Source organism: Dioscorea cayenensis, unplaced genomic scaffold, assembly GCF_009730915.1.
Source record: "Dioscorea cayenensis subsp. rotundata cultivar TDr96_F1 unplaced genomic scaffold, TDr96_F1_v2_PseudoChromosome.rev07_lg8_w22 25.fasta BLBR01001920.1, whole genome shotgun sequence".
NCBI lineage: Eukaryota > Viridiplantae > Streptophyta > Magnoliopsida > Dioscoreales > Dioscoreaceae > Dioscorea > Dioscorea cayenensis.
This window is the reverse complement of record NW_024088311.1, coordinates 1-66668: the sequence shown is the minus strand read 5'-3', so window position 1 is coordinate 66668 and position 66668 is coordinate 1. Positions and strand designations below refer to the sequence as shown.

Genomic DNA, 66668 nt, shown 5'->3' with positions numbered 1-66668 from the left:
ACAAGGCTTTTTACCGATGGTAAAAATAAGTGTTGGAATAGCTATTTTTACTCGTCGGTATAGGGTTTTGGGACCTTTACCAACGGATTTTTGACTTTTACCAACGTATTTTACACCGTCACTATATGGCAATTTATTTGTAGTTACCAAGACTAAAACCATGTTCTTTAATTTCTTTCACATTACTAACTGGCATATATGTATGTCTTTCTTATTATTCTAAACAAAAAACAATTGATTTGGGTTTATTATAAGTACTATGAAGTGATGGTTAAGCATCCAATGTTTAACTATTTAATATGAAAATTGAATAGTTAAACATCATTTGGGATGTTGGAATCTTTTATCTGTTGATGAAACATAGTGAAAGTAAAGAAGAGACAACCTTGTTATTGTTGATGTTTGATGATGATACTTGGACCAATATTTTTGTTGAGTAAAGAAAAGGAAAATATGACAAAATAAATTGAGGTCGTATAAATTAATATAGTGTATTCAACTTGACTTTATTAATTGAGCAGAATTTATCATGCATGTTAGAAATAAGTTAGCAATGAACTAATAATACATAATTGAATGGAATTTATCATGCATGTTAGATTGTTAGTGAAGTATATCTTTATAAATTGTTGTATAGCTAAAACTATACGATCAATACATATAAAAACCATGAACCTTTAGCTGCATAACACTTTATATGTTTTGAATGATATAAGCACATATATATATATATATATATATATAATGTCCTATGATTTGTCTGTATGATAGATGCAAATGGGGCAATGAAGCGACGGAAAATGCAAGCAATTGACGTATTCTCTCTTTCACCAGGAGAAAGAGTTGTTGTGGAATGGAATTGCCGACACCAACCAATTGATCTGTCTGGGGGGATGATTGCCCAATTTTTGGGGCTTATTGCAAGCAATTGTCAAAACTTTCCCATCGGATACGAAAAGTGGCAAAAGATTCCAGAGTGCTATAAAGATCATGTGTGGAACAATATTATCAAGGTTTAGAATCATCCTCATTGTCCTCATTTTCATGAATTTTGTCTTATTATTTTCCAATGTTCACTATTTACATAATTACATGTAGACAAAAATGGAGAGTGAACGATGATGGACATAAGAGTTACATTTTCAAAAGTTTGGGGAAGAAATGGCGGGACCATCGATATAACCTATATACTTCTGCCCAATGTGATCCTGATGGTCCTCGTGAAGCCAACATTGCAAAGAAGCCTCCTGAGGTTCCTTTAGAACAATGGGTTGCTTTTGTTGATTTACAGGGCTCGGCCTGAAACAAAGGTAACATGCATAACATCTTTCTTTATTATAGTATTTTTTTTAATAATATTCATTTCTATATCAATGTTGGTATTGCATTTTGCAGGCAAAGGCTGAAAAAAATTCACAAAATCGGACCAAGTTAACAATGCCACACACATTGGTCAAAATCTTTTGCTCGCCTGTAGAAAGAGATGGTTGTCTTTTACATTTTCTGACAAATTTTACTATTGTTTATTTTTTATACTTTGCTTATGTAATACACATATTTATTTTTTGTAGGAAACCCAACTTCATCAGCCCATTACAAGAGCTGAATTATTTCAAGTCAGCCATACAACCTAAGATGGATCTTTTGTAAATGAAGAGGCTAGGGAAAATCATGTAAGTATATTATAGTTTTATATGTTTTGGTCAATGATTGTTTGATAATGCACTCTATAACTTAATTTACACAGGAAGAGTTTAGTCAATCAGACTCAAAACTCATCCGAAAATGAGGCATTTATTAATGTTTTTGGCAAAGACCACCCTGGTTATGTTCGAGGGTTGGGACTTGGAGTTGTCCCAACCCAAGTGTATGGCGCATCGGGTTGCTCAAGCAGCAGTCATTGTTCAAGTTGGGCCACATCATCCGAGCTTAACGTCCTTAAGGAGACAATGCAATAATTAACCCAACAAGTTCAACAGAATCAGATCCAAATAGCATTTCTCACCCAACAACTAGGAAACCAAGGCCAAAATATGGTTTAAATTTCATTCTCTATCTTAAAGATTATTACACATAATTGTAATGATTTTGAAGTTTTTTTTCAATCATTTTGAACAGGAAAATACAGGATCCCCAGCTATTGGAAGGCGTTCATCGCAAGCCAGTCGGTCACCTCCTGGAGAAGAATGTTCAAACCCTACTATATAGGTTCCATTGACTTTAATCTTTATATATATATTTGTATGCAAGACTATCCTTAAACTCTGCAAATTAAAATCATTCATCAATTTTATTTTTCCTTTTCAGGTTTCCTCCTTAAAAGCTTACAAGTTAAATGGAGATGGAGCATGGTTATATATATATTACCTAAGGAAAACCTATTTGGAATTTTGGACTTTGTTTATCACTTTTGTGGTTTGAATTTGATCCAAATTAGGTTACTGCTTATTGGATTTCTGAATATTACATGATTTTTGTGAATTTTCAATACTATTATGTTTGGATATGCATGTGTATCTTAATTTCAGTACTATTATGTATGGGTATGGCATTGATTTAATAATGATTTGAATTTGTCTAATCTATTTGGTTGTGTAAGCATGTGCTGCAACACAGCAAGCCAGAAGAACTATCTGCTATCATTTGCAAACTCATTGAGGTTGGATTTTCTCTCTATCTCAATTTTCATCTCCCAATCTCAACAATAATTTTATTGATTTTCTTTGATTCAGAGGGCTTGAGCTTCTCTGCGAATCCATCAAGATCCACGAGGTTGATGTGATCCCCAAATCCGGAGAAGATAAGGTAATGTTTTATCAGTAAATGATTCACCATTGATGAATTTTTTTCTATGGATTTTGTGATAATTGGAATGGATTAACAGTTGATAATCTTGGATTTGTTGGGGTGGATTAAGGCGAATGTTATTAAGGAAAGGCCAGAGATGTTCATGAAGGAGACTCTGTATGTTCTCTCACTCTTTTAGATATATATGAATGAATGATTGATCATTTATCTTTAGTGGGATTTCATGGATTCATGGTTTGCAGGAGGCCTGGAGTTTTGGTACTTGTTATGTTTATGATTGTAACCTTGATACAACACTTGAAGAGAAAGATCTAGATGTGGTGGTTTTCATTTCAACCAATGTGGCTGATGATGCTTTCCAAAAAGATTATTCTAGATGACTACTACAATGTTATATTTGAATTTGGTGTAGTTTTGAGATGGTCTGTAGTAGTCCATGTAAAATTTGATTAGTAAAATCATTAAATTCCCTTCATGGTGTTTCAATTGGTACAATTCTATTGTGCTTTGAGTGGTTTAGATGAAGAACCACTATATTCTTCTTCTTGTGCTAATTGTAATAATTATGATTGCAAGCTTGCAAAAAACTATGAAGCTTGACATTGATACATAAATTGATTTTAATGGCATTTACCGCAAGGACTGGTTGTGAATGTTCAGCCCCCCGTGAAATGCAGACTCTTATAATTATTTCAAATGATAAATTAATATAAAAATTAATTATAAATTAAATAATAAAATAATTCACAAAATTATTTTTCATTCACGGCGGTTCAAACCGCCTCGAAAATAGCACATGTGCTCTTTATATATATTTCGCGACAACCGCCGTGGCGGTTTTATCATCGTCGTCATATGCGAAGATGTCATGCAACACATGCAGTTGGGGCGGTTACGTGGCGGTTTTCAACCGCCGCTATCTGTATATATGGATAGCGGCGGTTGTTCCAGCAGTTAAGTAAAGTCGTCGACAAATGCTTTGCCTACACTGTTATCAGTCATTTATGTAACCGCCACCAAACACATTAGGCAGCAGTTATAACCGCCGCCAAATATATCTAAAACCGCCCCTAATTGTATATTTTCTTGTGGTGGTTTTTGAGCTTCCCAATTGGGTAAGACGGAAAATTGACTCTATTCATTGTGACTTTTTGTGGAGTGGAAGAGAAATTTCTATAAACTTAAATGTCACTTGGTCATGTGAGTACAAATCTACAAATCCAAAAAATAGGGAGGTTGGGGAGTTTTCAATACGAGAGATTTTAATCATGCTCTCCTTGGAAAATGGTGGTGGAAACTCTCAAATTCAGATATAGCTTGCTGATCTAGTGTCATAAACTTCAACTATGCTCACTCTGTAGGAATCATCGCACTCTTTTACTCTACTCCTCTTAGAAAGTCCTTGATGAAATCAATTCTCAACTGCAGGCAGGTTTTCCTCACCAGCATAGGATCAACTGTCAGTGATGGCAGGAGCACTTCACTTTGGCTAGATAGATGGAGCTCAAGCATGATCCAGAAGGACAAATTGCCGGCTCTTTTCACACGTTGGAATGATCCCTCATGTTAGTAGCCAACTACATCCAATGCTTACCATCTCTCGATATGAGGATCTACCTCCTATACAACATCTCCTACCTTTTCTCCAAACTTCTGATAGAGACAGAAAGTACTGGAGGTGGGACTATAAGGGGCTTCTATATGAAGACTTTTTTATAGAGACAGAAAGTACTAAATAGGCCAGACACTTTTAAAAAATGTTTTTGAAGACCACTTCAGTGTGCACAGTAAGGAAAAGCTTAGCTCAATTTGTAGTATCAGATGCAGCTACTAGTAAAAGTATACAATGTAACACTGAAATGGTAATTGGGCGGACAAGAACTAAATATACCATGAAAACTCAACAGTGGGAGTAACAAAATGTAGCTTCCTTGCTATCATCCTGCCAAAAATTTCGTTAGAATGAGAAACAGTCCTCCATCTATCACTAAGGCAAGGAATAGATAACTATTCCAAAGACAACAGCTCGCATACATGATCGCAATCAAGTGAGTCTAAGGAAAAAATTGATGACTCTCTACTTCTCTAAATGCTAACACAGTAGCTCTTATCAACACTCAACACCTAAATAATTTGCAATTAGGCAGGAATTTGGGCTTATGCATATGATATATATGTTTTTGTCAAAAAAATGAGTATTGTTATCACATTTGAAAAAACATCTTGTTATTTTGAAAAGGGTACAATGACAATAGCTCTGTTTCTTATCAATAACTCGAGAAAATTCAAATGAGTATCAAGCCAAGCCCAACCAAGGTAGTGAGGTGGCACCAAACGGGGGAAAACAAACAATGGATCACAAACATTAACAATCAATCCATTTATAATTTTTAGCATGGCATGAAACAAATAAATCACTATCCAATATTTTATGGTAGAAGAATCAAAAGGCCTAAAATGTCCATGAGATGGTTACACGAGTGTAACAACAAGAAATAAGACAACCACAATAAAACTCTTCCAAAAAAAAAGGTAAGCAATTAAAAACTTTGCATCTCATTCTTGATATTAGTAAAATTGCCAATTTAAGTGTTAAAGATGAAAAGAAATATCTAAAACTTTAACTCAAGCTAGAAGACAGAAGATAAAAATATGATAATTACTCCACTAATAATCAACCTTTCACCAAGCAAGAAGGGTATTGGAAATAGAGTACAATTTTTTCATAGCAATGCATTAAAATGTCTGTCTCAACAACTTAACATCATCAAGTGCTTCAAATAATAGCAATGTTGAAACTGAATATGGGTAATACTAAGGTAATCAAAAACATCTACCATTCACCTATTGTGATCTATATGGCACTTTCATTCACCTCATTTATATTAAGTCAATATTGCAAAATAACATCTGGAATCATTTCCGGTCATGGAACTAGCAAAGCTGACTTTACACTTGAAAAAAGGTATCCTTGTCCTTTCATTTACATATCTCTTTCATTTACGTATCTTTGACTCCGTACAAACATGTAATTAACATAAATCAAACAATAATTAAGATCAATAAAGACAGTTTGTCAAACCTGGGTTTAGGGCGTGTTAACCAATAACTTATAATTGAATTTGCACTCTGCATAATGAGTTTCAGCATCACTACGATTGTCAGGATACAAACAAGCCCAAGCTCAGTCTCCAAACTAAGCAGGCCTCAGGAAAGGATGCTCAGATGTTACACAATAAGGAAAAGAAATTGCTAGAAGAATAGCGAGGGAGAGGGTATTGATGCTAAGCCACAATATCAACAATATAAATAAACAACGTCATTTTCTCAGCAAAAATGATGACTAAGGAGCATCCCACTATTTTCAACTCATCTTCACCTTTGCCAATCACATCTAATATGACTCCAGACTAGTGAGTCTGTGGTCTAGTTTTCTGAGCCTGAGCGAGGTTATGGACATTGAGATCAAACTTGTGCATCTCAAGCTTATTATCAAGCTTTAGAAGAAAGAAGAGTAGGTTAAAAAAAAAGAAGCTGCACACCTTGCAGAAGCAGCGAACACAGAGCTCTATCTTCCGTTTGACCACTAGGACATGTGTTGGCCTTGCCCAATATGTTCTCTACATCATAGTAAATAGGCCCAAGATATCACAGGAACACAAGGTGCTAACAACTTGACAATCAGTACAAGGTAGAAGAAAGATCTGCTCCCATGGCCATTGCGTTTTCCCAGAGCCTGAACTAGAAGCTCTGAGTTCTGGTTCTCTGTTTTAAACAAAGCTTCAGTACTCCTTGACATTCAAAATAATCAGCACACAGACTTCTACCAGACAGGCTAACCTTGAGACAAACTGCTTTGCCTGCCTCCTTAGGGACTGTAGAGTGAAACAACAGGGCAATTTCATCTCAAATTACTAAAATATATTGGCTAATTTATTATTAAAAATACATTCTTAATGGTTACAGCAGCATTAGCAACTATAAGCAGAGTTGACTGATGCATACCACTAAGGCACTTCATCTCCTTTGCTTTCATTTGCCATTGTGAAGGAATCCTCACAAACATGGAAACACCCAAATGAAACTAAGCTTATAGGAAAGATCATGATACGCACACCAAAGCAGCCATTTCTCATAAATTGAGGAATTCATTCATTTTCCACAACAAATTGGCTTTCAACAATAAATTTAGAGGTAAAACAACACAAGGGAGGCTGCAATTACAGGGATAACGTATCTTCAAATGAAATTTAAAAGAAGCTTGTTGTAAATCTAATCTTCAGAATCTTCAGGCTTTCCTTTTTGGTTTCCAGCCAAGTGGCAGAACAAGCAAATAAAATGAATTGGTTGACATGAAAAACGAGAAAAACTCCTTCCAAGCTAGTAAATGCTTTCTCAGAAGTTTTAAACTGCCTTCTTTTCTATGATCAATGAATTGAACAGGTCAGAAGATAAATGGGAACCATTAGAATCAATTTGGTCCAATTGTTATATAATGCCTCTTCCATATGCCGCAATAAGAAGAGCTGCAGCTCAACCTGTGGAAGCAAAGGTGTGGATAATACTCCATGAAGAAGGATGTTTGTTACAGTGTATACAATGTAAACCAGTTTTGGCGGAATTTGTTGACAATATATACCATGATCTTTCTTCCTCTTTAATTGATGGATCAAAGATGGGAACAGAGCAGAAGCAATTTTCTTGCTACCATCCTGCCAAAAATTCTTTACAATTAATAGAAATCTCCAACAATCATCTAGGGTTAGTAAGTTCACTCTTGAAGTAAAGCAGAAGTAAGGAAGATAACGGATTAAAGATTATGATCATAATCAACTTAATACGAGAAACAACGCCTCAAAATAAAAAGAAAAAATGAACTTCTTCAGCTATGCCTCCAATTAAAAAGAAAAAACGAACTTCTTGAACAATACCTCCAAAAAAAAAAAAGAACAACAGCTCTTATGTTTTTTTATTTTTATACATACACCTGTGAATGGCGCTTTCATGGCAGATACTCCAGCAAAAGCCAGAAAGACTAGCATACTTGAATGACTTCAACACCAAAGCAATGGATTATGGTAAACTTCATGTGGGTCCCACACATTTTTAATTTAATTCATTTAATTTTTACATGCATGGCTGTTACGGAAGAGGAATAGAAACCTTCCTTTTTATTAAATTTTATTTTTTCTTAATCTTTATATATTATTAGGTTTTCAAACCCTAGCCGCCACCTCTTTGTTTCTCCCGATATAGATTTTCGTTTGGACCAAGAAAGAGAGAGATCTTGTCTCTTTCTTCTACTTTTCTCTTTTTGGGTGTGTGGTGCCGGTGGTGAGGACGGAGATAGGCTTATTTGTCAAGGGTTGTGTTGTTATCGTTGAGAGGTAAACGTTCTCTTCCTAGATCTAGGGATTAAGTGGTGGATTGATTTTCCTCATAATGAAACTGGCCATTTAGCAATAAATTTTCTATGTTGATTTGCATGCCTTTGTTCATGATCAAGTTCTCTATGAGTTAAAAACATTGTTCTTGATTTAAAAAAACTTGCATGTCAAGCCGAGGTTGACAGTTTGTCTCGTATGCAAGCTTCCTGGTTTTAGCGCCTGTTGGTAGAATACTATTGATTGGGTAATTTTTGTTCTCATTTGATTGTAGTGAATGATAATATTGATCCAAGATTGGTATCCAAACACATAATGCATTATTTAATTGTTGTTAAAAGCTGATGGTAGAGAGGGAATGGAGATTTTGTTTTAAAAGTGATATGAAAAGACAATCCCTTGCCTTTTATCTCATTTAATACATTATAGAAACCATTACTGTGTCCCTTATGTTGTCAGCCTACTGTTTTTCTTTTTATGATTTTGTTATTGTTATTATTTTTCTAAATGTTTACTGATAAGCTTGCTCTAACTATTCTTGGATTTGTAATTTGTAATTTCGGTTGGAATTCAATGACAAGCACTTTTAAATAACTTGTTGTGTGTTGCCATTAGAACCCATAATTAGGGGAGTGCACTATTATTATTATTATTATTATTATTATTATTATTATGGATTTCTTATAGGATAAAATATTCTAGAAATTGTGTTCAGTGGCATCCCACTAAAACTTGTTATTTATGTGGTAGAAGTTCTGATTTGCCTTGGAATTTTTAATCTTATTATAGGATATTCTGTGGAAGTCTAATTTTTGGGGTGCTTGTAGTTTTGGCATTAGACAGGTAAGTAAACCGCATATAAACCCATATATATGTATATATAAATTTCTAATTATCGAAATGATTCACATAATTATTTAATTACTTTGGGTTTTATTGTTAAAACCATTCATGGTGTTATGTTTAAATGTTTTGGGTTAAAATACTGTATCTACCATTATCTTCAGAATTTATAGATTTTTATTTATATATTTATTTGTTTATTTAATTGATTCTAAACTTGACTCGCCATTGTTACGTTAATATATTATATATTCTTATTTTTATTTTACTTTTGAACTTCTAGAGACAATGGCTATTTAAAGATTGAAATGGTTGCATAAATCTTGATTTATAATTTTAAATATCCATTCATCTATGGATTACTTATATTTTAAATAATGTGGTTACCGCTTTATTAAATTTTACTTATTCTTACCACATATTGGCATCTAACTCATTTTTGAAATAATTAGAATTATTTTCATTAGAAAAACGGGATCACCAAATTTCATTGTTGTGTTGACGATAATTTTGGACATGATGTATTTTTGTATAGAAATTCGTAGTCCCCAATTAACAATGCAATAACCCTCACATCGGGGTTAAACACTGACCGTGTCGACACGTACTTCTGACATAGAAACTATAGTTTCGTACTGTTCCGTCGGTGAAGAATAACGGCTTCTGATATTCTGGCTCGGGTCACCGGGGGTAAACCTATGAGTTCTGAAATCCGACTCGGGTCACCGAGTTTAAATAAATGAGCTATGATATTTTGTTTTGGCATTAGTTGTTTGGGGGACATATATGCTTGTTAATTTGGTAAACTAAATCTGTTATGATTTAATTCTGATTTTTGGATTTCATTTTGATATTTATTTCACTTTGTTACATTTTGTACACTTTTAAAATCTAATGAACATTTTTGTGATCCCAATGTTTTTAGTGGTTGCTTACTGGGCTCCCAAGCTCATTAAGTTGTTCTCTCTATCTTTCAGATCAGGAGTAGGGTTGGGTGGTGGACAGTTTAGCGGGGTCGTTGAGCAAGTCGCCGCTTAGTTATATTTCAAGTTAATAAACTTTCTTGTTGTGAACCTAGAACTTATGTCTTATGTTTAATGTCTTGTGAGACACTTGTTACTTGCTTCCATTATATATCGGGCATTGTGCCTCTATGTTGTCTTAAAGTTAATGTCTTTGTTAAAGGTTATTTTATCTAGTGTGAGACAGGTTTTGAGGCCTTGCGTGCCTACTTGGTCACGACCTTGTAGGTACGCGGCCGTTTGTCAATGCTCCAGGTTCGGGGCGTGACACTTCAACACTATAATGGAAGCAATTGGAAACATCTACTAAAGATGGGCAGATGCCATAATTCTTAAATGATTTCTCCATAAACAAAATGGATCAATCATGGTTCATCATTTCAAGAACTACCAGTAACAGAAGATAGCCAGCATAATCTGATATAGACATAACTATGTGCCGTCAGCTACCTCAAAACCATGATTCAACAATACATAGTTGTACATAAATCTGATAAAACATTTGCACTTGCACAAACCTTACTAGAAGAGCTTCGAGAGAGTTCATAGTGATTTTTCCATTCATGTGATGTCACTAGCACAACTGAAAATCCTGATGCAACTAGAACACCAATCCACAATCCATATGTATATCCTCCACTCCACCTTCCATGCATAAAACAGTGAAAAAGACAGCAATAAACACAGCTGCAAGAGAGAGCATTTGTAAAGAGACGTCCTATTATAGATTAATGACATCCAGCTATGTAAGGCTAACAATGGCAACATTATTTAATGTAAGCTACAGATCCACCAACGGGTTGTGTTTCTAAAAGATATATCTCAGTAAAGATCATAATAAAATCATGTCATGTCATGTACATCCATGATGGCTTTCTGAAAACTAGTTTCAAAACCATCACATAATTACTTTTTCTTAACCTTACAAACAAAATTTAACATCTATCACTACAAGAAAAATTCCAAATCGGCACGGTAAAATTGGCACGGAAACAAAATCGTGACAAATTTATTACAACATTTGATACAGAACTAAGAAACAGTGTCAAATATATGAATTTTTTTAAAAAATATTTTTTAATTCTATGCCAAATACCGTGTCAAATACATAAATTTAATAATTTTACATGGCAGTCCCAAATGCAGTGCCAAACATATTTTTTAAAAAACATAATTATATTATTACCATGCCAAATACCGTGCCAAAAACTCAAATTTAATAATATTTTAATACTGTGCCAAATGTCGATGCCAAAATACAAATATAATAGTATATTGATACCGTGTCAAATACCATACCAAAATATAAATATAATATTATATTACTTCCGTGTCAAAACCGTGCTAACAATATAAAATATAATAATATGCTAATACTGTGCCAAATACGGTGCCAAAAATATAAATATAATAATATATTAACACTGTACCAAATAACGTGCAAAAAATATAAATATAGCAAATTATTAATACCGTGACAAATACAGTGCCAAAAAATATAAATATAATAATATATTAATACCATGCCAAATACCATGCCAAAAATACAAATATATTTATATATTAATACGGTGCCAAGTACAGTGCCAAAGCATAAATATAATAATATATTAGTACCGTGCCAAATACGGTGCCAAAAATATAAATATAATAATATATTAATACCATACCAAATGCCGTGCCAAAAAAATATAAATATATTTATGTATTAATACAGTGCCAAATATAGTGCCAAAAATATAAATATAATAATATATTAATACTGTGCCAAATACAGTGCCAAAAATATAAATATAATAATATATTAACATCGTATCAAATCCCGTACCAAAAATATAAATATAGTAAATTATTAATACCGTGTCAAATCCCGTACAAAAAATATAAATATAGTAAATTGATTAATGTCGTATCAAATACAGTGCAAAAAATATAAATACAATAATTTTTTAATACATTGTTAAACTCCTGATTTAAGATAATTATATATATATATACTTGTATTATTATATATAATTATATTATAAATATAATATATTATATAATTAAAATTCCATCCCGCTCCTCATCCTCTCCCTCTCTCGAGACTCAGACAGGCCGCCTCCATCTCCACAGCCGATCGTGACGCCGACAACCGCCAGGCCGCCTTCCTCATCTGCTCCTCCTCCACTTGGATCCGATCGGCGACCGCTATTGCTCCTCCGCCTGGTGTCTCAGATGTCCCATAATCATCACCATTGTTGCCATTTCGAGGATTTTAGGTATGATCCTCTTTACGCCCTCAATTTCGACGATGCCTACCTCGCCGGAGATTTATCTAAGTATTGCAATTTCTTTACCTAATTTTCTTCTGAGTTTTTCCTGATTTTTTGTTTGAAAAAAATATCTTGGTTTCTGTTTAGGGTTTTACTTGAAGTTATTTGTTTCATGATTTATTGACCTCTAATCTTATGTAATGCGGTTAAAATACTAAGTTTTAAGTGACTTTTTGTTCTTTGTTGGATCAATTGTTGTTTACATTCATGTGTCATCAGAGTGTTAACTGTAGACAGTTTTCTGTTTGATGTTTTGACTTTAATGTTTGTGAATTCATCTTGTAACTTGCTCATTTGGTTGGCTTCAAATTGATGAGAATGTGCAGAGAGAAATCATTAATCATAGGTCATTGAGGCATCCCAACATTGTTCGGTTTCGCGAGGTCTAATCCAATCCTGTTTATAGCTGCTTATTTTCCTGTCCATTCATTATCATCACCATGTTGTAAGCTGTGTTTCTTAGATTCTTTCTTGAGTTCATAGTCAACATATAGAAGAACATTGTCGGTAGAGTTCTTAATGTTGATGCTATCTTGTTGTCGAAAATTTCACTGTTTAAAGTTTTAGATTCCAGGCTAGCTCTTTCCTTGCCATTATTTATAATAACTTTATTTAATTTAGCATTCAAAGGAATACACCGCCGGTGGGCAGCTTTTCGAGAGGATTTGTAGTGCCGGTCGATTTAGTGAGGATGAGGTTATTAATATTCATACACTTTCTTAGGAATTAAGGTCAGAGGCTTCATATTTGGATCACCCATTGCACTAGCTATTGTTGCAAAGTTTGTCCCACTGAGAAAACCGAGAAAGTTGCCAGGTATGATGATTTTTTTCCTTTCAAAATGTTGAGTTCTGCTTGGTGATTCCTCTTTTTATGCATAATGATTGTCAAGGTTGAGTTGGGTTTTAATGATCTATTTTAAGGAAGATAAATAATCAGGTATTCACTATTTGATATGGGTTATTTGAAAAGCTTACGTTAGTAGAACTTGAGTTAGAATTGCACAAGTTTTTTTTAAAAAAAAAATTAGGTTAGGTTGCTTGCTTCAAGGGTTTGCCAGAATCATTTTCCTGTATCTTGTGTTTGATTTACCTTTTCTTTTTAATGAAGCCCTTGTTAGAGAAAGATTATTCTTTACATCTATTGGCTTATGAGTCTGTATTATTTGTCAAGTTTGAATCTGGATCTGCTGTAGTCTATCACCTTTTATTGCTTATGTAAACAGTTTGCTCTATTTAATTTTGCCATCTCTCAAGTTGCATACAATAATATATCCTGCATGGTATCTCTCAAGTTTGAATCCGGATTCTGAACTTAGTTTTTGTATATATAGGATGCTTAAAATTCATAATAGAACGTTATTCTTATCCTAACCCTAAATTACATATCTTCTCCTAAAACTTTGGAATATGCTCATTTAGATTTAACTAGAACAACACTAATTTATTAATGTCTAAACTTGGTTTATATACTAATTATATATTATTGAACTTGGAATAGAGTTCCAGCCTTATCCATAGCTATCTCTTAGGACACAAGAAACTTATCTTCTTCTAAAACTTAATGAACAGACTTGTTAAAAATCCATCTTTCTTTTTAGGCTTAACTAATAATAAAACTAACATGTTGCTAATATCTTATTATTGCTGCGATAAGTATAAATGATAAGGGACCCAACTTTAGTAGATTACATCTTCATTCTTGCAATATTTAAGTTTATGTAGGAAATGTAATTTAAAATAGTCTCATTAAGCATTGAACTTGAATTCATATGGTCCTTTTTTTTCATAAACTAAATCATGCATAATTGGGAAATCAATTTAACATAATAGATAGTGGATTATTAGAAGTAGATATCCTTGATGAGGTGTTTCCTATATTCCATGTAGTCATAGGCCAGTGATATGCTTTCATGTTAACAACATTTATTGTAATCTTTGTCCAATTAGTTTTTCCATGTTTCTACTACCTGAACCTTATGATGTGGTTGACAAAAGCTAAGTTGAAATGTTGAAATTTGGATTTATTTTGCTTAAATTTTTGAGTAAGTTGTATATTGGTAAGTTGATAAGTCTATTGTACTAAAAGAGACAGATCATTTTGTTACCTATACGTTCATCCAGGTTTGCTTTGGTCCTGATCAGGCTGTCGTCTTGAACAAACCGGAACCATTAGTTTTTATTTGAACTTAAAGGTCTTGCACCTGCAAGACATAAGAGAAATACCTAATTTACACAACCCACTTAAAACCTTCTTTATGAATATTGGGAGTTTTAGGTAACAAAATTACTGTAGTTGGTAATTAACCTTGAGTCCTAAAGGAAATTTTTAAGCCATGCGAAGATAGTGTGGATGTGATGTGATGGTTTGCTGTTAGGATGATTACAAACACAGATAATGAGAAACTAGTATGAAGGATACAGTATGTTAAAGAAGGTGAGGGAGTTTTTCCGCTTTGAAATGTTTTGGCATTTTACCTTTCATTGAAGATCAACATGCAACTATGTTTGATTTAAAAAATAGAAATATATATAGACAAAGAAAAACTAAGGGGAAAAAAAACAGGAACATTTGTGAGGGAGTTTTTCCGCTTTGAAATGTTTTGGCATTTTACCTTTCATTGAAGATCAACATGCAACTATGTTTGATTTAAAAAATAGAAATATATATAGACAAAGAAAAACTAAGGGGAAAAAAAACAGGAACATTTTCAAAATATCCCTTCATATAAAAACCATCTTCAAAATTTGGCATAAGCTAAATTGAAATTATGGCAGCTTAGTGGATTTGAACTTAGCCAAATTTGGCAGATTTTGAATGATTGTAGACTCATTCATATAGACATGCTTGATTACACATAGACTCAAGTATCTAAGTATATGATTTACTTGTGACGTCTTAACTTAATTACATCTCCACTTAATTAAGCTAATGCCTCAATAATCTGTCCTTTATTAGTTTCTAATGCATGACGAGCTTGATAAGCTATGTGTTTAACTCCATAATTTAGCCTAGGTACCAATTAAGGCTCAGTACACTAAATAATACTGCCTACATTTAATTTGTTGTGAGTCCAAAGCTTAGTACTCTATGACTGACACCATGGTCTAATTTAGTTAAGCTAATGGTTTGTTTGTCAAGGCTAAGTGTATACTAAGCCTAAAAGTTAACCATTTATAGTTTATTTGTGGCAAAATTTCATCACATTAACTAATTAATGTGAAACAAAATGAGGTTTCTTAAAATATATATATGTCTAAACTAATTTAGAATAGCATATTATTGTAGTAATTAAATGTCCCATGTACTTTATAAGTAGAATCACGGCAGCCTTGTTTTGCCTTTACTATTGCTTTTCTAAAAATTGGTTTTGCCAAAGTCTCCAAGTTGGAGCAAAAGCTATATTTTTGGAGATTTTCGGTTTTTTGCGGAGGAAAAAGTTTTCTTGTGTTTTTTGTTTAAATGAAATTATGTAATGAATATAATTGTGCGATGTTTGGCAACATTAGATCACCTATTGTGTTAATTGTTCCCCTTTCAAACTCTTCATCCTTTCCTTGGCACTATCTCTGCTTGGTGTATAATTTTGGGGCTGCATTGGTTCCATGTTCTTGCAAAGACTGGTTTTGTGAAAATAGAGAAAGAAGAAAAGCCCCATATTTCCCCTAGTGCCAATGAAAGAAAGGAGAAGGAAACTTTCACTATGTTTCATTGCTTTTGTTTGGCATCACCATCCTCTTCCTAAATGCCATTACCTTGTAGGGTAGAGGTTAGCTTTAAATAGGGGCCAAAGGGTGCAAGGGTCGGGCAGGTGATTCCATCGTTTCATTTGGTCATATTAGCTCTCCTGTCAAATATTTGCTTAATTTAGCACTCATTGATGAACATTCAGCATCACATCTTTCTCTTATACACTCTTTTGTGCCTTCTTATGTTTCATCTCTTATCATTGCTACCTACATGCCCCTTTCAACCTCTCATGTAATGGTATTTCCCTCCTTTGGCATAGAGGTATTGTTCATATTTAGATCTCGACAAAAGTATTTTTTTTTTTTTGTAAGCTTGGCATTGATTTCATATGAACATATTTAGTTCTATGCATGCACATATTTTTTATTCTGTGGTTTACTTTATCAAATCTTCATGTTTTCTAAAGTCATTTAAACCTCGAATAGAAGGAATTTTATAATTAGATGGGGTTTTCTTTCTCTTCTGTCATAGACCCTGGATATGCCTTTATTAATTGTCTTGTTATGTAGAGTGCTAGCAATTTGGTAGGTAACTTTCCATAAATTTTATGTTTGGAGAACTAATGCATTCTTGGTGATTTTCTTTTATTCTTTGTGAAAAACAAGTCCTACTAGTATGTTGTGTAAATTCTCATTATCCTATGATCAAGTTGTGTTGCCTAATCATTTGTTGGATATTGAGTCCTTTTGCACAAGTCAAAAACAACAAACCTTTTGCCATTTATCATATTAATGCAAACATTTTGGCAAGCTTGAATCTACTGAAGTATTATCTACATAGTCTTTAGTTTATTTGTGCACAATGGTTCCTATCATAGAGAAGTTTAAATTGTTTTCTTCATTTTAATTCTGTTTTCAGATATGTGGATGATGGGAGACCCTTTTGGCAATTCATAGTCAGCTCTTCCACACGGTGTTCAGATTCAGAGTACTTTGAGGAAGTGTATCACTATTACACAACTAATAAAGTGGGTAGTCCTGATGAAATGCTTTAAACATTCTCAATAATTGATGTTGCTGTGACCAAGCTGTTTCTAAATTATTTTTAACTTGTTAGGCATGGCACCTTGTTGATCCTGATGCTGAAGAAGTTTTTTAAGCCCTGAAGAAAGCTGGACTGAAATCTGCTGTTGTGTCAAACTTTGACACCCGTCTGCGGCCTCTTTTGCAAGCACTGAGATGTGATCACTGGTTCGATGCTATTGCAGTCTCAGCTGAGGTAGATGATACATATAATAACTTATTTCATCCTTTCAAATCAGCCAGTTGATTGTTTTCAACTGGCTGATTTTTTTACTACTCTGGTTATTTTGCTTATCATCATTATGCTCATAAGATCTAATTCCTATTCTTTGCTATATTAATCATGTTGTGTATTTATATTTATTGGAACAATCAATAAATATAAATACACTCCAGCTTTAGAGTTCAGTTCCTCGTAGCATTCAAATGTGTTGTTCTTGTAGTAGATTTATATAAGCAAAATGTTCACTTATTCAGTCACATAAGCACAGAAGGTAATCTTTTTGCATTTCACTTTGAATGGATTAATGAATCAAGGAACAAAATGATTACTGGTCATCATGTTGGTTTGATCTTTACTTACTATTTTAATGAATTACATGTTTGTGATAAAGATTACATGTTCAACTTTTCAGGTGGGGGCTAGAAGCTCAGAGGAAGCTGCTTGATGGATTCGTTCGATAACAGATACAACACTGGAGGTTTTTTTCTTTTCTTGCTTTGATTTTGGTTAATCAGTTGTTTCATCAAATTTGTACTCACAGTTGCAGGAGTTGCCGAATAAGGGAGAGAATTTTGTACCCTGCTCTAGGAGGAGAAAGCAACCTCATAGGTTATACTTTGCCCTCTCATCTAAAGGAATCTCTTGTTTAAAAATTTCGAAAGTTTAAACCTTATGCATTAGATGAATGTCTTGTTGTTCATTTCCTTCAAAATTTATGTACCTTAATAGTGATTTTGTACAGGTGATTTTATCGCCCACATATATGCAGTTCTGTCCTCACTTGTGCGGCCCCGTTTTCATTTTCTCCACCGAGATTTATACACGTCTCTGCTATTTTTAGTGGCCTATTTTTTTTGGCAAGAGCGAAACCCATCAAAGTTCATGCACAAAGCGTTGCTCTTAACTTGGCGTATGTTAAACAACCTGCCGAAGTGCACAAAAGAAGCAAAGCATTTCGGTTGATATTCCTTGCAAGCACACACTACGTACTTGCCTGGACCGTCTGAGACTACGTCCATACTGCACTCGCAGAGCTCCAAAGTAAGTGCTTTCCTTCCAAGCAATGTATTCTGAGCTCAAAATTCTATTGGCAATGTTTGTGAATTTTTATTTGCATCTATTCAGGACTAAAAGAATGTGAAGGTACTCGTTACTGTTTAGGTGCGGAAGGGGTGCTGCGAATTAGCTCATTATGAACAATATTATATTTGTATTCTCTACATTGCCTAGTATTTCCAAACAATCCATTGCCTAGTATTTCCAAACAATCCATCAGCCATATTGTTTTATTGTTAGTCATAAGATGTTGAAGAAGTTGATTAAAGAAATGTGTATGTATTGTTAATTTAATAAAATAATTTTCGTTGAGCAATTCAAAAAAAAAATTTGATGGGTGTGATTCAAGAAAATTTAAATAAAATTAATTTCATATAAATTATTTTTTTATAGAACAAACAAAAGCATGCCAAAAGCCGTGACAAATTTTTTTTCCCAAAAACTGTGCCAAATATCGTGAAAAAATATAATATATAAAATCGTGGTAAAACCGTATCAAATACTGAACCAATAAAACCATATTAAAACCGTGCCAAATATGGAACCAAAGTCCGTGCCAAATATCAATGGTAATATTTGGCACAATAGTAAAAAAAAAGGTGCCAAAAACAATGACAAAATTTGGCACGGTATAAAAATACGGTGCCAAAATTTATGTGACTATTCTATAGGCATAGTTAATTTTTAGTGCCAAATACGGTGCCAAAATCAATTTGGCACGGTTTTTAAACTCATTTCCATACCGATATTACCGTGCCGATTTGGGATTTTTCTTGTAGTGTATTTGATTTGAATAATAGTGATCTTTGTAAAGACCAAAAAGTGCAAGTTGTGTTTTGTCAGTGATAAGTTTTAGCAAAAACCTGCTTTCCATCTTGCGGGAAGGGATTTGACTGTTCGATATATTCTCTGGACCCTGAGATAGATTAGTTAATTAGAACAATTAAACCTCTAAGTTCAAAAAAAAAAATACTTGCATATGTTCCCCTTACACATGAACTACAGGTTAATATAGAAAAAGCCACCTTAAGTATACTACAGTATTGAAGCCAAATGTCATGGGTACTTTTTCTTATCAAAAAGTTAAAGACCAAATGGCATACTGTGTAAGCAATTGTTTTGCAATTGTTTTCAAATTTACAATTTCCTTGTGCAAATGTTTTCCAAAGTCGAACAAAACATAATGCGCAATAGTCTACACATGGACATGATCCTAGGAATTTCCACCATGCATCTGGCACCCCTTCTGTTACCACAGATAAATTGATTTAGTTAACACACTAAGCATTTTGAACCATGAAAAAAGAACATCTTGCAGTTCTTGATCAATAGAATCAGAAAATACAAAACTTAAGACCAAGACCAAGTCATTCAAGGTGTTGTAAGGGCATCAAACTAAGGCAAGGGATAGATCACAAACATTAAACTTCAGTCCATTTATGATTCAGAAAGGGACCATTATAAGGATTCATTCCGCTTCCATCTTGTTTCCTAATGAATTCTATCAAGACTATTTGGAAGGGAAGATTAATCAAGAAAATATTTTTTGAGACTCGTAAATTAATGAAATCCACAATATTTAATAAAGTTTTGGTTTATCCACTTTATTCAAAAAAAAATCCACAATGAAAAATATGGATGCTTTACATAATTGTAGAACCAATAGCAACTACCTACCAGCAGATACACCATCACTACACCATAAAGGGATTTTAACGGCGTTTATTTCGCGGTGTTTTTAAAAAGCACCTCAAATTTTATGATTTTAATAGCGTTTTTATCAAAATGCCACAAATTTGAACTTTAGCGGCGTTTTTGTTGGTCTTTAGCACCGTTTATAATAAACACTACTATATTTTCAAATTAAAATTCAAAAAAATTACACGTTAATGGTGTTTTTAGATTAAACCCCGCCAAATTATTTTCCTTTTACGGCGCTTTCTCCAAAAACTCCACTAAACTATAGATTTTTTTAATTTAAAATATATAAAATTAAAAAATTAGTGGCATTTACTCAAAAAAATGCCACTACATTATGGTCTTTTTTAATTTAAAATTTATGATATTAATTTAGTGGTGTTTATTCACGAAACGCAGTGAAGTTGTATATTTTTTTAATTTAAAATTTATAAAATTAAAACTGAACAAACGCCGCGAAAGTATGGTACATTTCTAATTTAAAATTTATAACAAAACATTTAGCGGCGTTTAATAAATAAACGCAAATGAACTTTTTTAATTTAAAATTTAAAATTATCATATTTTTCTAAATTAAAATTTATGAAATTACATTTAGTGGCGTTTTAACAAATAAACTCCACAAAAATATAATTTTTTTAATTTAAAATTTATAAAATTAAATTATAGCTGCGTTTATTCTGAAAAACGCCACGAGAATTGAAAATTTCAAAATTAGCGCCATCTATTTTAAAAGATTTAAATTTGGCGCAATTTATTTTAAAATTTTCGTTTAGCGGTGTTTTTTCTTAACAAACGCCGCTAAAGACCATCATTATTTATTTTTTATAAATACTCTTTAATTGTAAGATAATGAAAAAGAAAGAGAGGGGAAGAAGGATAAGAGGGAATTGGAAGAAGGAAAGATGAAGATGAAGATTAAGATAATGATGACGATGATAAAACTAGGATAAGAAAAAGGAGAAGAAGAAGAAGAAACTAGAAGAAGAAAGAAGAAGAAAATACTAGAAGAAGAAAAAGAAAAAGGAGGAGGAGGAGGAAGAAGAAGAAGGAGAAAAGAGAAAATAATAAAAAAATCTAAAAATCTAAAAAACAAAAAAATTAGAGTAGATAATTTATTTAAAAAAAGTTAACTTAACCTTATTTTAAAAAATATAAAATTTTATTTTTTAGAAAAACACCACTAAATGCCACAAAAATGCCAATGATATAGTGCCATTTGTCTAAAAACGCGGCTAATTTATTTATTTATTTATTTATTAAATTATTTTTTTTAAAAAACATCTCTAAAAGTCACAAAAAGGACACGAATTTAGTGGCATTTGTCTGAAAACGCCACTAAATTAGCGGTGTTTTCTGATAAACGTTGCAAATTGCTAGGAGATTGCCGACACTATTTTCACTGCTGTTTTTCCTGGTGTTTTTTGAAAACGCCCTTTTAATATTTAGCGGCGTTTATATTAAAAAAAACTTCACGAAAGACCTATTTTGGTGTAGTGATGGTTATGAACATCAAGCATGTTAGAAACCTTAAAAACACATATACAAGTCAAGGAAAATGGAGAATGATAGGACCACAACTAACATTTTCCCAAATTCTAGAAACCTTAAACACATATACAAGTCGAGGAAAATGGAAAATGATAGGACCACAACTAACAATTACACAGATTCAAGCTTCATACCATGTGGTACAGCAAAGGTCTGAAGCAACTGAACGATAGACCTTGCATCCAAACAATTTTGAACTCTTTTTCCAACCAGTACTTTTACATTTGGGGTATCAAAGACCTACAATATGGGATCCATACATGATTGTTTTTTTTTTTTTTGAAAAAGTGGATAAACCACATCTATTGAACAGAAAAATAAAGCAACCACTAGATGTGGTAACAATACATCAGTACATCAGAATCAAAATACAAGCAACAACAAAAGTGAGGAACAAACGGCCCTCCTCACGGCCACCAAATACAAAGGAACTATCCTGAGCTCAACTCATGAGTCTCTTCCACCAGCAGAGGCTCCCTCATACCATTCGCTTGTGAACCTAAGAACTCCAAACTTCTTATGACTGTCATGATGTCTTCATTCATCTTCTCTCGAGCACCATCAGCGGCTGAAGAGAACCAAGTCAAAATCATTCGATCAATTTTTAAGATAACATCATACACATGAACATCAATGGCATAAACATGCAATCATTTCTAACAAGTTATATATTTCAAATAATAGCCTTAGCAACTAAGTCCCCGAAAGATCTTCTGCCAGGATGTAAGCCGAATCTCCAAGTCCCCCAAAGGCAGTCTAAAGAGTCGGGAATCAATGAGAACTATAAGAGTCTGGAAAAATAGTCCCATACATGATTAGCAAAAAGCGCAATGAACAAAGAGGTGGTCAATAGATTCCGTCCCCGCATAGCATAAGACACAAGTGTCAGTTGGTAGCCTATTACATCCTCTTTGCACAAGTCTTTCAAGAGAGAGAAGTTTGTTTTTCCAAGCTAACCAGTTGAGGAGGTTAACTTTCTTAGGACACCAACTGTGCAAAAAGAATTTCACATCTTGGCATCTCAAACCCCCATCGATTAGGAAGTTATAGAAGGATTTGACCGAAAACTGCCCATTTCCCGCTAGTCTCCACCTCTTTTTGATCCCCGGACGCATTGGCCGCACCACAAACCCTTTCACGTATATGAGAATTATCCCCAAACTCGAGAGAAACTGGTTCATCCAACATTTGACGGAGCTCGTGAACTGTACCATTAGGGAAGCGACTCGCTCTAAACTTCTCCAGTCACAGATACATGGGAGCACGTCCATAATGCCAATGGTCTCTCCAAAACAGAGTATCTTTCCCCGAGTTAATCTCGATCTCTAAACAGTGTCTCATAGCCAGTAGGCAACTCAAGTACCCTTTTCCAGAAAAACAAAATCCTCCCTGCCGGAGCAGTCGTAGAACCCCGAGTTCCACTATAGTTAAACTGGATCACTTTCGCACCTACCCACATAGGGTTAGTCATTAATTTCCACCACTACTTTCCCAGGAAAGCTTGATTGAAAATGGAAAGATTCAGGATGCCCCAGCCACCGTGGTCCCGTGGCCTGGAAAGATTTTTCCAGCAAACCAGACGCCTTCCCGGGTAGTCCATGTCTGGTCCAGACCATAGGAAATCCCTGCATATGCTATTAATTTTCTTGGTAACCCAACAAGGCAGACGGAACACAGACATCCAGAGCGTAGGAATCGCAGATAACCCAGAATTGACAAGTGTAAGCCAACCCCTAAGGAAAGATGTAAGCCTTTCCAAGATGCAAGCCTCCTGCGCACTTTAGAAATGATCACCTCCCAATATTGTCTACGGGGTCTTCGACCAGATATTGGTAAACCAAGATAGGTGACTGGAAGCATGCCGACAGCATACTGCAAGGTATCCACTGCTGCTTGATCAGGAAACTTCCCCCACCTGCTTAAGTAAAAGCTTGTTTTTGCAAAATTAGTTGCTAGACCCGTCATTCCATTAAATAGGAATAGCATCAGCTTAATGATCCTGAGGTCCTCCAGTCCCCCCGTAGTAATAATCAGGAGATCATTCGCATAGTGTAGATTGCAACAGCGATCACCCTCCCCGAGTGGCACCCCTAATTAAGATCTTGGAGTCGAGTGCATGCTTGAACATCGCACTCAGCACATCAGTAACTAAAACGAACATCAACGGGGACAGAGGATCTCCTTGCCTCAATCCTCATTGGTAACGAGTATAGCCATTAGGTGATCCATTGACCAGAATCGATGCTTTCAAAGAAGAGAGGATACTCTTGATCCATCCCACCCATCTATCCCCAAAACTCCTAGCTGATAAAAGATCAAATCGGAAGTCCCAATCCACTAAGTCAAAAGCCTTAGCGAAATCCACTTTCAAAATGTGACCCGGAAGCCTCTTTTTATGCAGGAAGAAAATAAGTTCCTCCGCTATGGCAATGTTATGCAGAATACATCTACCCTTCATGAACGCTGATTGATTTGAATCCACAAGAGAGTTCATAACCGGGCTTAGCAGAGAAGCTAATAATTTTGACAGTATTTTTAGGGAGGAATTGATAAGGCTAATAGGCCGATAATCCCCCGGCCCCCTTGGCGTCGCAACTTTGGGGATAAGAGCGATGCTTGCCCAGTTAATCCGCTCCAGATTAGCCCCCCCTCTCAAAGAAGTCCTCACATAATTGAAAAAGATCACATTTAATTGTCTCCCAGAATTGTCTGAAAAAATGCAAGGGGAAACGATCAGGACCCGGTGCCTTATCTCTTCCCAGATCAAAGACCGCAGCCTTGACCTCCTCTAGGGAGAACAGTCGTTCTAGCGGAGATAAATCAATATGCGGTTTGTAAGCTAGGAGCTTGCGCAGGTCAGCCTTGAAGCGAAAGGTCCTCTTACAACCAAATGGCTGTTGAAATTGCCCCGCAAAGACCTTTCCAATATCCTTAGGGTTAGAAAATGTAACACCGTTGTGAGAAATACTAGGGATGAGATTCCGGTTTTTACGCCCATTGGCAGTCTTATGGAAAAAACTGGTGTTTCTCATCCCCCTCCTTCATCCATTGGAGCCTAGATAGTTGCCTCCAATAAATTTCCTCCTGTTTGTGAATCTCACTCAATTTCAGATGGAGATCCACCTCCTGACCCATTTCCAACGATGATAACCTCCTATGTTCCTTAATTAAGTCAAGATCTTCCAACTCATGTAAGATGTTCAATTTTTTGAGCTTTATAGAGCCAAACGAGAATTTTGCCCACTGACGCAAATGGTCCCTGAGCCCGACAAGCTTTTTTGCCAAGAAAAAAGCGCCGCAACCCTGCGGGGATCTCCCTGCCCACCATTGCTCAACCATCTCCTAGAATCCATCCGCGGTGGACCACACCAATTCAAATCTGAATGGCCTAGGATTAGAGCAATGATTACCCACTTCAAGACAGATAGGAACATGATCCGATCCCACACGAGGTAAACTATTTTGGACCAATTTGGGAAAGAGGGTCGCACATTCATCATTGATAATGAAGCGATCCAGTTTCACCCATATTGGATCTAATTGACCATTGGTCCACGAGAAACATCGACCAACCGAGGATGGTTCTTGAAGCTTCAGGTCATGAAGTAACACGTTCGCCTTACTGATGTCATCCCAGTTGGGTGTTCCTGAAAGTTTTATCCCCACATCAAAAATGGTATTGAAGTCGCCTCAAATAATCCACGGCACCCCCGGTGAGCCAGCACTGGCCCTGAGTTCATTCCAGAAGGCGTGTTTCAGCGTTCTAGCATTAGGTCCGTATACCGACGTACAACACCAAGTTCAATTCTCCCTAATTGAGCAGAATTCAACCGTTAAACTAAAGATAACCCTATTTAACAGTTTGTCAGTTAGAATCCCACTATTCCAATTGACAATGATACCCCCAGTCGAGCCATTAGCTGGAACAAAGCAGAACTGGTCCAATCGGCTCCCACCAATCTCCCGCCAAACAGCAGGGGATATCTCTTCCAACTTGGATTCTTGAAGATAACAAACATCCGTAAAATGTAAAAATAAAAAATCCTTAACCAGAAACCGCTTAGCAGGTCTCCCTAATCCCCTAACGTTCCAAGAGATAATATTCATAAAGGAACATTAAGCAACGCGATCCTCCAAGGATGACGCCGAAACACATAAGGAAGCAACACGAGTTTGTTCCATCAAACCAATATGATTAAAGCAATCATTCGAAGCATCAGTAAAAGATATACCACAAGCATCACAATAACTGGCCAGTTGAGCATTGGTCCAATCGGAAATTAGAAGAAGTTTAGAAGTTGTACCTTCCGAGGACTCTCCTTGTGGTATCTTCTTCTTAGTAGACTTCGGGGGTTCAGCAAGAAAGCTAGCCTCCTCATTGAAGCGTGAGTAGGGTTTCTTCATCCGTTCACTGCAACGGGTCCCCTTTGATTCCTTAGTGTTACTCTCCCCCGGCTCCCCAAGCAAGCTAGGTATTAATTTCCTGAGGTTCATCTCAAACTCGGAAATGGAGTCATCAGATTCTGAAATACATTTTGGTATCTCATTAACAGTCGAAGGAGAATGTGTAACACTCAAATCCGGAGTACCCCTTTCATAGTGAGCTAGCGGAGACACCACATCAGCAGCCAAGACCCATTTCCCACCAAGAACTCCCATTTAAAACCCACTGGGGGAATCACTGTCGGCACCCTAACTTCATTGTGAAAGTCCAAGTTCCTAACATCATTAGGTCTCAAAATAGAAGAATCAACATCCATACCCCTCTCCACCTCAGCCCCCAGCTTCAAAGGGGCCGACCCAACAACATTCAGTCCCACAGAAGAATGACCCAACGGACTACTCTTCTCCTTGACAACCCTTTGCAATAGAGAAGACGGCCCACCATCCAGCCCATCCCAATGGCCCAGTCTCCCGAGAAGAGGATTTATCAACGCCCTCGGATTTACCTGGATCACCGCCCATGGGCTGTCCCACTTCGCAAAGGAGCAGATGGGTCTCCACCGTCCATAGTAACTTTATTCGACTGACCCAAAGCACGATCCGGCTCCACCAAAATTAACGGATCAATCTCGCTACTTGTCCTGCTATGGTTTGAGAACCCTGAAGCCGCCTAATCACATTGCTTGTCCGCCACTCGGGACTGGAGGAAACCTCGGATATCCAATGCACGCCACCTGTCCCATGCATTGGCTTGGCCACCCATTGATCGACACATCGAGCTCGCTCCGTCCGAGAAACCAACCGATCAGAACCAGCCTTCTCAGAAGTCCGAGCCTGTTCCTGACCAGCGGTACAATCTCAAGCAGTTGAAGGAACATCCCTCAGACCATTGACACGTCCGAATATGCGTGTATGTACCGCAAGTGCACGGGTGTCGAAGTAATAATTACCCCGGTGAGTGGGTAGTCGAATCCACAGGGAACGGAAGTATTAGTATTAACCAATTCTTAGTTATCTAGTCGAAATCAATGGATATGATGAAATGAACTAATTGTAAGAGAATTAATAAGAAAGCAAGCGAGCAAGAAAACGAGTAAAGGAGATCTCAATCAATAAAGATGAGGTATCCGGGCAATGCTCTCCCTAGGATCTAACATGAAGCTCACGATTCACTAAATGCTTCTAAACCGAGTCTAATGAATCGAGGTAATCCAAGAACAACAGGTTCTTGCCTCCAAGCCACCGGTACTAGTCCCCTGGAAGGTCCCGCCGGAGAAATCACTCAATCTCAACACCTCACACCCCATATGACCGCAATACGCTCTAGGGACACCTAAGAGTGAAACCGATTCCTAAGGATAGATCCAACCCTAATTCCCGTGAGAAGGATCTCAAATCCCCTACAAGGTCCCGACGGAGAAATCTCTCAATCTCACGCCTCACACCAAATATCGTTGCATAGAGTTTAGGGAATACGGAGATAGGAAACACTCAATCTGAAGGGAGAGGGGGCACTCCACTATCTCATGACTCACCCTCTCAACCCTCTTTAACCTTGACGTTCTAACTCTAATGGAGACCTCTCTCACATCAAAGTAACAAATCATGCAAATCCAATCAACCTCAAGGATTAATTAAACAAGCAAGCAATGAGAATACAAGGTTAAAACTCAAATCAACTCGAATTAATAGAAACATAAAGCAAATCATTACAAAAACATAAATCCTAGGGTTCACATGCCCAAATACCTACTAAGGTTTAGCCCTCCATGGAGCAAGTTACAAAACAATGATTATTACAATAAAAAGCAATGAAAGCCATGAAGTAAAACCCCCTTAAATTCGTGATGATGGCCTTGATGGGTCGCCCAACGTCTTAAAGAATCCTTCTCCAAAGCTAGGTCGCCGAAGGCTCCCTCTTTGCTATGACGGAGAGAAGATCGATCAAAGTTGGTGATGGACGCCCACCAATATCGCCAAAGACCTCCTCCAAAACCATAGCCGTCTTGCCTTCAAAGTGCTCGCCAAAACCCTCGCCAAAAAGTCTCATCCAAAATAGGGCAAACGGCCTATTTAAAGCACAAAATCGCGCCTGTCACGTGCCCTCACGCGCCCGTGTGGATTTTCCACGCGACCGCGTGGGCTGCAGAAATTTCCACAGTAAAATTACTACATTAACTTTGCTACAGTACTTTTCACAAAACGTGATCCAAATACTCTTCTCTTGAGGCCACATGTCCGGGCACACGTCCATGTGGTAGGCTATAAAACTTTTCTTCATCGACGTATCTTTGAGAGGTCTTGCAATTTTCACAAAAGAGAAGGAACATGAAGATGTGACTGCCTTTGTGCCCTTCCAACTAGTGATTTGACTTCAATCTTCTTGGAAGTTGGCATACATCTCTACGTTTATGAACTCCTCTCGTATTTTTGTCCTTGAATTGAACAAGAACTCCCAACATTGTGTCTTTATAGCCTATCTTTGTTTCCTTTTTACTCTTCAAGGCATTCACAACCTATATGCATAAAAGAACACCAAATACACAATATGAGACATAAACCACAGTAAAAATGATCTCAATGCATGTAAAACATATATAAAAATATGTCTACTCAAGCACTTATCAACCATCGGTCCTTCCTTCCAACAGCCGAGAATGAGGGATCACCGCCGTCCTGGATTTGTGGGAGCAGCGCTCAACCACGTCAGCCTTCATGTCACCGAGGCCCTCCGCCACCGCAACCATCTCTGGATTATCAACACTATGGGAGCTGGGCTCAACCACAATCTCTCTAGACTCCCGATTGCGTTCAGCGTCCACTACCGACGATCTTCCCCCAAGTGCTTCAGGACAAGAGCTGCGCTCAACCTGTCCCTTAGCACGTGGATTCTCCTAAGTAAGCAACTGCTTCCCTTTCTCCATCCTAGGGATCTCGTCCGTACACCTGCGATCCGGCAGCTTTGAAGCGACCTCCATGCCTGGTTCCGGTAAGATGTATCTACCAAGTTCCCGTCGGAACAATGGGTGGCTCTCACGCTCACTAGTGATCAATACCGAGTACCTTCTCATGCCTAAACTAAGATCCAGTTCCACTGGCAAGGATATCCCGACACGACGGTGCACCAACGCAGAGATGAAGTATTTGTGCGGAGTAGATGCATGTGAAAGTGCTACCAGATCCCCTACTGACCGCACCACCTCCACAATAGTGTTCCAGCTCCAGCCGTGAAGCGGCAAGTTCCTGATGAGGATCCATTGCCCCGTCCCTGATGCACGACCCTCAGCCCCTAACTCAGCCAACCACGAGGCCAACTTCAACGTGCAAGGGTCGTCTTTGGTGGCCACCTTGAAGCTGCCAGTTTGGACACCTCCTTGACTTCCTCACGGCTTGCCATCGGAATCAAGAAGACACAATCGTTCAGGGGAGTGATCGGACCAGCAAGTGGTCAGTTAAGGATGCTCGGGACCACTTCTAGAATGCTCGAGTTGTTGACGAAACCCTCCACGAGTGAAAGAATAGCCACCTGCGCCAAGTCCTTCCTCATCTTCTCAATCTCTGGCGTGAGAGATAATGACAGCGACACATGGGACGGTGGTGGGTGGTTAGCAGCGGTCACGGTCATCTTCATAGGTCCCTCCTGTGATGCATCCTGCTTCTCAGTCGAGGTCGACTTCTTCGTTCGAACATGCAATCTCTTACGGTGCGGGCTGCGCACCACCGAACACCTCGCCGCCATGTGACCCACACATGCGCATCGAAGGCAGACCACTTGATGTCGGCACTCCACCGTTTTTTGGGTCGAGCGGAAGCAGCATCCACAAGTGTTCTCGGTGGGAGAGCGAGGGCGCTTGGAACCAGAGATCCTCTTCCCTCCGCGTTGGTGGCCCCTTCGAACTCGACCTAGCTGCCCCCTTCGAGAGAGAACGATCTCCCGACGAAGCAAAGCTAGTAGAAATAATAATGGCCCTTAGCTACCCATGAAAATAATAAGCAGAAAACTTTGAATCAAATTTTCAGCATTAGTAATACTTCCAAGTCAGAAGTTAAAGCTGAAAACAAAGCTATGCAATTCAATTCAACCAGAAAATGTAAGTATAAATATGATAAGTAACTATTGTCACCAAGCAACAAGGCCATTGAAGATGTGGTATGTCAATTTCAATGTGATTCACAGTAAATGCATTCACTAACAACTTAATATCAGCCAATGGCTCAAAATAATTAATAATAAAACTGAATTTGAGAAACTTGAAAGTTTAAGCATATAAAAATTAAATTACTGCTCAGATTAAAACTTTTCTAAAATTATTACCAGATATTTCTATATTGAATCGCAGATAAAAAACAAATTTATTTTCTTTTCTTAAGAAGTGATGATTGATTGTAAAACTGGATGTTATTGAGTTACATTTCTACCTCAATCACGATTAGATAAAAGAACATTGTGATTTAAAAGCTAAACAAAGAACAGTATTCGACCTGAGCCGAAGAGACAGAACTATTGGGTTTGAAAAGTGCGACGGTGCCAGAGACATCGGGATCCACTCCAAGAACCCATTGAGGCTCCGAAGCACAAATCACTCCCTCGTCTCCTCCCAGTGGGCTCAAGGAGAGGGAATCCAACCACTTTTCTTTGAGCTGCAAATTTGAAATCTTTGTAGCCTTAGGTGAAACCCTAACCCTAGATGTCAATAAAGGTGCCGATTTTGCAGTGCAGAGGAAGTGGAGATGGGAGTTGAAGAGTTTGGCAGACATAGAGTTCATTGGAGAGCTCGGCACTTGAACACTGAGTAGTAGGGATTTAAACAAGCCGAGCAAGCCAAATGAACGGTGCTCAAGTTCAGCCCGTAAAAGGCTCCCCATGAGATGAAAGCAAGGGAAATGTGCCATGAGGGAGCACGGCGAAGTGTGGTGGAGAGCGTGGGAGACGGAGCCAGTGACTAGGTTTTGGATGGGATACTTATACTGAGCCACCTCATTAAAATATAAATTACGATTCAGTCATTTGGAATGAGTTTGAAAGTTTTCTTTAGCCCCTGTAATACATTTTTTAATAATTATTTATAAATATATAAAAAAATGATTACCTATTATCCAACAATGCTATATGCTAAATGATTATACATTATCCAATGTTATTTAGGGTTTGTCAAACTTTATCAAACGAGGTTAGATATGGTTGAACTCATTTTATTTGTTTATTAGTCTAAAATTTTAGTTTGAATTTAAATTGTTTATTAATTGTTTGTTAATAAAGTTGATAGACTCATAAACCATAAGTAATATATAAAGGGAATGACTTAGGTGAAGTTAGATAGATGTAGTTTGTGTAGTTCACCATTAATATTGTGACACGTGTTCCAAATATATATAAAAATATAATAACTTTTCTATAATGCCCTCACTTTATTATTAAATTACTCATCTCATGCCACGTGTCAAACATCCAATAGTGAACTACACTAACTACACCTATCTAACTTCATCTAAGTTATTCCCATATATAAATAAGAAAGCTGTGGAACAGATAGGAACTTAGCAAGGTAAAATTGTTGTAATGCCCAATCAAACATGTCAGTATACCTATTCGTCGCATTGTCCCATTTAGCATCTCTGCTAATCACAAGTGAAGAACCGAGAAGGAAAGCACACATGAAGGACATCAAAAGCCAAGATCCGAGAAGCCCATGGCGCCAAGGACAATTCTTTATTATCGGCGAAGTCTCATGATGGCATGGGTTAATTATCAAAGCAAGATCCCAAAACTATGTCGATGAGCGCGAAAGTGACAATGAGGTCGAGGTCACATAGCACACCACTTTCTCTTTTCACTCCCTAGAAGGAAAGAAGATATGATGGGAAAAGGGGATAAAGTAATATGGGTGAGTTGATGTGGACAACTTCAAGTAATGTGGCATCCATGGCTGATGTGGATGAGCCAATAGAGCCAATGTTGTATCATGGAGGTGCTGACAAAGTTTTTTCAGTGTCCACATCATCAAATAAGAACTAGAATCTCTCGTGTGAGCTCTCATTAAAACAAAATTGAAGTTAGATAACTAGTTTAATGTGAATTGAAGTTTTGACAAAAAAAAATATATAGTTTGAGATCGTACCAAAAAATTTATCCGAAGTTAGCACAACTTAAAAAAATCACCATAAAAGCCATGAGAAGTGATTAAAGGCTCTCATCAAAGACACAAAAAGTAAAATCAAAGTGGCAATCTAGAAAAAATTAATAAAGGAGATTATCCATTCATATTAGCACTAACAAAAGGAAGTCAAGTTCACTTTTCTAAAACTAAATAGAAATGTGGCCAACAGTGCAGGTAAGTGATTGAGGGTGGTGGCATTATCCACAAACTTAGCTTTCGTAGACTTCCGGACTTCTATGAATGGATCCGCAATATTTTTACTATAACTCGTGAAAACCTATGTCCTCATTCCAAGGATAATTATGGTTTTTGGAAGATCACTTTGATGAGCCATCAAGTAATTGTTTCTACCATAGCAGAAGGTCGAGTGGAGCTGAGTTTGTTATTTGCATTCAAGTTCTGCACAAAAAGAAAACAACTTATGTGACAACTCCTAGTTTTACCACATGATCAACATATTCCCTTATAAATTTTCCCAGGGTTCTAATGGAGGACCCATGAAGAGATTGGTTGAAACATGAATATTGCAAGAGCCAAGATGGGTTAACACTTGTTGTTGGCCCATTAAAAAAGAAATAGTTTTAGGAAGGCCTCTTTCAATGGATTCAAGCACAGCAGAATGAGGCTGAGAGAAACCTTTACAAGCTTGGCCTTCTACAATGAGTTCAAGGCCATTAGGAAAGGCCTCAGGTTTACTATGTTATAGGGATGGCAAGCCAATTTAGAGAAGGCCTACGTTTACAACTGTTACGAGGTTGGCATTCAAGCCCATTACAAGGATGGATACAAGTTCATTACAAGGTTCATAACTACCTACTATTTGGTAAATAGGAATTAAACAAGGTGGGAAGAGAATGAATGATGAAATAAGATCTAAACAGAGAATGACAAACTTAAATTGTGTGGTTGTTTAATGAAATAAGTCACAATAGATTCTCTATATAAATTTCTAATATATTTAATTTAATATGTAATTATACAAATATAATTATGTGATGATTCAAAAATTTTAATAAATAATTAAAAAATATAAATATATTTCATTAAAAATTCTAACATATAATTTTACTAAAACATAATTGCATTTTAAAGAAAAAAATTTAATATGCTCAAGAGAAAATATTGCTTATGTGAGTTGCGCACTTGATGGGTATTTTAGAAGTCTATTGAAAGGAAAAAAATACTTCTGAGTTTTTATTTTTTTTAAAAAATAAATTCCACTCTTACTTGGAATGCAAGAATAACCATTCCTCACTTATTAAAAAGAATGATCATTTTCACTTCAATATGTTGTTTGGTAGGAGGGAATGGAAGAAAATTAAAACGGCCTTGTACTTGTGGTTCCTTTTTTTAATTTAAGTGGTTTATCCACATTTTCAAAAAAAAAAATTAAAAAGGCATTTTGACCTAAAACACACATTCCCATTCCCATGTTATATGCGAATTTATAAACTAAAAATGGGAATTATAACATTCATTCCTACTTTTGAAATGGGTAGGGAATGGTTATGAAGATTTTATTTTTAAAAATAAAATTAAAACTCAAATATTTATAAATTTTATAAGAGATTTATGAAATACCCATCACTTGTACAATTCCTATACCCTTTTTCCTTGGAGCTCATCAACCTTACACCTTCAAAAAGATATTGGTAGGTGCTAGTTCTCTATAATATCTCAATCGCTCTATGCTAAAATCCTCCGCCAGATTTAAAGTAAGTTACATTTTATATATGTTTTTTTTTTATCTTTAATGCATTGAATATATGATAGATTTATCTTGTTTTGGTAAGTTTTTTGTATTAAATTTGGATTTGTAAATAGAAGTTTTTTTGAAAAAGTTGATAAGCTGAAATTTATTAATCAACAAAACTGGGACAAGGATAAAACAAAGTTATGAAACAAAACCAAAACAAAACCAGAAAAAAAGAGAAAATAAAATAATAATAGAAAAAAAAAAGAAATGTACAACTGATTACTTTCAAGAATGGCTATTCATTTGAAGAGTCTTAATTAACCACCTTGGAAGATCTTTGCCTTGATGAAATTAAACAATGATAGGCAATGCAAGCTTACGCATAAGTAGAAAGTCTGGAGGCAACCTTTTTCCAGTTTCTGGGAATGAGATGAACATTAGGAGATCCTAAAGTGTTAATCAGGTTTCTTAGAAGGTTAAGCTACTAAATAACTCTCCAATTATGATGTCGGTGTCTACTGCTAATTGCAGAATGGAGGTCGGCGTTGGCTACATAGATGTGTTCTATGTTAAGATTGTTGTTATTGACAATATGCAAAGCTATTATGAGGGCTTAACAGGAATGTGGCAGTTGCTTGAACAAAGGATAGAGTAGTTAGAATTATAAACTGTTAGAGTAGTATTATACATATATTCATATATTATACTTATGTGTATATACATACTCATATACTTCATTCATGTATATATATGGGTTGTTGCCCTAATGAAATTCATTCACTTTGTTCTTTCATATCTTGTCTATCATGGGTTGCGTGCACTATATCCTGCTCCTTACTTTTCTCTGCCACATCCTCTTTTGAGCTGCGTGCATATTGTGATGCTGATTGGGCAGGTGATGCCTCTGATCGACGCTCTACTACTGGTTTCTGCATTTTTCTTGGAGATTCTCTTATCTCTTGGAAAAGCAAGAAACAATCTACTGTTGCTCTTTCTACTGTTGAGGCTGAGTACGGTTCTATGTCCTCTACTGCTAAAGAAGTTCTCTGGTTGCGTCAAATTTTGATGGACTTTGGTGTCTCTATCTCTGCCCCCACTCCTATATACTGTGATAACCAGAGTGCCATCAAAATTGCTGCCAATCCTGTATTCCATGAGCGTACGAAGCATCTTGAAGTCGCTCTTCACTTTGTTCGTCATCATTACCTTGCTGGCAGTATTCTTCTTCCTTATGTCCCATCCACGCAGCAGATTGCTGATCTTTTCACTAAGGCTCATACTGTATCTCGGTTTCAGCTTCTTGTTAACAAACTCTCGGTTCATGACCCACCGTGAGTTTGAGGGGGCGTGTTAGAGTAGTATTATACATGTATTTGTATATTATACTTATGTGTATATACATACTCATATACTTCATTCATGTATATATATGGGTTATTGCCCTAATGAAATTCATTCACTTTTGTTCTTTCATATCTTGTCTATCATAAACATAAAAACCTACTCCTTCCAAAAGAGCGTTTCTATTCTAGAATGCCTTGGAGAACAAGAACAGACCATCTCCATCCAAAAAATTTTATAACAAGATATTCTTGCCACATTGGGGATTGAAATTAGAGGCATATTCTTTAGGGTAAGCTTAGGCGCTTTTGGTAATGGAGTTGGGGTCTGGACGTTCATTCTTGAAGATATAATCGTGTCTAGCCTTCCAAATAAACGACAGTGGCAACAATAACATCATTAACAAAGCCAAAATTAATGCTAAGATTGATATCCAGCTAAAGAACATTAAGGAGGCCAATAGGAAAGGATATAACTTTGCCAATTAAATCACTAATCAAAGACCAAATGACTTAAGATTTGGAGCAGCTAGACATAATACGCTCTGTAGTTTCAAAATATAGGCAACAAAAGAAATAGAGAGATTGGGGACCTAAATTCAAGGAATTGAGGAAATCATACTTCTTGATTTGCCCTGGAGAAGTAACCAAGTACTATGACTTTGAGAATTTGGAAACCATACCCAATGGTGAAGGCCATTTGGATCAATTTCTCCATATCTGAAGATTGGATAGTTTCAATGGTCTCAAAAACAATTTTAAGAGAATGAAGATTCTAGTGGATGTGAAGGGTAAAATCTGATATATGTGATGTTGAAGATCTAAATCCATATTTAAATAAGTGGGTTTAAAGGCTAGGGAAATTTAAAAAAATCCATGGCTCATATAAAAAGAAAGTGACAATCGGGTTTAAAGAACCAAGGCATAGCCTAGTTGTTTCTACCTTATTTGTGTTGAGAGGTCTCGAGTTCAAAACATTTCAAACATAATGGAAAAAAAATAAAAATGTGCTTGTCTCCAATTTATCAAGAAAAAAAAAAATCAGGTTTAAGGAATTAAGCCTAAGATAAGGTTTGAGAACTTGGACAGTATGGTATAATCAACGAAAAAACCAAGAGCAGTTAGCCGGAATGAAATCCAACCAAAAATTAATAATGTCATATTTGTGTTGAAGGATATTGACCAACCACACCCCCTCCCCATCCCCGGGGAAAGATATATCCTGAAGTTAACAATCTCAAATTATATATATATATATATATATATATATTCATGTTCTAAGCCAACTATGAATGTGAGGAAGGGAAGTTGATGAGTGCATAATATACAAATTGCTTACATGTTATTTGCATGCACTTAGCTTGTCTTCTCGCATAATTTTCTATAAAATTGTGTTCCATCATTCATTCTCACTCATTTATAATAAAATGGCATAATATATTTTTCATAAACTTGTTCAATTGGTAAAACTGTAATCTTTTAAATATGAGCAATTTTTTTTCATCAATTTAGCTAAAAAATGAAGTTGAAACCTTCAAAGAACTTATTAGCTCTTTTAGCATAATTCCTCATGAGAGGTTACTCATAAAGGAGAATGAGTAAAGCTTGAATTATTATTTTTAATTTTTTGATAAAAGGTGACAAATGTTGTGTTATCAAGGAACAGACATATACGATAAACTCGGCTATAATTTGTTCACAGTATTGTTGACCCATGGATTTGATCCTAGGTCTATCCATTCACTATTCAGTATAACAATCCACTGCACTATCCAATAGTTGTTAAAAAAAAATCATATCATAAAACTTATTTTCATAAGAATTTATATGAAAATTTTCTTCACAATAAAAGAAAAAAATTCTAATTATGCTCTATGTGGAGGCTTTAATCATCAACCCTATTGATGCCCAACCACCGAGACTTAAGAAGATCTCATGAACTTATAGATAATGAAATTAGATTTAATTTTTTTATTTATAAATATTGATAAGCCATAGCTTTCAATTATTATTATGAGAGGAAGCTGAACTCTCAAAACATTTGAGAAGAAAATAAGTTATCACTCTGTTATAGGAGAAATAATAATTTTCAAAATTTAATTAATAGTATGTAAATTCAAATCCATAAATATATGAATATGAAGGATAATAATAATAATTATTATTATTATTATTATTATTATCTTGTGCTATAGGAGATTCTAAATAGTATCTATTTTATTAAACATGAAACTTGAATGACAACATTACGGTAACAACTGTTTGAAAGAGCCCACAATACAATACAATACAAAATTAAAAATGGAATCCTTCATGATCATATTGCTTCATCAATCACCTTGGAAGGTCCATGCCTTGATGATAAAAGAAAAAGGGCATGAACCATTCTGCCTTCAGTAGCCAACTTGTCAACGATACAATTCCAATCTCAAGCAATTAATTAAGACTAGCTAAGATCCATCAGTTTATAGGATTTCTTTGAGGCTTGATGCATATTGGTTCACTCTTTAGGTATTATCACATTTGCTAGTGTTTACACTGTGCAAGATGTTAGCACAATCTGTTAAATGAAGTCAATCTTGAAGTTCCATTGCTAGGTGTACCAAATCCCACTAAGCATACATCCTTCCTAGAACATAAATTGTCAAATTTTAGTTGATTTTAGTTACCATCTGGTTATCATCCAAATAAATGTGTTGTACATTTTTTTTTAATAAAAATGGATAAACCACTATTTTATTAAAAAGAACAAAAAGCGAAATAGACAAACACTAGAACAAACAAAAGACAGAAAGAAAGAGCTACAAATTGGATGAGAAACTGAAAGCAGTCACCAGGTGAAGCAAGAACAAGGATGGTTACACAAAGTAAGCACACAAAACACACAAACAACAAACACAAGAAGGAGGAACAACTAAGAAAGCAAGGTCCACCCAATGGTATCCGAGGCATCCTCAGCTAACAGCAGGAGTGGATCACTCCTGAGCGAAAGGCGTGGTCAACGAGCTGGTGTGCTCTTCTCATCTAACGCCAAGAAGTCAAGTGAGCGACTGAGGTTCCAAATGGAGTCCTTCGAGAAACATTGGTTGGGGTCTTTAGCTGCAGAGTGCCAAGAAAGTAACAAATGAATAATATTGGAAATAACAGAAAAGTAGTCATGAGCATGCAAGTTAAAAGACATGACTATTTCGTTCAAGCCATAAAGTCCAGAAGATGGTCCCAGAAAGAATATCCCAAAAAGAACGAAGTTGGGCTTGTAAGGATGGGATCCAGGAAGTCCATACCTCAGCAAAGGTCTGAGGGAGAGAGTACAAACCTAGGACTTGCTTAAAGAAATGCCATATACGGATTGGAAAAACACACTCCAGCAAGAGGTGTTCCACCGATTCCGAATTTTTATGGCACAAAACACAAGTGTCCATTGCATATTGAAAATTGCAACCTTTTTTTGACTAGATTAACAAAAGTAAGGATTTTGTCATCCCAAGCGAGCCAACAGAAGAGGGTTATTTTGCTGGGGCAACCCACTTTCCAAAAATGAGAGTAGAGGGGACTACAGGTACCACCGTCCACCAGAAAATGATAGAAAGATTTTACTGAAAATTTTCTAGTGCTATCCAAAATTTTTGATCAAATATTACCTATAAATTTTATCTGTTAGAATTAGTAAAGTAGAAGTGGGAATAAAACTAGATATAAAATATTTTATAAAATTATAAGGGCTTTAGTGTAAAATTGTTTTTAATTTAAAAAAACTAGTATGACCCATCAATTTTTAAAAAATAAATTTATTAAAAAACTAGTGGGACCCGCCGATTTTTAAAAAATTAAAATTTTATTATTAAAAAACCAGTGGAACCCATAGATATTAAAAAAATTTTAAATTTAATATTAAAAAAAATAAAATGCCTAATTTGGTAAATAATTGTGAAAATGCCTATTCTAGTAATTAATTTTAAAAAAAGCAATATTTAAAAAAAAACCGGTTTATGATTTATAAATTATTTATAAATATAAAAAAATTTGATTCACTATTATCCAACAATGCTATGTGCTAAACGTTTATACATTTTCCAACATTATTTGGTTTATCAAGCTGCATTCAAAGATGATAGACATGGTTGAACTCATTATTTGTTTATCTTTATTTTGAATTTAAAGTGTTTATTAATTGTTTGTTAATAAAGTAGATAGACCCATAAGCATGTATTAATAAGAAAGATGTGGAACGGATAGGGACTTAGTAGGGTAAATTTTTTTCGATACGATACTAAAATATACGGATTTTTTATTTTGGTATCCAAAATTTAATTTGTATCAAAATGAATATATATATATATATTACTTTAATTTTGTTTTAAAGGGAGGTCACCCAAAGGATTCCGGGGTTTATTTGATGATGTGGACTCCAAAAAAGCTTTGTTAGCACCTCCATGACACGTCAGTGAGCCCAATTGGCTCATCCAAGTCACCATAGATGCCACATCACTTGTAGTTATCCAAGTCAACACACATGTGTTAATTTACCCCATTTTCTTGAGAGAGATCCATCATCTTCTTCTACATTACACGGAATGAAAGAGGCAAAGGGAGAGAGAAGAGAGGAACAAATGAGTTTTCTTCATTCTAGTGATGGGGAGACTACGCATTAGCCGAGGAGGGCAAGGCTTTGAAAACTGTGTGAGTAAAGAGGAGAGAAGGCTATATAAGAAGGAGACATGTTCAATAGTTGACATAAATTAAGAAGTACAAAATAAAGATTCACTATCTCAATGTTACCTCCAGTAGACCATGGAGGTACCAAACATATCCACTTTATGAACCATTAACAAGGATAGAAGTTTTAGTGGAGGATAAGATGGTTTAGATCTAGCCAACCTATTGGGTTTTGATGTCTCACAAGAAAATTGCTCGATTACGAAATCTCAATCTACCATATCAAAGGCTTCTGAAGATTGAATATTAGTTTCTCTACTGTAATCAGAAGGAAGCTCAAGGGTTTTCACCTCAGGAATAATGGTGGCGCTTGTCTAGTTAATTCCTTCTAAACTAGCACCATCATTGTAAAGTCCTCATAGAGCTTTGCAAGGTCATTTCACATAATAGACTGATGGTTCCGGTGGGGGTGTGAGGTGCTAAGTTAACTCAAAAAAACTCTCTTAAAGAATAAACCACTCACACAATCAAAGCAAGATAAAGGAGACAAGCAAATTGGTAACCCAGTTCGGCACAATCTTGCCTACATCTAGGGGGCCAGGCCCAGAGAAATAATCCACTAAAAGAGGTATAGAAATAAGGAGTACAATACTCACTCACTCTCTCAATACAAAGAATATCCTCTCAACATTGCTCGATGGCCATACTCTCAACTCTCACCGAAGAGTCTCTCATTGTTGGCTCCGTCCTAAATCTTCGAGCTGGATGTCTTATATAGACGCACCGACATCTCATACAGTTACCTCTTTTAGAATTCTCCGCGGCTTCCTAACTTAGACACCTTCCAAAGTTAGATGTTGCAACACCCATTTGCAACATGGCCCACCTTACTGAACATGACTGAGTTCTAGCCAGATGCACCCAAATCTACGACCTTCAACCTCCTGGTTCCTTCAGTCCGCCTCGTAGCAATTGACTCGACTCGAGCTCCTCCTGTCTACAGCTGCTTCCTTCCTCACGTCACTTCAGAAGGTCTCCCTCTCCCGAGGGACGTGCACACCAAGGCACACGTGACCACCTCACCAAAGATAGCCGCCGAAGATCTCCCGATCTTCCTTTCCAAACTTGGCCCAAGTTTGGTCTTCCAAATGATCTTCGTTTGACTCATGGAAATATTGTTACTAAACTTGATCTTGTCTTCATCCAAGTTTAGTCTTCAATATCTTCAAGCATGATCTTCAATCATCCATGCTTGGATCTCCAATTCTCTAATCATATGACATGCAATCTTCAATTAATCTCCTCATATGACTAGTCTCCAAGAATAGTTCCGCCCATAGATAGCTCTAGGATCTTTCTTCAATTAGTGATGCTAAATATGGTCTTGATTGATCTTCCTTAGCATAGCTTCATACCAAGTTTAACTTTGTGTCCTCTAATAGCTTCATAAAATCTTCATGATCTTGAACTCTTGCCAATAATAGAATATTCCTCTCTCTTCAAATAGATCTTTCTAAAAAAGAGCTCTATCAAAGATATGAAGCATCATCCCAAATTTTACCAAGGATAGATATTCATACCTAAAATAAAACTTGCCTTTCTAGAAAAGATCCTATAGTCTTAATGCACTTTCCAAAAATAGTTTATTATCACATGGTTGTATTGAGAGGAATATCTTCAACCTTGATCTTGATTAAATGTTTACCTAGGTCTTTATCCCATGTCCTCCATCTTGATTTTTCATTAAATCTCTATCTAGATCTTCATCACATGTCATGACAACATACTTTGCCATATCATCATCCTCGTCACCACATGCCACGCCATCATCCTCATGCCATGTCACCATTCGGCTTGTCATATAATGCCAATACTCGTCATCAGACTTAACATAGACTAATGGAAGAAAAAGATTAGACATGTTAGACATGTTTGAAAAGGTAAGATTCTTATTATTATTATTATTATTATTATTATTATTATTATTATCAATGCACAAAAGTACGCTAAATCTTAGCATTAACTTTTGTATAAAAAATATTTTTTATCTTTTATTTTTAAAATGTATATTTTTTATAATTAATTTCCAAAATATCACTATTAATCAATATTAATTATTATTTTAAAAAGCAAAATTCTAATTTAAAATTTTCAATTTTTATTTATATTAATTAAGTCTTTAGTTGCCTTATATAATAAATTTTGGGTAAACTACATGTTTAGTCACTAAACTATTCGCGTTTTTCTAATCTGGTCATTGAACTAAATTTTTTTTCAATGGGTCACTAACATCAGCATTTCCTTCAAATTAAGTCACTCGCCTCAACTTCGTTATCCTGATGCTGAGTTGGCGCACCACCTCACCTGACACATGTTGGACTTTCCCTTGGGTTGTTGATGTGGCATTCCACTTCAGCAATCCATTCCACCCCCACCGCGCGCCGCCCCACTGCCAGTTTTCATCGTCCAATTATACGCCCCAATCTACTTGGCCTAAAGTACTTCCCTTTCCTCTATTGCAGTACATGCAACCCTTTTCTCTTCATCGACCCACTCGTTGGAGCTCCTTTGGCTCCACCACCATCACCTTCAGCAACTCCCTCACCACCTTCTCATACTCCACTATCACCCTCGCAATCTCAAACTCCTCCTTAAAATCCAGATCCACTATATACCTCAGCTTCTCCCCTACCACATCCACATATTCATAGCTCCCGCTCGTGAGCTAGCCCATCGAAGCTCTCCCACCTCATCATGCAAACCCCAGCATTGTACCCCAATTCCCTCAACCTCCCCACCACCGCACTCCTATACAATGCAAGCGGCATTCCATCAAACACCTTTGCGGCATCGCACACGTTAAAGATCACCCGCCGCCGGACCCTATCTGATGACTACCTTACCGAAATTGTCGTCGCCACCGGAGAAGGAATTTTCCTCTAGCTCGGTGTCATCGGTGTCTAGGAACGCATGGACAAGCTAGAGAAGTAGGAGGGGTGGGGTGCAGCATCGTGTTGTTGTGTGCCTTCATCTCCTTGGATTCAGGAGTGGACTTTCTCGGCTAATGGATCCGAAACCCGTTTAGCTCTTCTAACGAACCAGGACATTAAATCAACGTCAACAACCCAAGAAAAAGTCTAACACATGTCAGGTGAGGTGGCGCGTCAGCTCAACATCAAGGTAACCGAGTTAAGGTAAGTGACTTAATTAGAAGGAAATACTAACGTTACTGACCCAATAGAATTTTTTTTAGTTCAATGACCAGATTAGGAAAACATAAATAGTTTAGTGACTAAACATGTAGTTTACCCATAAATTTTTCCCTCTAAATTGAAACTTAAAAAATTCCACCTTTATCATTTAACTAAACACACTGTGATTGTCATTGTTTCTCTTGAATATTGAATGCATTTCTGCATAAGTTCAAGCTAACCCATCAGGCTTTTCATTGCTATTTGTCTTTTTTTTTTCTTTTTTCTTTTTTCTCTCTTCCCCTCTCGATCTTTTTTGTCTCCATTGTTTCTTTGAATTCACGAGTAAATACTTTTGAAATGTTTTGAAAAAGTTGAAAATAAAGGGATTTCAGTGTTTTATTTATTAAAGACATATTATGCTATTCAGCCCTAAGGGATATGCAAATTATGATGTTTTCTACATGTACATGGAAATGAAATATTTATCTAACCTATAATTTCTTTAAAAAAAAATTATGTATTTATGAAAAGTATTTTGGGTTTTGAAGAAAACTCAATTATATGAAATTGAACTTTCTTTTTTGGAAGTAATAGGGTCTTTTGCCCTATTGACCCTAGAAATATTTTTTATTGTCAAAATGACCCTAATACAATTACATCAATGCTCAATCAACATATGGGTGTTGACTAGATTGCTGACTGGGTATTTTAAAAGTGAAATCACCCTTTTTTTTACATTTTAACCATTTCTTTCTTTTATACTTATTTAAATAGCTTATTTGTCACATTTTTTTATTTTTTTAAAAAAATTGTTATTAAAATTAAAATTATTATTTAAAATTAAAATTATTATTATTAACCTGGGAGTTATTAAAGTGAGAATTATTTCAACTTATTTTTATTAATATTTTGATTTTTAATAGAGTGGAAATTATTGAAGTAAGGATTATTTAAAATTATTATTATTGTTATTATTATCATTAAAATATTATTATTTAAAATGTCCCATCTACTGAATGAATAGGATGACAAAAGTTAAATCAACGATAGATGGTCTAAATGCCCTAAATAACTTTTAAATTGCTCCCACGCATGAACCCATTCAAAATAAAAGTCAATCACAGTGCACAATCTAAACAGAATTCCCATTATTATAATAATATTTTAATAATAATAATAATAACTTAAATAATTTTCACTCTAATAAAAATCAAAATATTAATAAAATAATTTGAAATAATTCTCACTATAATAATTCTCAGGTTAATAATAATAATAATAATAATTCTAATTTCAAATAATATATTCTATTTTATTAATATTTTTTTTAAAAAAAATTGAGTTAAAAGAGTCACAAATATGCAATTTAAATAATTATAAAAAAAGAGGGGCAAAACTGCAAAAATGCAAAAAAAAAAAAAACTAATGATATGCTTTTAAAATACCCACCCAATCATCAATCCAATCAGCACCAATGTGTTGATCGGGCACTGATGTGATGGCCCTAGGCCATTAAAATAATCAAATATATTGTTAGAGTCAAAAGGGCAAAACACTCAAATTAATATATAAGGATCGATAATTACTGACACGGTGAATTTTCATTGTCTCACTGTGATGTTTTGCTGAGTTTATAAGTCTTTAAGGGAGTTTATAAGCTATCATAACTAGTGCATCTTCGTACTTTAAGTGAGGACACTTGTTGCCTATGGGGAAAAAAAGAAAACAATTGTTTGCCTTCTATGTTCATCTAACTAGGATGGATCCAAAAGAAAGTAGTATCATTTTTTAAAAGAACTGTCTACATCACATGCAACACTAAAATTACATATGAATTAGGAATAGGTAATGATTTTTTCTTTCTTTCTTTTGGACAAATACTAGAAGCACAAAAGTGACAACTGAGAATTGATTGTCTTGCCATATGTCATTATCCACACTACAAACAAACTTGTTCCCATTGCAAGGATCCTTTGTGGCACCATGTGTATGGAGGGACACCCACCACACATACACTGATACACAAGGGACCTTTGCTCACCAAATGCATGGTGAAATTTGAACTCGTGACCGAATGAAGTGCTTTAACCATTAAGCCAGCCCAATGTTCGCATAGCTAGTGAAACCTATCTTAGAATTTGGTAGAACACATGATCTTCTTTAGTTTTAATAATAATTCTACTTCGCAATTTGGTAACATGAATGGAGGTTTACACTCTATGAACTTATTTGAAAACTCTCTTCACACAAATTAGCAAATTTTGGTTGTCACCTACCAAATTATGGTACAAATAAACCTAATTAAGGTTGAAATAAAATTGTGAATTTTTTTTAAATAAACCACATTTATTATGAAAGAGAAAAGCACAAAAAATTCAGAAGTATAAGATTGAAAACAAAATATAGAAAAATATAGAGATCTACTAAACATGGAGTGAACAGTCAACCCTAAGAAAAGGATCATGGAGTGAAAGCAAAAGATTGAGTTATTATATTTTGAGTTTATGTATTGGTTCTGTCTGTAGATTCTGTTTCTCTTCTATTATCATTAATTTCAACATCACCAATTGAGTTGTTGCCAGCATTGTCATGAACAGATGGAACACTTGGTAAGACAACTCTATGCGTAACTGCATTATCTGTACCCCACTCCCAACATTTTGTTCATAAAAAATTATGTCCCTGCTAATAACAATTTTACCAGAGAGAGGATCAAATAGTGTGTATGCTTTAGAATCAATGCAGTAACCAACAAAATACATTTCTGAGCTCTAAGATCAAGCTTCTGTAATTTTTGTGTTGGAATTTTCGTATAAGCAATACACCCAAAAATTTTTAAATGTGACAAATTAGGTTTGATTCCAAACCAAGCTTCATATGGAGTTCTATTCATGACTTCTTTAGTGGGAGATAAATTTGACAAGTATACTGCTGTAAAGACAGGCTCAACCCAAAAAACCAGTTGGTAAATGTTTGTTGTTTAACATGCTTCTGGCCCTTTCAACTAATGTTTTATTTTTCCTCTCATCAACACCATTTTGCTGAGGGGAATATGGAGCAGTAAATTCATGCTTGATCCCATAATTTTCACAAAACAATTTAAATTCATGAGACATGTATTCACCTCCTCTATCTGTTCTCAACACCTTTAATTTTTTACTGGATTGTCTTTCAACTAGTGCCAAGAATTTTTTGAAACAGGTAAAGACTTCATATTTGTTCTTAATGAAATAGATCCAACTCATTCTACTAAAATCATCAATAAACAATAAGAAGTACCTGGCTCCTCCGAGTGAATTTTCTTGCATAGGTCCACACAAATCATAATGCACCAGTTGTAGCTTTTCTTTAGCCTCCAAGACCTTCCAGGAATAAATGGTTGCCTAGACAATTTTCCAAGTATGCATGGTTCACATCTTCCAATTTGTTTTACTTTGGGTAAATAATGACCATCTTCTTCTGATTCAACACTCGAAGGCTCTGAAAATTTAAATGACCATATCTATCATGCCACAGTAGAGAATTTTCCTCTTCTGATATAGCAATATGTGACTGTTCAAATTGTGAGAATTCAACTGGATATAAGTTGTTTTTGTTTTGATTCACAATCATCACTTGATCACCAGTTTTTCCATCAACTATTTTACACACTCCATTACCAAACATCAAGTGATAACCATTTGTGACTAATTGACCCACGCTGAGAAGATTATGAGCCAAATTAGGCACAAATTGGACATTGTGAATTAATCTAGTTTTGCCATTTTCTGTAGTTACTGCAATTGAACCCTTTCCTGCAACTTGGATTTCTTTGTTGTCTCCCAGCTTGACCACATGTCTTTGATTTTCCTCTAATTTGCAAAATAATTCTTTTCTTCCTGTCATGTGGGTTGAGCATCCACTATCAAGCAGTCAAACTGAAGGTTCTGGCACTTCTGTTTCATTATACACGATAAATATGCTTCCACCTTCATCACTTACATTTTTTTACTATTAGAACTTGAGCCTTCTCCCATTTTCTGTCTTAAACCAGCAATTTTCTTGTATGTGACCAAATTTTTTCCAATGAAAACATTGAATATTTCTGAAGCTACCTCTTCCAGGCCTCTAAAAATTCACTTGGCTACTTTGGTCTCCACAATTGTTGCTCTGATTTCCTTCTATGAAAACATCACTACCAAATCTACCTCTGCCTTTACTGAAGCTTCTTCCTCTACCTCTTGAAAAATTTCTCCCTCTGCCATGATTATAATGCCAATTTGGTTCACTAGCTGACTCTCCTTTCATAATAAGAGCCTTGTCTTCTGAGTTAATTATTAGGGCCTTCTTAGTAGGAGTATCATCTTGGCTTATTAACAAGGATTCATGAGCTTCAAGTGAACCTGCCAATTTATCCATGGTAAGCTTTGTGAGATCTTTAGCTTCACCAATTGCAGTAACAACAAAACTGTACTTTGGTCCTAAGCTTCTAAGGACCTTCCCAACAGCAAGAGTTTCAGGTATTTGATCTTCTGGGATTTTCATTTGATTAACAAGATCATTCACTCTTGCTATGTAAGTTTGAACACTTTCACTCTCTTTTCTGTGCAAATTTTCAAAAGACTGTCTTAATGCCTAAATCCTCAAAGCCTTGATTTTTGGACTCTCTTGATATTGAATTTTTAGAGCATCCCATGCCTCCTTAGCAGTGTTGGCACCTGCAATTCTAGAAAACAAAGAAGGATGCACTCCCTGCTGAATAAGAAGCAAGGCATGTGCATCTTTCTGTTTGTTTTCAGTAACCTTTGCTTCTTCTTCAGAAAAACCTGTGGGATCAAAAATATGCATCCGGCATCATGAAAAGACACCAGACGATATATCGAAGCACAAATATCGTATTTGTTTTGTGTGGGTTCTTTCATTCCTAATAGGGGCAAGCCCCTATTATTAATTACCCCAGATTAGAAATCTTAGGAACCTCCGATTAAGGGCAAAAGTACAAGTAAAAGCAAGAAGATTCACGAATTATGAAACTTGTTATTTTATTATATAAAAATATTTATTACATCACTTATATATATATATATATATATTTATCATTGCCACGCTCGTGCCTTTGTCAACTGCGTTTCCCCGCCACAGATATGCCTTTATTGCCATTTTTAGATCTCGTTATTGCCTTGAGATTCGCCACTGCTTGTGCTTTGTCAGGACATTGCATATTTCATTATCATTTTTGAAATGTCTTTCTCACTATGATCTTAGGAGAAATATATATATATATCTCGTTTCCATCCTTCGGGAATGGAACATTCTTATTATGTTTTTTGACCGAGTGATTTTGTTATTGCGTTGCGTGGCTTATTGTTGTCTTGAAATGAATAAGTCACTACTATTTATGCCTTATCATCGCATTACATGCTTTGCTGTTGTATGCGATAGGCATCTCATTATCGCTTTGAAATTTATTACTGCCTTTGGGTTGAAAATTTTAATTATTGACTAACCCATGATGCTACTTTGGATATAAGGAAATGTTGTTCAAATACTGAACAATATCCGTACTTGTATTCTTTCTCTTATGGTAGGCCTGCACTCTGGGATGTATTCTCATATGCATGGTGATGCATTCTGCCACACATGTATGCATGCCTTCTCATTGTATATATATATATATATATATATATATATTTGCATGCTTCCTCATGAATTTGCATGCAAACTTTTCATCATTCATCATTTTTTTTTATTTCTTTTTTTTTTTACATTTATGTCTTTTTCATGATGGGCCCACTATATTTTTATTCCGTACTTTTTCTATTTCTCATCTCATAAACGTAGGCATTTTGCTATTATTATTGTTATTATTTTTTGCTTTCATGCACGTATACTATGCATGCCTTTATATATATATATATATATATATATATATATATATTTATTTATTAACGGTGGCCACCTCTTTATGCATGTCTGCATATTTGAATGCCCATATGACATGTTTTCTCAAATATATTTAATACTTCTCATTTTATTTTATTTTTTTTTTGCATCATTTACCATTTTTTTGTTTGCATGCTTCTCATTATTTCAGTCATCATTTTTATATGCCATGCGTGTATGCATGCTTCATCATCATTGTTTTTTTTTCTCATTATATATATTTGTTGCCATGAACATGCGCATGCATATAATAATAATAATAATAATATCATTATTATTATTATTTTTATATCTCTTCCCATGCATGCATGTTTCAAGACTATAGCATGTGATTTTTTTTTTTATATATACATGCATGGCACGTGAATACAAACATATATATATGGAACCATATTCATTATTTACTAATGGTGGGCCCGGCCACTTTATATATATATATATTTTTTAAATTGATTCACGTGAGTATGCATGACCGGTAGTTTTTTTTTTTTAATGGGTATCGAATTCATGGATATTGAATTCAAGCCGAGCATGGATTGCACACCAAATAAAGATTCCAAATATTGAAGACAACAAACTTCCAACCAGCACAATAGAGTTCTAATAATAACAAACCAAACGAGCCGTTTGTCGCAAATTAACTTCTTTCAAGTAACAGGCCTAACTGATAATCAACACATTGAGCGCGGTGCTTAGTATTTCCGCATGACAAGAAACATGCTAGTTTTAAACATCTTACCGATCGAAAGCAAAGATGATGCATAAGGCAGAGGGTTGCATGAAAAGTGCTTGCATACCTGTTCATCTGATCGGTGTTTTCCATCACTGGTTGCTGACACAGACCTCTCCCTGCGTCTTCTGTTAGGTTTGTGAATTTTGGTGAAGCGTTCTCACCTCTCACGAGGCCGCATACCTTTGTTAATATAGCCGGCAAAACGCGGCTTAAGATTACATGGTAGTTACGAGAGATCAGGGGATGCATTCCTATCTTGAGCCTTCCTAATCTTATCCTTCTATCTTTAGATACATTCATGCAAATTATATCTAACATTCATTCCTAATCTTATCCTTCTATCTTTAGATACATGTATGCCAATTATATCTAACATCCCCCTTCAATCATAACTTACATAAGTTGAGATTGTATTTAAACATTTCTAGCTTACGACTACACAAAGCCTTTGTGAATCCATCAGCAACTTGATCATTAGTTGAGATGAACCTTACTTCCAAAAGTCTTTGTGCCACTCTTTCGCGCACAAAGTGATATTCAACCTCTATGTGTTTTGTTCTAGCATGGAACACTCGGATTTTGCGCATGTATAGGTTGCCCCAATGTTATCACACCAAATATGAGCTGCCGGTGGACCGGGAATCTTCATTTCTTGCAACAGGGTTTGGATCCAGATTATTTCTACTGTTGCATTTGCTAGTGACTTGTACTCGATCACGTACTTGATCTAGATACCGTAGCTTGCTTTCGTGCACTCCAAGATACTAGATTACATCCAAGGAAAATCGCAAAACCGCTTGTTGAGCGACGATCATCAACACTTCCTGCCCAGTCAGCGTCAGAGAAAGCACTAATTAATGTAGAAGACTCTTTCTTGATCTTCAAACCAGTACCAAGAGTATGTTGCGGATATCCGAGTATTCTTTTTAACTCGCTGTCCAGATGATCTCGTTGTTGGTGATCAAGAAACCGACAAACTTTGTTCACTGGGAAATGAGATGTCCGACCGGTAAGGGTTAGATATCGAAGTGCACCTACCACACTTCTATAACGTGTTGAGTCTTCCGGTCCAAGAACTTCTCCTTGTCTGCAGTTGATAATTTTTCCCGATGTACACAGTGGAGTCACCCGGGTTTACGATGTAACATATTTACCTTCTTGAGCAAGTCTGCCATGTATTTATTTTGTGACAACAAAATACCATCTTTTGTCTTTGACACCTCGATTCCAAGGAAATAATGCAAGTCACCAAGATCCTTTAGAGCAAATTCTGTTGCAAGATCTTTGAGTAAAGTTGTTACTGCACCTTGTGAGGAACTAGCCACTATAATATCATCCACATACACTAACAGAAACATTGTAACTAATCCCTTGTTATAAAAGAACAGTGAAGTATCAGCTTTAGAGGAAATAAAACCAAGTTGCTGTAATTTGTGGCTTAACCTTTCAAACCATGCCCTTGGCGCTTGTTTAAGGCCATAGATAGCCTTGTCTAACTTAAGCACATGATGTGGCATCGATTTGTCTTCATATCCTGAAGGTTGCTTCATATAGACTTCCTCCTCAAGAACACCATGAAGAAACGCATTCTGTACATCTAGTTGCCTGAGATACCATCCTCTGCTAACTGCAATAGACAGAACCACTCGAATAGTTGCAGCTTTAACTACGGGACTAAATGTATCCTCGTAGTCAATTCCATATCTTTGCTTAAACCCTTTTGCGACTAGACGGGCTTTGTACCTGTCAAGAGATCCATCAGCCCTTTTTTTGATCTTGTAAACCCATTTGCAGTCAATTATATTTCTTCCTTCTCTAGCAGGTACAAGGTGCCAAGTTTTGTTCTTGATCAATGCACCATATTCACAGTCCATGGCTTCCTTCCACTTTTCATCTGTTAGTGCTTCATCAACACTTTGTGGGTGGTTCGGTTGAAATGGTGAGGAAATTATACCTGATTTGGCCATCAGTATAGACTTTGGGCTTGATGATCCCACTTTGTGACTGAGTGTGTGGTCGAGCCGACCTAGAGACCGCAAATGATCCAGCTGCTTCTGTTCCTGAGGGAATATGTGCTGTAGAGGGATGTTGCACTGCGTCATCCGTACCGGGCACATCTCCCTGATTGGTAGAGGACGCCGTCGCACTCACGCCAGGGAAGATGGGCGCTGAACCCGACATCTGCGTTGGCAATCTCAGAGGCGATTCACCTGGGATATCATCCTTGTGTCCAGCACCATCATGCTCCATAATTTCATGTGAATTTTGCTCATAATTTTGATAAAAGACTGCCACATTTTCACAAGAAATATTAGTCACATCAGGAGGGTTAGTATGCACACTAATTAACTGATCACTCAATACTGCACCCCCTTGATCAGGACTGGGAAGTAAATGTGAAAAAGAGAGAATTTCGGAGCGAAGGAGAGCACCGGCGTTGGGATGGAGTTTAGTGAAGGGAAAAATGTTTTCATCACGAGAGATATAAACTCTACCCGTGGAGACATGTAAGCACTTATACCCTTTGTGCATAGGGCTGTAGCCAAGAAAGACACATTGTTGAGACCGAAATTCTAGTTTTCTAGAGTTGTATGGTCGTAAATTAGGCCAACATGCACACCCAAAGACACGAAGCGTGGAATAGTCTGGTTTTTTTTTAAACAACCTTTCTAGAGGTGTAGAGAATTGGAGGAGTATGGTGGGGTACGATTAATCAGATATGTGGCAGTGTAAAAGCCTCATCCCAGAACTTGAGCGGCATGGCGGCATGGGCAAGAAGGGATAGGCCAACTTCCACAATGTGTCGGTGTTTTCTTTCGGCAGAACCATTTTGTTGATGTGAGTGGGGACAGGAGACATGGTGTGTGATGCCTATTTTGGAGAAGTAGGAATTTAATTTTTCATACTCACCTCCCCAATCACTCTGTATGGCAATGATTTTTCGATCTAGAAGTCGTTCTACGAGAGCTTGGAATTCGTGAAACTTTTGCAAGACATCAGACTTATGTTTAAGCAAATATATCCAAGTAAACTTGCTATAATCATCAACAAAACTCACATAATATTTTTTATTGCCCACAGAATCTGGAGCAGGACCCCAAACATCAGAAAAAACAAGTTCTAGAGGAGCAACAGAGACACTAGATGACACAGGATAGGGGAGTTGATGACTCTTTGCCTGTTGACAGGCATCACACACCGACTCATTATTGGACTCACCGGAATACAAAAGTTTATTCTTAGAGATAACTTGCTGAACAATAGCCTGAGATGGATGACCTAGCCTATCATGCCACCTAGTCAAGGAAGGTTTTGTGATGCTGAAAGCCTGCTTCTGCGTGTTGGATGTGGATGAGGGTGGTAGGATGTATAGGCCGCCCTCACGTTTACCTCGAAGCAGAATTCTCTGCGTGATTAGATCCTTAATCAAAAAGAATTTTGAATGAATCTCAAAGAATGCATGATTGTTAGCAGAGAAACGACAATCAGATATTAGGTTTTTTCTTGCATCGGGTGAATAAAGAATATTATTAAGATGGAATTTACGATGGGGAGTATCGTATTGAGTGTGACCAGTATAACTAATGCGCATACCTGAGCCATTGGCTGTTTGGATCTGATCTCCACCATGATATTTCTCTCGTATGTTTAACTTGTCGAGTTCACCCGTGACATGATCTGTTGTGCCTGTATCGACGTACCAATTCGTATCAATTCCATAGGACTGATGAGCAGAATTGGCTGCCTTTTCTTGTGGGACAAAATCGTGATTAAAGCGGTGCCAGCAGGTGCCAACTGTGTGTCCCATCTTGCCGCAGAGCTGGCATGTTGGCCGCTCACCTCCTCATCCTCTCGACGGTGCTTGTCCATTGCTGTGACCACGACCAGGGTTGTTGCCAGGATAGCCCTGACCTCGCCTACGACCGCGTTAATTTTCGCCTCTCCCAAAGAAAGCAGAATTTGCTGAGACTTGATATGTTCCTTGCCGAAGATCATGCCTTCCTTCAAACCCCAGCAGTTGCCCATAGAGTTCTGCCACAGTGACCGGCTCCTTTGAAGCAGCGAGAGCCGACACCACCGGCTCGAAATCAGCATCGAGTCCGGCGATCATGTATACCACGATGTCTTCTTCATCGAGTGGTTTTCCTCCGGTCGCCATCTCATCACCTAAAGCTTTCATTTTGGTTATGTATTCACTAACAGACATATTACCTTTCTTTGTAGTTGATAGCGCGATCCGGGTGTTGATGGACCGCGCACGGCCCTTCGAGGAGAAGATTTCCTCGAGGGTCTTCCATAGCTGCTCTGCCGTCGTGACCGACACCACTTGTGTTAGGATGTCGTGCGTCAGGGTCGTCATCAGATAACCGAGAACCTGTTGGTCTTCAGTTATCCACCGGACATATTCTGGATTCGTCCCCTTGACCATCTTGTCACCTTGCTTCACGTCAATCTCCTTCGTGGGGACTGTGGTGGTGCTGTCGAGATACCCAAACATCTGGGCTCCCCTGATGGCCGGAAGAACTTGTGCTTTCCATAGTATATAGTTGTTCTTTCCTAGCTTCTCTGTCACCGGCACACCAAACGGCGATCCGCCGATCAAAGCTGAAGAAGAGGATGGGCTCATGGCTTTTAACAGATGTATCTATGAGGAGAGGGCTCTGGTACCATGTGAATTTTGGTGAAGCGTTCTCACCTCTCACGAGGCCGCATACCTTTGTTAATATAGCCGGCAAAACGCGGCTTAAGATTACATGGTAGTTACGAGAGATCAGGGGATGCATTCCTATCTTAAGCCTTCCTAATCTTATCCTTCTATCTTTAGATACATTCATGCCAATTATATCTAACATTCATTCCTAATCTTATCCTTCTATCTTTAGATACATGTATGCCAATTATATCTAACAAGGTTCACTTGCATAAGGTGAGCGAGATCGCTCCCGCAGACCCCTTGAATGCGAACGGGACGAGACCGGCCTCTATCCCGAGGTCGATAAGGTGAGTAGCTCCATGAGCGTCTATGACCACGACCTCTCACTTCTCTCGCACCGCGATATTTTCCAGGGGTCGGCGTTCTTCCACGGCTTCTTTTTGCCTTTTCAACCTTGATCAAACGGCCTTCCAGTACATAACGGTTCAGGTACTTGACACAGCGGTCTGCATCCTTCATGGTCTCCATCATAACAAAACCAAATCCACGAGATTCCCTTGTGCGAGGATTTATAACCACATGACACTCCAAAACCTTCCCTTCCTTGTTAAAGTACTTCTCAAGGTCATTGCTAGTAACTCTTGTCGATAAGCCTGTGACGTACAAGTTGTTTCCAGGATTCCAGGCGCCATCAACATCTTGACTCCTAGAACGGCTCCTAACTCTCGACCTCGATGATAACCGCGATCGACTGTGTCTTTTCGGCGGAGGTGTGATGGATCGAGAAGTATACCCAACTTCCTTTGTTTGCGACATCTTTAGTTAGGTATTGAAGAGAAACCCTAGAAGCATGAGAGACTCCGATGCCGAAGAAGAGGGAAAGGGTCTTGAGAAAAGGAAAAAATCTGATCTATTTTTTTGAAATCTCATGACAGAGATCTAATGACTTTTAGCTTTTCTTTTGCAGCAGCGGCGAACAAGTAACGGCGATGAGCGGCGATAGCAGCATGCTTGGCGGCATTATCTCAGCCATCCAAGCATGCTGCGGCGATGAAGAGTAGCATCGGCCCCGGCCACGAACGGCGAGCAAATCTCTTTTATATATATATATATATATATGAATAAAACAAGAGAGAAATTAAAGAACCTTTTTTGTTTCTTGACTTTTTTTTTCCTCTGATTTTTTATTTCTGAATCCTTTCTCCCCAAAAATTTTTTTTTTCCTCTGGTGGTTCCTTTCCTCTTTTTAAAAAAGAAGCCTCCATCTTATCTCTTCAACTCACCCGTCAAATCACAACGAAGTGATAGAATTTTAAATTTTTCTTATCCTTTTAACTAACCTCCGTCAAATCGATTGGATCAAATATATTTAAATTTGAAATTTTTATTATTATTATTATTATTTTTATTATTATCTTCTTTTTCTTCTCTTAATTTTTAATTATTTTTTTTAATCCCAAAACCCCCCACTCCCCGTGAGATAAAGGTAAGATCGGGTTGTTATCCCCATTTTTTTATATTATTATTATTATTATTATTATTATTATTATTATTTTAATATATATTTTTTAAAATAATTTCAAATTTAAAAATTTAAATTTCGAATTTTTTTATTTATTTTTATTTTTCAAATTTAAAAATTTAAATTTCGAATTTTTTTATTTATTATTTTATATTTTTTTTATTTTATTTTTTTTATTATTTTATTATTCGCATTTTATTTATTATTTTGTTATTATTTTATTATTTTATTTTTATTATTTTATTATTATTTTATTATTATTATTTTATTTTTATTATTTTATTATTATTTTATTATTATTATTTTCATTATTTATTATTTATTATTTTTTTCATTATATATTCATTATTTATTTTTTTATTATTTTTTTTAAAAAAATTCACCCTACCTCGGGATGCGTACTCAAGTGCTTCAGGATTTGCATTTCTCCCATTGCCTCGAGATCTTCCCTCAGGCTACATGAAACTTAAGATCGTCTTGGGATGTGTGTTTGGCTATCCTAAGATTTGAGATCGCTTCGAGATATGTGTTCTCAAGGATAATCTTGTAATATATTAGAATTTAAATTAAATTGGAATTTGATTTCCATTAGGACATCGAATTTTATTAGGACATGCGTTATATTATTTATATATAAACAAAACCCTCTTCAACTACTTCCCATAGACCATTATACCTAAACAAAGTCTTCATCATGATATTCCAATACTCATAGTCTTCACCATTAAATTGAGGAACAGAGGATTGAGAGAAACTTGGGGAACAACTGCTAGAAGTCATACTGCTTGAACTCATCATGAACAAGAAAGCTTTAAGAGGTCTTCAACAAGCTCTGATACTAATTTGATGGCTGTAAAAAATCAAACAATCATAGGAGAGGATTACAGAAGAAGAGAGAATTCATAGGAAGAAGAGAAACAGTAACACAACACTGAGATTCAATCATCCAAATAAGTCATCCACACACATCACACTATCACTATATAGTTCAGTACACCATACATGCCTTTTCATAAAGGCTGACACAAAGCAAGGACACTTGACCCAGAATAAATAGACTAGATCAAACCAGCTTAAACAAAGACCCACAATGCCTCGAACTCACACACAAAAGCAGATGATACAATCTGGACACTTTATTTTGATTCTACAGTTCCCTCCAATAAACCCAACTAACTAAACTAACAACTTTGACTCTTCAAACCTCAATTGATGATCTCCAGCTCTTGATCTTCAATAGCATCTTCAGCAGCATAATCTTTGAATTCTTCAATCATTCCAACAGAAACTGGTTTGGGCAATGAGATCAATCCAGGGAAGCAGCATAATTGAGAACTAGCAAGAGTGCAACTCAAGAATTATGTACATTGAAAGATATGAGATCACTGGGACAGATGTATCTTTTCCTCTATTTTCCTATGCCAAGTTATGATAACAAGAGCAAGTGTTTATTAACCATAGGAAGCACAATAAGCATGGACAAAAAAAGGCACACATCAAGCTTGAAAGAAGGACAAATAGAACTAGGTTTATTAAGAATACCTTGCAATTGTGTGATTGTGATCTTGAGGCAATAATAATAAAGAACATATTCACAGGTATGACACCCAGCATCACACTTGCTTACTGAACTAATTAATATTTGTAGTGAACCTATTTTGATGCATTCTAATTGTAGGCTTTCGGGGCCTTTTTGGTAATGCTAGGTACATGATCTAATAACCATATGCTTCTCTTCTCCTGCAAAACACTTGCTCATTCTTCAAAACTGTTAATAAATAGATCACTGAGAATATAAGATGTTGGGAAATTATTAAAAAAAATACAGCTAGTGTACTTATGAACACATAAGGGAAGGCAGTAGTAATGACGTACTCCAAGACATTCCAATTATGGTTTTTTTACACTAGTAGTATGTTTACACGATTCAACTCATCATGATACAAATATAGATTGCAGATTGAAAGAAAAAAAAATCCCTTAATTTTCCCATCCAAAGAAAACAATGGCGAGGAATGCAAATAAACTTCCTAGGTTAAATTGTTTGACAAAGACAATGGGCATTTAATAAAAGAAATGCTTTATTACTTTTTTTAAAAAAATTAGAGTGTTTTTTCATTAAAAAAAAATGAAATTAGAGTGTTCTTTCATTAAAAAAAATTAGAGTGTTTGCAATTTGAGGAAAAAAATAGTAAAGTAAAAAAAAAAAAAAGAAATAACATAGAGAATATTATCTTGTTTACATTTTTGTGCTAACCTTATTCTCTACATCTAGAGGACTCACAATCACAATGATATCTCCTGGGTGATAAATGTGGTGTTGATATTTCTAGTTTCAAAATTAGTTAAGGAGGCGGAAAATATTGTTCATGTACTCCACAATGGAGAGAAAGTAAAGCAAAAATAGGAAAGTGACAATAATTATAAATAAACTAAGTGAAATAGAAGAGAAATTACAACATAAAAATACACTAAAAATTTGAGGCACCTTATAAAACATGTTTGTTGAAATATTAACATATGAAGTGTCACTACCGCAAAAGCTAAACAATAAGAAACTTGATTTGTTAACAGGAGGTCAAAAATTTGAGTCTCTTTTAATGAATGTATGAGATCTAATAATAAAAAGAGAGTGTGGTATAACTTGCCCGTATTAAAAATTGTTTGAAGCAAGCAATACCACTAATGAAAATCGCTACCAAAAGTAAAGAATGTGTGGTAATGTAGTTGTTCATAACTTACACAGGAGTAGTGCTACTTTAAACAGTAATAGTACTTACTTACTATTTATGTTTTTATGATGTTAAAGACAAGGTGCTAATCGTGTCCTCCTGGGGATGCTTTTTATATCTCTTTCTGAGATGTTAGAGACAAGGTGGAAATAGTCTCCTCTTGGGCTGCATCGCCTATCTAGCTTAGGGCATCTATTGATGTTAAGCCATTTAAAAGTAGGAAGTCGCTGTTGGAGACCTTCTGGATATGACTTCAACACTGGACAACCTTCAATATATAGATATTGAAGCAAAGTAAGGCCTTGCATTTCTTCTGGCAGAGACTCTAGCACGGGACATTCAAATAACACTAATCGGGATAATGAAGTGAGGTGTTCCATATCTGAACATAAAGATTTTATTTTATTTTTTGAAAGAGAGCTAGACAGCTTAAAAAGAAAAAAGAAAAACCAAACACACAAGACATTGCTTAGAAGCTAAGTCCATAAGCAGTGGTTGCCCTCAGCGGAAGATCACATCCTTGATGGAACAAGGAAACACCCGAGTTAAGGCGAGCTTGATTAGCAAGAACATCGACAACTCCATTAAGGTCTCTAGGGATGTACTCTAGAGTAAAATTGTTGTTGTTGTTCAATATATGCTGAATTATGCAAAGTTCCTCCTCATATCTCCAGCCAGTGCAGCTGTCACCTTGGTTCACCATCTCCACAATTTCAAGACAATTGCAAACAACATGGTCTAGCTTCACATTCATATCCTTGCAGGCATTTAAACCATGCTCAAGGGCTACCAACTCCGCTCGAAAATTGGTATTCAGATTCAAAGTCAGAACGCCCGCCAACATAACTACAAAACCAAGGCCACAAGGCCCAACAAAGTCACTCCAAGATGCATCACAAAACAAAGTAGTGGACCAAAGAAATATAGAGCTAGACAAAACTTCCCTGACATTGGCTCTTGAATTCTTGGCATACTCGGTGGCTACTTTCATAACATACGCAACAGTTTGCTAAGTATTAAAACTCCTCTTTCTAAGATTTGATCACATCTTGCTTTCCAAATCGCCCAAGACGTGGTGGCAAGTAAAGCAGCCATGGGCCTATTTGCCCCACCAACATCCTGAATATACTTGAGCCATGTTCCTTCATGAAAGTCCCTAATGCTTTGAAGATACATTCCAGTCATGTGCTCAACCAAGAGCAAGCATTGCCAACTTGTCCTGCATTGCCAAAAAGATGTTGCATCAATTGCCTTCCTATTCCACACAACAGGCAAGGAAGCTGAGGGTCAATATTGAGGCTATATAAAAATTCATAAGTTATATGTGTAGTAGATATCATTATGACCAAGAATGTATAAGTGATAAGGTTAAAATGGAAAGATTAAATATGTACTAAGAATTAAAATTAGCCAAAAAAAAAATTGATATAGTTATTGTGGATATTAATGATAGTGAAAACAATAGTGATATATGTAGTATTTTTGGAGGAAATAAGATAAATACTCTAACAGAAACAGGACCTACAATAGCCTTCGATCAGCATATGGTAGTATAGGAAATGGTTTTAGAGTTCATATAGAACATATTAAAGGCATAGATAATTTTTTGGCAGATAAGTAAAATAAATTTTTCATAATACCCGTAATTAATGGTCATTGTTTTTCCTACTTTATATAGATCATAAAGTAGAAAAGCATAAACCAATAATGAAGATGCAGAGGAATTATTATTATTATTATTATTATTATTATAAAAAATTGTTTTTTTTTTCTTTTGACAAAAGAGACAAACAACACCCACAAAGGGGTAATAGGCAGGTATGGCAGCTTAATGACCCTCTATTAATTTATTAATTAGGCCAAACGTTACATGAGAGCAATTAGAGTCTTACTATGTGCACGCCTAAAAAAATATTTTAAAAAAATCAAAGAGAGTTCATATATCCTATACCATGCGACTCCGAAGGGAAGAGAAAAGACATCCTCCCACATGAAACCCATGAATATTAAATGAATAATATTACTACAAGATTTATACTATTTAGTTCACGCACAATACTGAAACAGTATTATCGACAAGAGATTCGACCTTGAGTCAACCGGTTCGCCATTCTCATAATATAAAACTTTGATTTATCATATAATTTTTATTTTTATTTTCTTATATAGTTTATTAAAATTTTTATATATAGCTTTGACTATGGCGTCATTTACTCTAAGATTAGGCTTGCAACTGAGGTTAATGATCCAAATAAACTTGTTTAACATTCTTTCCATTATTCTTTTATTGTAACTAATATAAGATGTTTATGATTATAAGATAATCCTTTATTTTTTTGGTTAAAGTAGATAAACAAGTATAGTTGGGACGATATCTCTGAGTGACCACAAAACAAAAAATGACCGACCAACATGTGACCATACTAATTATGACACAAAAACAAAAGAAGGCAAAACACAATAAAAACATAACCTAACCAAACTGACCCAAACAAATTATAAGGACAAACAGACAACATAAGATGATAAACAGAAAACAATTAATAATAAAAGAGAACTGAATTTGCACAGTACCAAAGAAAGTGGACAATGGGCTCTAAGAAAATGGTGAGAACATCAACCCTTCATTTGGATAGGCATATTCAGTATTGGCATTATTGATTTATTGTCTATATTTCTCATAAAGGAGCTAGAATCAAATTTTCATTAAATGAATGAAAACAAGGCCAGCAGAATCAATAATACACAATTTTTGTAATCGATTCTGAATTTAGAAGAGAAATTCTTTTCTTTCCCAAACTCATTAATTCTATTGGTAAAACATGCAACAACGGCTTTGATTCTCCAAGCAATGAGCTTCTGCTGATCACTAATGACAAATAACAGCACCTGAGGATCCATCTACAATGAAATGAACTTTCAGCTTGTTGCCAAGAAATAACCACCAACAACTCCAAATCCTTCCTAAGAAGTTCGATCAGGAAAAACAAGCCAATTTGTTGATTTCTTCAGGGGGATTTTATCTTTGCATGTTGAGTCTTTATCATTTTGAGATTTGCTTAGTCACAGATAGCATCAACTATGCCACAAGCATATTGCAAATTCAAGCTAAGACAAGTCCAATTCTTTGAAGAGAAAAGCCTGAAATTCTCGTGTAAAACAATACATGAATCAGCTGGGCATCTCATCCTCTTGAGAATGAACTGCGACCCTGCACAGAACAATTCACTACTATCAAAATTTCCTCCACCTCCTGAATCCATAACCGAGTCACATGAACTATTGGGATTAATACATTACCACTTGGTGCAGTGTAATAACTGATAAAATGACTGAAAGCAAGTTTGGAGAATGAGATCAATTCAAGAAGGCTGAATAAATGAGAACTAGCAAGAGTACACCTCGAGAGTTATGTACATTGAAAGACATGAGATCACTGGGAAAGATGCATCTTTTCCTCTGTTTTCCTGAGCCAAGAAATGATAACAAGAACAAGTGTTAATTAACCATAGGAAGCACAATGAACATGCACAGATAAAACAAAGGCACACATCAAGCTTGAAAGAAGGACAAATTGAACTAGATGTTATTAATTAAGAATACCTAACAATTTTGATTGTGATATTGAGACAATAATAATAAAGAACATATTCACACTTGCTAAACTGAACTTATTAACTTCCAATAGTGAAAATCTTTTCATTCATTCTTATTCCAAACTTCAGGGCCTTTTTGTTAGTCTCACGTGCATGATCTAATAACCATGCACCTCTTCTCCCATAAAACTTTTGCTCATTCTTCAAAATAGATTGTTAATAAACCATTGAGAAAATAAGATACTGGGAAATTATTGAAAAAATAAAAAATAAAGCAACTGTTCTAATTACAAACACACAAGGGAAAAGACAGTACTAATGACATGCTGCAAGACATGATATTTATGTTCCTTACACTATTAGTTTTCGTTTCTTTTACATGATTCAATTCATCATGAAAGGAAAAAAAAAAAATCCTTCTACTAAAAGAATGCATATAAACTTTAAGTCTTAGGTAAAATTCTTCGACAAAGACAATGAGTATTTAATAAAAGAAATGTTCTGTTCATTATATTTTCAAAGAACGAAAGAAATAAAAGAGAAATTAAAACCAAATAATAGCAGTTAGAAGGTGGCACCAAAAGGTGCAAAATGTATCAAGCAGGCAAGCAAGTGAAACAACTGATGAAAATCGCCACCAAAAGGACAGAATTCATTGCAATGCATTTGTTCATAACTTAGCATGAGAGTACTACTACTTTAAGCAGGAACAGGGCTTACTATCTATGCTTTCATGATGTTATATACAAGGTACTAGTAGTGTCCTTCTAGGGCTGCTTTTTATGAATCTCTTTGAGATGCTAGAGACAAGGTGGAAATAGTCTCCTCCTGGACTGCATCGCCTCTCTAGCTTAGGGCATCCACTGATTTTAAGCCTTTTAAGAGTTGGAAGCCACTGTTGGAGGCCTTCTGGGAATGATTTCAGCGCTGGACAATCTTCAATAGACAGATATTGAAGGGAAGTGAGGCCTTGCATCCCTTCTGGCAGAGACTCCAGCACAGGGCATTTTGATAAACTCTAGTTTAAAAAATGAAGTGAGGTGTCCCATATCTGAACATAAAGATTTGATGCTTGGACAATTGGCAACAGACAAGCTTTTGAGTGATGAGGGGCACTTGGGCAATTCTAACAGTGCATCACAATTGGAAACATCAAGATGCTCTAGAAACGGTAGACCACAATCTCCTTGTGATGATGCACCTGTCAAATTCTTGCAAAAACATAAATATAGAGCATCTGAGGGACTCAGAATCTCGCAACAGCTCATCCGGCCAGGACACCAGCTCTTCAAAATGATACATCCAGAGTCTTTCGAGAGAGGTAAGGTTACGCAAAGCCACTGATAATGAGAACTGACTGCAATCATTAATACATAAATCACGAATTGATGAGCTTAAGGGTCTTGTCTCCTCCTTGTCTTCCAGCAGCAAAGCCAACTCCTCACATCTCGTTAGACTCAACTGCTTAAGAGAATTCAAATGCTTGAAAACCCCCTTCTCCTTGGACACGAGTGCGATTTGTGTCCTGCAGTATGATTCTGTTATGAATAACCCTTTGAGAGTTGGAATTTGTGGTGGCATGGTTGTCAATTTCGGGCATCGAATTATTACCAACTCAGCAAGGCATGGAAACATAGGTGGAGCCGTTTCTCTATCCTCCTCCACACACCACCCCTCCAGGTTAGCCATTTCATACAAGTGAAGGGTCCTCAATGCAGGGAATAAAGATAATGCATCGCCTGTGGTGTTATTAATAATGTATTTGATGCCATCCATTCTACGAATAGTGAGTTCTTCAAGACAAGGCAATTGCTCCAGGGGTGGGAGTTGTTCGCATCCTTGGCAATTATGTAGGAAGATCTTAACAAGATTTTGAAGTTGATGTCCGTCTCTAATCCACGTTGAAAACTGTGTGCCCGGATAATCAAGCAAACTGAGCACTTTTAATGCAGCGTGAGGTTTCAGGGCTTCCAACACTTGTTCTGCATTTTCCACTGATGCTCCCCAAGACAGGGACAATGAATTAATTCTTTGTCTGCTACTCATATTAGCTTCTTTTGCCTCATCCACATTCTTCACCTTGTGGAGGTCATACAACCCAAGTTCACCGTCAAGATTCCAATGCTTCAACTCTCCAATCTTGTTCCCAGCTTTCTCAGAGACAATGTATTTTGTCAATGTTTTCAAGCAACGCAATCGACTTAAACCAGACGGCATGATTTTTAGTTTTGGACAATCACTAAGATGAAGATGTCTAAGACTGTTCATGTACACTATGCTCATGGGAAGTTTAGTAAGTAGATCACAACCATTCAGATTCAATGTCTGCAAATTTACAAGCATACAGATTGATTCTGGTAGTTCCCTTATTTTAGTACTAGAAAGATTGAGATATCTTAGATGCTGCAAATATTGTATTGATGTAGACAGCTCGTCAACATTTGCTCCATAACCCAACTCTAACACTCTGAGCAACTTCAACTTTGACAATCCAATGAAGCCTCTTTGGACAGATAATGCAGTGCGACCATTAATGGGGCGATCACCCATATAATACTCTGCATCATCATCTTTTAATATGAAATGACGGGCCCTTTTTGAAATTTTCTTGAATTCGTTTTTTTTGGGCAATGTGGAGCACCCATCTCCAGTAACAAATTGAGCAAGGTCATGGATGAGATCATGCATCTTGCAAAGTCTAACACCTGGCCATTCATACCTATTATTGACAGAGATATAAAGATGGGTGCCAGCGGCATGGATATTAACATCTTGCAGAAGAGATCTGGATATCAATTCACTAAAAATCTCATGGCCTTCAACTTCTATATCAATTCCAGTTTGAGATGGAATAAACCCATAAGCGATCCAAAATTGAACCAGCATATCTACTTCAATTAAACTATCCTTGGGGAATATGCCACAAAAGGCAAAACATTTCTTCACTTCAGAAGGCAAATTAACATAGCTTAGCCACAATTCGGGTCTGATTTTATCTGTAGCACGCGGTATATCCCATATTTCATTATCTAACACAGCTTGCCATTGACTTTCTTCAATCTTGGATTGCATGAGACTCCCCATTACCTGTATTGCAAGAGGTAACCCTTTACACCTATTGACAATCTTTTTACCAATCTCTACCAATTTCGGTTGTCTTGATACACTTGTGATGAATGCTCTTTGTTCGAACAAAGCCCAGGAGCTTTCTTCTGATAAACCCTGAAGAATATAAGATTTTCTGTGCACCCATTATCCTAGAGCAGTTCTCATTGCGTGTGGTCATTAATATTCTGCTTCCTTCTGCTCCATCAAGAAGCAGATGTCTAAGTGCATCCCACTTCATGTGATCTTTCATTCCACACATCATCTAAGACAAGCAGATACCTCTTATACCCCAGGACTTTCCGTAGATCCCGCTGTAACAACTCCATGTTTGTATCCACATAAGATTTCTCAGAGGCGGTGAGCACGATGTCTCTAGCAAGCTTTGCCACATCAAAATCATCAGAGACACATACCCATATGCGCATTTGGAAGTGTCTCTCCACATTCTTATCTCCGTAGACCAACTGAGCAAGTGTTGTCTTGCCTAAACCGCCCATACCTACAATGGAAACCACTGCCACTTTCTCCTCAAAATGATCATGGATCAGAATCTCCACCATTTTCTCTTTATCTTCATCTCTGCCAATCACTTCTGAATTAGGTACATATGAATGTGTTGGTGGCCTATTCCTCCAAGGTCTGTTGTTGTTATTGTTGTTGTCTGCAACCTTAAAATTGAACTTGTGCATCTCTTCTATGATACCATCTATTCTTCGGTTGATGCTTCTAAGCTTGTGCCCCAACTGAAGTTGAAACAGGAGTGGGTTATGATCAAGAGAGAAAAAGTCACGCACCTTGCTTTTCAGGGGACCGTAAAACTCAGCCTTGCGCTGGATGAGCAGGACATGTGTGTTGGCCTTGTCGAGAATGTCATCAGCATCATAGGCAGCATCTCTGAGCAGCATCAGCCAAGACTTGACAGTCTGATCCATGAGCTGCCTCTCCTCTGCATCTTCAACCAGAGGCTGGATTTGGAGTAAATACCTGTTGAGTTTCTCTAGCTCCCCATCAACTCCTCCCCAAATTTGGCGCAGATATTGGAGGACAGGAGGTGCTGTCAACTCGATGATCAGTCCCAAGGCTTTCACAAGAATAGCTTCGACCGCCATCCTTTCCGACTGGAGTTTCAGAGAGTCAACTGATTTGTAGCGAAAAGTAAACTCTGGTTACCCTTTTGTTCTTTTTGGTCCTTTGATTTATTCCTCTAAACACATGTGGGTGACATTTTTGTTTTCATTCATT

At 36.2% G+C, this 66668-nt stretch overlaps 3 protein-coding genes, 1 long non-coding RNA gene, 1 other non-coding gene and 2 pseudogenes across 6 annotated transcripts; 2 read left to right on the top strand and 5 right to left on the bottom strand.

Moving 5' to 3' along the window:
- The first annotated feature begins 743 nt into the window (after nucleotides 1–743).
- LOC120257163 lies at nucleotides 744–3294 on the top strand. 2 transcript variants are annotated; one of them, XR_005535553.1, is made up of 10 exons: nucleotides 744–1013; nucleotides 1099–1310; nucleotides 1396–1486; nucleotides 1572–1673; nucleotides 1748–2036; nucleotides 2119–2208; nucleotides 2308–2659; nucleotides 2733–2805; nucleotides 2885–2964; nucleotides 3051–3294. It is a non-coding gene; the product is annotated as an uncharacterized LOC120257163 (long non-coding RNA). The 2 variants fall into 2 exon arrangements; XR_005535554.1 differs by lacking the exon at nucleotides 2885–2964 and having other exon boundaries at nucleotides 745–1013.
- Nucleotides 3295–7296: 4002 nt separating this feature from the next.
- On the bottom strand, nucleotides 7297–30981 carry LOC120257169 (annotated as a pseudogene).
- LOC120257165 lies at nucleotides 12121–18666 on the top strand (annotated as a pseudogene).
- Nucleotides 30982–53816: 22835 nt separating the features above from the next.
- LOC120257170 lies at nucleotides 53817–53955 on the bottom strand. Its single transcript, XR_005535555.1, has one exon. It is a non-coding gene; the product is annotated as a small nucleolar RNA Z247 (small nucleolar RNA).
- Nucleotides 53956–54693: 738 nt separating this feature from the next.
- Nucleotides 54694–55343, bottom strand: LOC120257168 (serine/arginine-rich splicing factor SR45a-like). The gene has a single exon (XM_039264750.1). It carries the CDS (start codon nucleotides 55282–55284, stop codon nucleotides 54694–54696), a length of 591 nt encoding a protein of 196 aa, XP_039120684.1. The 5' UTR covers nucleotides 55285–55343.
- Nucleotides 55344–61327: 5984 nt separating this feature from the next.
- On the bottom strand, nucleotides 61328–65420 carry LOC120257167 (disease resistance protein RGA2-like). The gene is made up of 3 exons (XM_039264749.1): nucleotides 63039–65420; nucleotides 62023–62189; nucleotides 61328–61933 (listed from the first exon to the last, which is right to left on the bottom strand). Exon 1 carries the CDS (start codon nucleotides 65400–65402, stop codon nucleotides 63471–63473), a length of 1932 nt encoding a protein of 643 aa, XP_039120683.1. The 5' UTR covers nucleotides 65403–65420; the 3' UTR covers nucleotides 61328–61933; nucleotides 62023–62189; nucleotides 63039–63470.
- Nucleotides 65421–65644: 224 nt separating this feature from the next.
- LOC120257164 (putative disease resistance protein RGA4) lies at nucleotides 65645–66535 on the bottom strand. The gene has a single exon (XM_039264748.1). The coding sequence runs from the start codon at nucleotides 66533–66535 to the stop codon at nucleotides 65645–65647; it is 891 nt and encodes a 296-aa protein (XP_039120682.1).
- Nucleotides 66536–66668: the final 133 nt, after the last annotated feature.

Bases quoted from the DNA above. Each gene is read 5' to 3' on its own strand.
- LOC120257167 (XM_039264749.1), bottom strand. From the start codon at position 65,402: ATGGGGAGTCTCATGCAATCCAAGATTGAAGAAAGTCAATGGCAAGCT.
- LOC120257164 (XM_039264748.1), bottom strand. From the start codon at position 66,535: ATGGCGGTCGAAGCTATTCTTGTGAAAGCCTTGGGACTGATCATCGAG.
- LOC120257168 (XM_039264750.1), bottom strand. From the start codon at position 55,284: ATGTCGCAAACAAAGGAAGTTGGGTATACTTCTCGATCCATCACACCT.